This window comes from Vicugna pacos, chromosome X (assembly GCF_048564905.1).
Source record: "Vicugna pacos chromosome X, VicPac4, whole genome shotgun sequence".
NCBI lineage: Eukaryota > Metazoa > Chordata > Mammalia > Artiodactyla > Camelidae > Vicugna > Vicugna pacos.
This window is the reverse complement of record NC_133023.1, coordinates 67120407-67192495: the sequence shown is the minus strand read 5'-3', so window position 1 is coordinate 67192495 and position 72089 is coordinate 67120407. Positions and strand designations below refer to the sequence as shown.

Here is a 72089-nt window from a genome sequence, read left to right as displayed (position 1 = left end):
TCTGTTCTCCACATATTTAAACTTATATTCTTTAACTAATACATCAGAAGATGATATAGCAATGTCATATACTATGACTCTCCTCCTAATCACCACAAATTATTTTCAATGAGTTGTATTTTTATACCAAGCTCCTGAAATTTCTCAAAGTGTTATATAAGAAATAGGCATATGAAATATTTTAATGCACTTTCTAAAATAGACAAGTTTTCCATCAACACTCCTCTATGAATTAATTAATTAGTTTAGATATTTATATTAGGGAAAGCTGTGTTTCTCCAGAGGTGCAAATCAAATAACCCTAAAAGAGATTTGCAACCAATCTACTTTCAGCCTGCACCCCACTCCCACTTTCCATAATATCTGATGCTTCCAACTGCTAAAACTCTGAAGAGTTCTACTGGGCAGTTTGGCATGTGTCTTGCCAGTATCTCTCTCTGTAGGAGCTTGAGTTTTTCCTCTGATAAATCAGTTGCCACTGTTTCAGCCACATGCTTTCTATAAGTCTGATGAAATCTCTTGACATTTTCCTCTGTCTCCCTTACTCATTTTCCTTGTATACAAGTACACTTTTTTCTATAATTTTAGTTAGGTTTTATAAGGCAGAAAAGCAAGATGTATGATTAACCTTTTATGTTCAACAGAAAGTCTAGTTTAGACTTCCCATTCCATTCTTTAAATTTAAATGATCATGGAGAGAGTATATAGCCCAGTGGTAGAGCGTATGCTTAGCACGCACAAGGTCCTGGGTTCAATCCCCAGTGCCTCCTCTAAAAACAGACAATAAAACCTAGTTACCTCCCCTTTGCAAAATAAATAAATAAATAAATAAATAAATAAATAAATAAATAACAATAAGCTATTTTTTTTAAAAGGTTACTTTAAAAATTTTTAAATGGTCATAATTCTTGGTCAACCTGGGAGGGTGGCCAAGATGACAGAGTAGGAAAACCCCAAGTTCATGTCATCCCATGGGCACATCAAGATTACGACTATTTACAGAGTAACTATTTATGACAATGACCTGAAGACTAGCATAAATGATTTTCCACAGCTAAAGGTATAAAGAAGTAACCATAACAAGACAGGTAAGAGGGGTAGAGATGTGCTACAGTCAAGACCCACAGCCCTGGGTAGGCAAGCCCACAAAAGGTAGGGAAATAACAATTGCAGAGGGTCTCCCGAGGGAGCAAGGGGTCTGAAACCTACATCGGGATCTTCAGCCCAGGGATCATGCACTGGGAAGAGGAGCCTCCAGAAGGTCAGGCCTTGGAGTTCAGTGTGGTTCGCATACTGGAGAGCTAGAGGGCTGTAGGAAATAGAGGCTTCATGCTTAAAGGGCATGCCCCAGATCTCACAAGCTCTGAGACCCAGCACAGAGGCAGTCATTTGAATAAAGCCTCAGTCAGACCCTCTTCCTGATCTTGAAGAGCCTCCTAGAGAAGCAGGAGGCAACTGGGACTTCCACTGGGCACATAGACACCAGTGGAAGCCATTTTGGGGAGCTCAGTCTACCAAAAGTCACAGGTGCTGACAAGCACTGTTTTAGAGTCCTCCCTCTGGCTTACTAGCACCAGGGACTTCTCTGTCCACCAGCAGGCTCACACAGTTCCAAGATTCCCAGGAACATGAGGCCAGCCACATGGTGACTTAACTCTGCCCACTAACAAGCTGACACCAAACTCAGGTCCCCTCAGCCCTGCCACCCAGGTGCCCTGGACACAGCTACTTCCACTAGTGGGCTGGCACCAGACTTGATCCCCTCACATTCAACAGCCAGTCATCCCTGGACCTGGCCCTGCCACCAGCAGTCCAGGTCCAGACCCTGGCCCTCCTGGCCCCATAGCAAGCCAACTCAAGACCTGGCCCCACCAAACAGCAGGCCAGCACCAGCCCTTAGACAATCCAGTGCCTGCAGCCACCTGTGCCAGGAACTGGCTCTGCCCGCCAGTGGATTGCACTGGTTGTGGGACCCCCCAGGTGGCATCAAAAAGAGTAAAATACCTAGGAATAAACTTATGTAAGGAGGTAAGAGGCTTGTATTCAGCAAACTATAAGACACTTATGAAAGAAATGGAAGAGGACACCAGCAAATAAAAAGTTATACTGTGCTTATGGATTAGAAGAATTAATACTGTTAAGATGAGCATACTCCCTAAGGCAAGCTATATATTCAAAGCAATCCTTATCAAAATACCAATGGCATTTTCATAGAAGTAGAACAAATAATTACAAAAATTTTATGGAAATGCAAAAGACCCAAAGTAACCAAGGCAATCTTGAAAATGAAGAACAAAGCTGGAAGTATCACACTCCCTGATTTCATACTATACAACAAAGCTACAGTAATCAAATGGTATGATACTGGCACGAAAACAGACACATAGATCAATGGAACAGAATAGAGGGTCCAGAAATGAACCCACACTTATGTGGTCAATTAATCTGTGACTAAGGAGGCAAAAATGTACAATGGAGAAAAGATAGCTTTTCTGATAAATAGCGGTGGGAAAACTAGATGGCTACATGCAAAAGAATCAAACTGGGCCACTTTCTTACACCATATACAAAAATAAACTCAAAATGGATTAGAAATTTAAATGTAAGACCTGAAACCACAAAAGTCATAGAAGAAAACAGACAGCATGCTCTTTGACATCAGCCTTACCAATATTTTTTTGGATATGTCTCCTTAGGCAAGGGAAACAAGCAAAAATAAACTAATGGGACTACATCAAACTGAAAAACTTTTGCACAGAAAAGGAAGCTATCAAGAAAAAAAAATGCAGCATACTGAATGGGAGAAGATATTTGCAAACTATATATCTGATAAGGGGTTAATATCCAAAATACACAAAGAACTTTTACAACTCAACATCAAAAAAGAAAGTCCTTTGAAAAATGGTCAGAGGACCTGAATAGACATTTTTCTGAAGAAGACATACAGATGGCCAACAGGCACATGAAGATACTCAGCATCACTAATCATCAGGGAAATGCAAATCAAAATCACAATGAAATTCACCTCACACCTGTAAGAATGGATATCAGCAAAGAGACAACAAATAACAAATGTTGGTGAGAATGTGGAGAAAAGTGGACCCTTGTGCACTGATGCTAGGACTGGAAATTGGTGCAGCCACTATGGAAAACTATATAGAAGTTTCTAAAAATTTTAAATTTATTTGTGTGTGTGCGTGTGTGATGGAATAATACCCTGTCATGAAAAATGAAATCTTGCCATTTGTGACAACATGGATGGATCCAGATGGTATTATAAGTGACATCAGTTAGCAGAGAAAGACAATTATCACATCATCTTATTTTATGTGGGACCTAAAAAACAAAACAAACAAAACCAAACAGAAACTAACTCACAGACACAGAAAACAAATTGCCAGAAAGGAAGGGGTAGGGTTAGAGAAATAGGTGAAGGGGATTAAGAGGTACAAACCTTTAATTATACAGTAAGTAAGTCACATGGATGTAATGTGCAATAGGTATATGGTTAATAATATTGTAATAACTTTGCATGAGGGGAGATAGTTACTAGAGTTATTGTGGAGATCATTTCTTAAGTTTGCAAATGTGGAATCATTATATAACACCCAAAACTAATATAATATTGTATGTCAAGTATATTTCCATAATAAATAAATAAATAAATAAATAAATAAATTCTTTACTCTGATTGATGAATAAGAGTTTTATTTTACATGTTCTTTGTTATTCATGTTCTTTTTTAAGTCATTTGCAATCATTTTGGAATAAAGTGAGTAATAAATACATGCTTTTGAAATCAACACTACCACCAACTTTATACTCCTCCTTTAGCAGTAGTTAAATGATAAATATTTCCCTTACTTTTCAATGATAAAACTCCAATCTTCTGATCTTGGATATTGGGGAATGTCACACCTCATTAGTCAGGAGAGTCTTTGGTAGTTATATGACCTTGAGCTACTTATTAATCTCTCTGAATCTGAGTTTCCCCATCTATAAAATTAGGATCACAGTTATAACAGTGCTGACCTCAAAGGTTTGACGTAATGATCTGATGCATAAATTCATGTGAAGTGTTTAAAACATGGTCCATGCATAAACATTTAGTAATGTTAACCATTATTAATGATGAGAAAGCTAAGCTGCAGAACATTATGCATAGTGTGATCTTTGAAGGCCATAAAGGTTTTTTGCGCAGATCTCCCTTCAAGAGAACCTGCTGTAATAAGCCCAGTTGACCTACAGCTTCCAGCTGCCAAACTTTTGGATTCACTGTGGTACTCATGCTGAGGCTTCACTTCCCCTGGGATGGCGTGATGGGGGGCGGCTAGATTTGGGCCACTTCTAATCTGGGATTCCTCTCATACACTATTCTTGTTTGGAAAATCCCCCATCAGTCCAGCTGAGAATCCCCCATTAAAAGTGTGCTGTGTTATTTGAAACCCATCCTTCCCAATCTTTCCTTCTTCCTTCTCTTATTTCACAAGTATCAGACCTACATTTCAGGGTACAGGCCCTCCTTGCCTACTTTTCCTCCTTCTCCCTTCATGATTTACAGGTTTTTCCCCAATAAATCTCTTTTACATATAATACCATATTTGCATCTCTTTCTCACAGGGTTCAAACTGATTCAGATCTGATAAGTATCAGAAAAACAGGGGCAAATGTGAGGAATTTGGGTTTTTTCTGACTTTGGGGTTACATCTTATTCGATGTTTGAATTTTTAATCATAAGCATCATTATTTTACACTTTAAATAATTAAGTAAATAAAAAGGACTAGATGCAATCAGAAGCAGAATGGAATAATGAAAAGAATACTGAATATGGATCTAGGAACTTTGCATTTAGATATTTGCTCTCTTACATTTTTTAAACTGAATAAGCTTTTTAAATTCTCAGCCTTACTGTCTTCATATGGAAAAGTAGGGATAATCATCACTACTTGACACTGTCTAATATAAAATACAATAATTGTTTATATCAACTACATCCATTGTCAAAATGGCCACTTTTCATTATTTAACCCCCGGATTAACCTTGTACAGAGACAGAATAAGCAAGTGTCTATATATCATTACCTAAGCATACTAAAGGGCTTTATCCACCCAGTAATATCACCTCCATCTGTTTTCCGTGATTAGAAGTGCCTGAAAGGAGGGGAATGTTGAATCCTGCTATTATAGCCACATTATACGGTATTCAGTGCTCTGTTAATGCTCTAGCATTTTAAATTATCCATAAAATTAGCACTTGAATGACCAAAGTTCACCAAGAGCATGGTTGATGGCAGTGAGATGTAGAGCATCTTCTTCCCAAAGATTGATAGTTCCATTTGCAGAAGCCTGTTTTTTTTCCTTATACCAGAATGCTTTTATAAGTTTGTATTTCCTGTTATTAACTTAGTTAACAGTAAACTCATTACCACAAATCATCTAGGTATCACAGGTGCATACTCAGTTAGAGGTTCCATTTGTGCAGGTTTCACTAAGTATCTGATGGAATAAAATAATGATTTCAATGACTAGTTTAAAAAAAAGTTCAACAAATAAAATGCTTTTAAATCATTGCCTTTAAATTCAACAATTAGCCTACCTAATTTATAGTCTGGGTATAAGTTGTTTCTAAAATGTGGTCCAACTTTAATCACATATGCAGTTACAAGCAGGCTTCGACTTATGAATGATCCATATGTACTAACAGTTGACCCTCAGACCTTCATTTCTAACAACCTCATTGCCATGGAAAATAAAACTATTCCAAAAATCCTTTCATAAAACGTGAAAGTTCAAGAATGGTGTAGTAAAGAAAAAGGAATAAATCATTTGCCTCCACATATAACCATCCTGTTTCCTTCTATATTAAGAAAACAAAATAAAAACAAAAAGTTAAAAAAAATTCTTTGATATCACAGCCACACTTCTAAAATGTAATTACATTTTCTCTTCTTTGCCAACTCCCATTTATTCCTCAATCCACTGCAATCTGGCTTTGTCCCCTCTGGTCTCTCCATCAGTGAATGGAACTACTATCTACCCAATTTCTAAAGCCAGATATTTGAGCTAATATTTCACCTTGTTACTCCAATATCCAACCATCCACTTGGATTTCTAATAGACATATCCAACTTAGTATATCAAAGCTGAATCTTTTCTCACCAACCCCATACCCTACTGTTTTCTCCATCTAAGCTAGTGGTAACTCCATCCTTCAGGATACTCAGGCAGGCCAAAAGCATCAGGCTTATTGTTGACTCCTCCCTTATCTTTCTGATAGAATACATCAGGAAATCCTGTGTACTGGCCTTTATAATATATTCAGAATCTAATGACTCCCATAGCCATTCCTTACATGAATTATTGTTGAAGGTTCATAACTTAACCTCTCTGCTTCCACATTTGCTTTTCAATAGTTTAATCTCAACTAATGGCCAGAGTGACCTTTGTGAAACATAAATCAGATATTTCTCTGCTCTAAGTCCTCCAGTGGCTCCTGAACTCAACCAGAATAAAAACTAGAAATCCCCATTATAGTCTACCAAGGCCCTACAAAATTTGACCCCCATTATCTCTCTAACCTCATCTCCTACTTCTCTATTCTTCTCTCACTTTATTCCAGTCAAACTGACCTTCTTGTTTCTTGAACATGTCAGGAAAACTATACCCAAGATGTTTACACTATTATCTATAGCTGGAAAGTTCATGCCTCAGATATCTTCCATCCTCACTCTTTCTCTTTCTCATCTCAGTGAGGTCTAACCCTGACCAACTCCACTACTGCCCTGTCACTCTCATTCTTTCTCTATTTTAAATTCTATAGTACTTCTTATCTTCTGATATAGGATAAAATCTTGGACACTATAGCAGAATGTTTACTTCTTGCAAGAATTAAACAAATTATGGCACCTAAGAGCCACTAACAACTAAGAGATGAGATGAACTATGTCATCTGGATGCAATTTCATGATATATTGTTTTGCTCTCAGTAAGGACTTAAAATGGGGCTCTCAGAACAGAAACTTGGATCTCAGCAGGCAGACAGGTGTGCATCTCAGAAGGAGTTAAATAAGCCAGAAAGACAAAGAGAAATACCATATGATATCATTCATATGTGGAATCTTAAAAAAGAAAAAAGAAGACACTAACTAACTCATCTACAAAACAGAAACAGACTCGCAGACATAGTAAACAATCTTATGGTTACTAGGGGGAAAGGGGGTGGGAAGAGATAAATTTGGAAGTTCAAGATTTCTTTTGTATAGTGCAAGGAAGTATACTCAATATCTTGTAATAACTTTTAATGAAAAAGTATATGAAAATGAATATATGTATATATGTGTTATGACTGGGACATTATACTGTACACCAGAAATTGACACAATGTAACTGACTATATTTCAGTTTAAAATAAAGAATGAGTTAAAAGCCCCAAATCAAGGGGTCCTTAAGGAATGAAGCACAAGTTTCTATTGAGCAATGTTTTTTGGAATTACTGCTACATTCCAACAGTGCTAGTCCCCACAGACAAACTCAAATTCAAACAGTGGTAAGATAGAAAAGTGTTCATTAGTCTGATAAGTAATGAAACCAAAGAAAGTTCAATACTATATTTGGTAAGAAAATCAAGAGAGGAATTGAAGCAAAGTATGCTTTTGAAGAGTAGCCTGGAATATTGGTTTTCTTGTCTTACTGGACATCATTATCACCCAAGGAACATTCTGGGACCATTGGGAATACATTAGAATCCTGGGAACACTGGGAATCAGAAGGCTCAAAGTATGGGACACTCAAAATTTGAAATTTAAAAGGCTTTTCAAGATAATTCCGATGGAGTTGATCCTCTGACCTGTTATTCACTACAGTTTGGTTGACTCACTACAAGATTTCTCTGTGATCTTAGGGAGACTTGGGAGCCTGAAAGAAAGACTCAAATAGCTTCTGCAGTCAAGAAATATGGAAGTTGAAGGATAGATCAACACAGTGTTAAAACATTTTCATCCTCTTTCATTGTAAGCACCATGAGGGAAAGTTATAGCTGTTTCTGCACTGTCCTTTATCTGGTGTCAATCACAGTGTCTGCCACATGGTAGGTGTTTCATAAATATTTATGGAATTAAGTACATAAGATTAAAATTCAGGTACTAGGTGTTTTGTGGTTTTTTTACTCTAAGTATTTTGAATCTTTTTTTTTTCACTTACTCTGTAATGGAAGCAGTCTAAGACAGCATCTTTTCTTTCAACATAGTCATTAATATCCACTGATAAAATTCTAGAGCTTTATTCTACTTCTGAATAAGGCCAATATTGGCAATCAGAATTGGATATTTCACCAATTTCCACAGAGAACAATGAGTTGCCTTTTTCTTAATGAAGAAGAAGATCACTGTCTGTCCAGAGGATGGTAAGTCAGTGTTCAGTTCTTCTGTTAGTAAAGAAATTCATACTTTCGCATCTCATGCAGTTACTGCAAGTTGCTTCTGCTCTCCGTTCTTTGTTCTTTCTGAATGGGGAGCTAAACCATCCAATTTTCAAATAGGTCTCTAAACTGGAAAGGTAACGATGCATACAAATACATTATATGGTAATGATAAAATGCACTTAACTGATGATTTGGCCATTGATGGCAACTTTTTGGCAACTAGCTGCTTCTGTGAGCTCTGACATTGCTGCCTGTCCAACAGTCTTACTATATTCCACCTTAGGGGCCATCTAGTTCACACCAATGTAAAATTATACAAACCACTGCAATGTGTAATTTTTTACAGATTTCTGATTAGGCTGAGATCTCTTTCTATTGTTTAAATAGAATGAAGTGCTTTAATAGAGTTCATTTCATGTTTTCTAAGCCCCACAAGCATTGGAGTGAAAGAGTATAGCAATCATCACTACAAACCTCTGTGTATCTGAATCTACCTCTATGTGCTTTTTGAAAACTTCAGCCTCCCTCAGATTCCTCCCAGAGTTCTGACAGTCCCCTAGATGTCTTGCCTGTGTGCTAAGTGCAATAATCTTCCCAGTTACCATGCAGTCATTTTAAGCCACTAAATTTGGGGGTAACTTGGTAGGTACCAATAGGTAACTGAAACATCCTCTTTCTCTGGAAACAGTCTTCAATGTACAGAGAAGTCTTCAGTGGCCATGTGTACATGACATTTCCTTGACAGTGCTTTATAATTGATTGATCCCAGGGTAGAACTCTGACCCAGAGTAGACCAATCAGATTATCTTTCCCAAGAAATCTAAGGACTGAAGAGACACAAAAATTGGGAGCCCTTAGAGCATTGTAAAATTAACAAGCAGCCAGAAAGAAAATTCTATTGCTCATTTCCAAAGGACTATTCTGGTTCTTACTCTCCCCAAGTCTTGATTATCTAACAATTCCTTCAGTTCTGTGAATTAGCTGAATATTATTCCAATACATTCTCATATGCTTTCTTTTCTTGCATAAGCCATAGAAGTGTAAGCAAATTTACACACAGCAATTCAAATGTACCAAAAGAGTACTTTTTTTATTTTCTCTGATTTTGATTTTTCACTCTGCTCTGAAGTCCCATCTTAACTAAAGGAGTCAAAATTTGTTTAGTTTAGTTAAATTCAAGTTCATTTCAATTAATGCTCAACTCATTTCAGTTATTTGGGGGCAAAATAAATTTGAGGAGTTTCTATTCCAACTAACCCTGCTTCTCTTCACATTACCCCTTCTTAGGTGACAACTGTATGCAGGGGGATGTACGTGTTATATTATGGTGACAAGGAAAAGGCCTCTAGCCTGAGTCTAGCCTTCAGATTTTCATCCACCTCCACTGGGTACATGTATACCGGTTTCATTTCCAGCACCAGAAGAACTTTATAATTTTTAGTGTGTAGGTATCTCCCTTACACAACATCCTCCTTCTCTTTTACTCTGATTCACAGGAAAAATTCTATAATCTGAATTAACAAAGCAAGGTTCTTGATATATAAAAGCCAAACTGTGGAAGAAATAGAAATTTTTTTTATTCCTTCAACAAATCCTGGCTTCTAAAAAAAATCAAGAGTACTTATATTTAAGCTTTCTTGATAAGTTCTCTAAAAAGTCTATTTTAAGATTGAGAGGCAAAAAAAGACTCCTTTGTTCTCAAATATATTCTGTTACTGATTCACTGGGTGTGGGTTCCACATAACAACCAGGAAACAGGAGTTACTGGAAATAAAAAAGATTTTCATTAAATATATCAAACATAATATACTCATTATATCTGTTGTTTGCTATCCAAACTACCTAAATTATTACTGATAACATAAACTCGTCAAAGTGTATGTGCCTCACTCCCATTTCTAATTAACTGGAAACAGCAAGTCCCCATTGGCCCCACGGAATTCAAAATATGTATTTAAACTTAGACTAACTTAGACATGAGGTAAAATGAGTCTTCAGAGAAACAAGGCTGTCACGATATAAGTAGAATTTTACTTTTTGAATTGGACCTGAGGGAAAGGGTTCTAATTTAGGCAAGAGTCTAGCTAGATGTTTCAAGAATGGTACTTGAAGAACTCCCAGAGTGCTAATTTCAGAAGAGACTGGTACCAAAATATCTAATCAAAAGAGTGAGGGAAAAAAAGGGAAAATTCAGTCAGCTAATCTAGAACCAGGTCAGAAGGTTATCATTAGGGAGCAGTTTACCATATGTATTCATATTCTGACTAATGGACTAGACATAAGAGAACAGAATCTTGGGAGAATCTAAATGAGTTATAGTAGCCAGTCCTAAAATAGAAGGATTGCTGATTGATTGGAACTAAAGAGGGAGAACCAGGCAGCTCATTAAAAATTGTGGCCAACATGAATCTGGGATGAGAAGGAAGAAGATAAACAATAAAAAAATACTCAAACTTGCAGAGTGTCTAGAGTTTACCTATAGCACGATGAATACCTTACGAAGGGAAGCAGTGGATGATGTACGGAAAATAAAGACCAGAGAAAACATATAACCAGAACTGTGTTTTAAGAATGTCCCTCTGGCATATAGTACAATAATTAAAATAGGTTGACTACATTAGTTGAAGTTTGGGAATCAGCTAAAAGATCTTCATTCTAATAATTCTGCAACAGTTATGTTGTCAAATATTGTTATATTTGTATGTATACTTTTGTTATAATTCCTTTATCAAGCCAAGTTTGATATATAAATGCATACACTCCTTAAATAGGAATCCCATATTATCATACATCTTTATAATATTATTTATTCATTTATTCATCTTGGTGAACTGCACAGCCGCCAAGGTGGCACAGTATTCATTTGTGTTCAACCTTTTTCTAGTTATCAACACAAATGTCCAGCCAGATTTTCCATTATTATAGACTTGCAATAATTGTTTCTTAAAGTCACCTTATCTGGACTAACTACAGCAAACTATTTATTTCTGTATTAGTTTGCTAGGGCTGTCATAACAAAATACCACAGAATGGTGGTTTAAACAACGGAAATTTCTGTGTTCCCAGTTCTGGAGACTAGAATTCCAAGATCAAGGTGTTGGTAATTTTGGTTCCTTCTGAAGGCTGTGGGGGAAGGATCTGTTCCTGGCTTCTCTCCTTGACTCATAGATGGCCATTTCCCCATGTCTTCATCTCCCCTTCCCACTGTACTTATCTGTACCCAAATTTCCTCTTCTTAAAAGAGAACCTACCTTATTGGGTTAGAGCCCAACCTAATGACCTCATTTAAACTTAATTACCTCTTGGTGTTAGGAAGGGTATAGCTCAGTGGTAGAGTTCTTGTTTTGCATGCATGAGATCCTCCCTTTAAAAATATAAATAAACCTAATTACCTCCTCCACTATCAAAAAAAAAGTGAATTAAACTTAATTACCTCTTTAAGACTCCACCTTTAAATATAGTCACATTCTGAGGTACTAGGAATTAGGACTTCAGTATATGAATTTTTGGTGGGGCACTATTCAGTCCCTAAAAATTCCCAACAAGTAATTTGCTTTGTTTTGTTTCCAGCAGAAGCTGAGTGTAGCTTTATAATCTAGGTTAAAATGAAATAGGTAGTTACTGTGTGTTTATTTTTATTTGAATTTGGTTTTGGGTTCTTTATGTGTTTCTGATGAATTATCACAGCTTTTTCCAAGATTTTGTGGTGGAAACTCATAATCATTTTACTCCTCATAAATGTGTGATATGATGCAAAGCATGAACAGAAATGAACATGACAGTACTTCCTGGTTCTTTATAAGCCTATAAGGAAGCTCTAAGTAGATAGCGTGTATTAATTCTGAAATGATTTTTTCTAATTATTTTATCTTAATTTAATTTAATTTAATTTAAATCCCTCTTTAAATAGCCATTTAATTCATCTCCCCATCTCTAGCCGTTTCTTCCTCCAACACATCTTACACATTGCCAGCAAAGAAGATACCAACTTGTCACTCTGCTCAGCACAATCTGCAATGATATTCCTCATTGTAGGCAAAATGAAATCCAAAATTTCTAGCTTGGCATTCATGTTCTGGCATCAGATTGTCTATCTAAGCCATGTCTTCCAAATACTCGTCAGTACTTCAGCCACACTCTTTGACGAACATGTGCTTTGTTTCTGTAGCCATGCATTTACATATGCCAATCCTTTTTCCTTCCTTCCAACTTTAATACCTTAAAGTTTTATGCATACCTCAAAGAGCTGTTCAAATGCCACCTCCTCCATGAGGCCTTTCTACATCCATAGTCTACATCTCCCTCCATGTTCCCCTGTTGCATTTAGTTTAGAACGACATTTAATGTTTATCTGACTCTGTTTTGTGTTAGTTCCTTATGTGCTTATCTACCTTTTCCATTTATTTGGAAATTCCATAGAGGAGGGCAGGGCAAGCTTCCATCTTCTTTAACTTTAAGTCCCTCTATCAGAGAACCTGGCATATAAGAGACATTTGAGAAATATTAATTAACTTGAATTGAAAACTATAAAACACAAAATTTCAGATGACCTGATTAAAATTAATCAATTTGTGAGAGTCTTAGATTGGCTGGGTTTGATGATGAATAAACATTGCATTTAATTATTTATATCTTTAGAATTTTTGTAATGGAGTCATATTTTCTGTTTTTCATGTACACTAGGCATCCCATAATTACTCTTATTTCTTCTGACAGCTGTCCAATTCCATCTGCAAATGGAAAACAAATAGATTTCCAATAGGAGTTGCATTGTCAGGAGGTAATTGTGGCTACAGAAGCTAGGCAAGCCAAAAAGAAAAGCACTTTGGTAAATGGGGCCCTCAAAGGCCTATCAGAGCAATTAGCATCTGTATTAACATTAGCCCTGGCAGAAAGAGTTTCAAAATTATTTCTCATCCACTTTAATGAGCTTTTATTATAGAAACCCTGAGGTATTTTATATCTCACAGGGAAGAGCATAATTAGACACAAATTGATGGGCCTCTGCCTGTTGTGAAACTAGAATTTATAACAGACAATGCTGAACCTGTTCTCGGCCTGGTATTGTGCCTCAAAAGCATCTGCAAATGCTGTAACTAATCTTCGAAAATAATCGGTAACCAATCTGCACACCATTTCCCATTTCCTGATGTATAAACCATTATGAGAGCAGCCAGGTGCAATTCTTTTACAGCTCTTCCCAAACTCTATTGAGCATCTAATGACCTTGACAAAATTATCTTCATTAGAGTCTTGAACGGCTAATCCACTTTGTCTTGGTGAGGGTATTATTTAGTAAAATGAGTTTTTGGTAATTTGCAGCCTGAAAAAATCTTTGTTTTAGGTACATTGCCCCCTAAATGTTTTCTCTGAGAACTCTTCAATTTCTCTGTGTTTCAGTAATTTAATTGATACATTATTTGTAATCATGATATAATATTTTATTTTGATTTATCATAGGAAATTAGAGCTATTGTAAAAAATACAGAATGATGTCTTTTTTTCTAAAGGCTATGTCAGGATGTGGAAATAAAAACACAAAGTAAGTTCTTCAAAATAAAAAAATCTCTCTACTCCAGCCAAATATCCTTACTTACCTTCCCAATGTCCTAATTTGAAGATACATTGAAAAATAAGTGTGTTCCCAGTATGAAAGATTTCATTAGTTAACAGAAAAACAAAACCAAAATAAGACAGACAAACAAACTAACAAAAAAAAACAACAGTTTTCTAGAAACCAGATAAGCTTCATGAATAGAGAAGCTACTGGAATCCCTGAAAGAAATGTCCACATTTAGCTTTGGATAATTGAGAAAATATTGGATGGTATAATTCCATTGTCCACTGAAAATATTTTCTTAGGGATGCCTAATTATTAGTGGCATCTTGCTTTTTATCATCATAGTGAGCAGAGAGGCATGGGCCCGCACGTTCCATGACTACATATGTTGGCTATTTGAAGACTATCACATGATGAAAGCAAAGCAGGGACTTGGGGCTTATAGTTGAAAACACTTCCCAGAGAGCCTTAGGCCTGAATTCTAGAATGTATGGATTCTTCCAATCTAGCATAGCATCCTTCAGGGAATGTCCTTAGGTAACTTGGAACTCAGTTGCTTCTGTTGCTTTAGCTCTCAGGCTTTTTACTTCATTCTTTACTCCCTTGGTGACTGAACATCATATCCTAACACACAACTTTGACTTTATGCTCAAATAATTTCATAATCTTGACTTTCTTCCTGTTTTTTTTTCACTTACCTCCTCCATTTTAAAATTTCTTGAAACTTCCACAAGCAAAATAGCTACTTGTTTCATGTAAATCCTGTGAGAGTTTGTCCCAGAAGTCCAAAGTTTTCAGAGAGCATTACCTAAAGGATCTAACTATGCATATTTTATGATTAAAATGTTCAAGTAGCTTCTTTCAGAGGAATAATACAGCTCTAACTTTAATGTTACTCATAAGGCAGGTTTATTCTCATCAAATAGTACTATTGGAAATGACCTTCTTAAGAAATCACTTGGTTCAAATCCAATCATTTTCAGATCAGAAAACTGAGCACCTAGAAGGAAAAAAAAAAAGACAAAAAATAAAAACAAAGGACAATCACATAACTAGAGTTAGAACCAAAAATAAAAACAAAAAGCTGCAGATTCTGCATTGAGTGCCCATCCCAGAGTGCCATGCTCCTCCCCTTATTCTGTATCAATCACTAAACTTCTGTTTAATTTTAGTAGGTCTTCTATCCACACAGTAAATTGTGTGCAGTCAAGTTCTAGTGCATGTAAATACACAACATAGAAGAGTAAATGCCACTGGAAGTTGATGCATCTAAGACACTTCTTTATTTTGCCTCACAATTTAATAGCCATTATTTTACTCAGAGAGCAAAGAAAAGCTTGCTCTCAGATAACAATAATGCACATATTGTTGATGATGATAAAGATGATATAATAAAACTAAGGATGTTATTTGGACCAGTATACTTTAGTGTGCTGAATCTCAGTTTTGTCATCTATAAAATGGTAATATGAAAATGGATGAGAATAGCTAATAATTACCATCATATACAAATATTTATTACTATCTCAGTGTGTGCTATCTTTATGTGTGGAATTTTATGTTTCAGACATCTCTTGATTACAAATACTAATAATCCTAAATTGCAAAAATAAATGGGAAGTAATTTTAAAGTTTATTCTTATCTCAATAAAATATAATTCTTGCTTCTAGAGGTGGAAAGTTTTGTTGTTTGAGATCCTTCTCTTTTTTTTTCAAAGTAAACAAGTATCACTGCAAAATTCCTTCTTAATACTGCTTTTGCTGTATTCCATAAGTTTCTTTTTGTTCCTTTTTTCATTTTTCGTTTTTTTGTCACTGGTGGTGGTGTTTTTTTGGGGGGTGGTGATTAGGTTTATTTATTTATTTAAATGGAGTTCCTGGGGATTGAACCCAGGACCTCCTGCATACTAAGCATGCACTCTACCACTGAGCTACACTCTCCACCTCATAAGTTTTGGTATGTTGTGTTTTCATTTTCATTTGTTTCAAGATATCTCCTAATTTCCCTTTTGATTTCTTCTTTAGCCAAATGGTTGTTCAAGAGTGTGCTGTTTAATTTCCACATATTTGTGAATTTTTCAGGCTTCCCTCTGCTATTTTTATTTCTAGTTTCATTCCATTATGTTCAGTAAAAATACTTTATATGATTTTTATTTTCTTATCTTAAGACTTGATTTTTGACCTAACAGGTGATCTATCCTGGAGAATATTCCATGTATGCCTGAGAATAATGTGTAGTCTGTTGCTTGGGTGGAATGTTCTGTGAAAATGAGTTGATTTTTTCATTCTATAGTGTTGTTCAAGTACACTCCTACCTTACTGATTTTCAGTCTGTATGTTCTAACCATTATTGATAAGAAGTATTGAAGAATCCTACCATTACTGTTTTATTTCCTTTTTCTCCCTTCAGTTCTCTCAGTGTTTGCTTTTTATATTTAAGTACCATACTATTTGATGCATATACATTTATTTTTTATATATTCCTGCTGAATTGACTCTTCTGTATTATGGAATGACTGTGTTTGCCTCTTATGACAGTTTTTCATTTAAAATCTACTTTTTCTGATATAAGTGTAGCTACCCTTACTCTCTTTTGGTTACCATTTCTTTACCTGAAATATCTTTTTCTGTCCCTTTACTTTCAGCCTAAATGTGTCCTTACATCTAAAGCAGTCTCTTGCAGACAGCATATAGTTGGATTACGGTTTTTTTTCATTCAGCCTTACTATATTTTTGCACTGGGGAGTTTAATTCATTCAGATTTAAAGTAATTATTGATAGGGAAGGGCAAACTATGGGCATTTTTAATTTGTTTTCTGTCTGTTCTTTTAGTTCTTTTTTCTCTCTCTTCCTTTCTTATTTCTTTAAGTAAGGTTTCTGTCCCTTTTTTTTCTTCTTCTCTGTTTTTCATAATGTATATATTGATTCACTTGATAGTGTTGTGTAAGTCTCTTAGGCTTTCTTCACTCACTTTCATTCCTTTCCTATTTTTATTCCTCTAACCGTATAACTTCAAATAATCTGTATTCCACTTCACTGACTTTCTTCTGTTTGATCAAATGTGCTGTTGAAGTTTTCTATTGCATTTTTCAGTTCAGTCATTGTATTATTCCTGCTTGGATCTTTTTATGGCTTCTATTTGTTTGTTATTCTATTAATTTTGTTCATGTATTGTTTTTCTGATTTCTTTTAACTACCTATCTGTGTTCTTTTGTAGGTCACCAAGCTCCTTTAACACCGTTATTATGAATTTTTGTCAGGCAAGTTCATAGATTTCCATTTCTTTATGGTCAGTTACTAGAACTTTATTTTCTTCCTTTTGTAATTTTATGTTTCTCTGATTATTCATGATCCTTGTATCCTTGCATTTGTATCTGCCTATTTGAAGAAACAGTCACCTCTTCCCATCTTTATAGACTGGCTTCAGCAAGGAAAGCCTTTCGTCAGTCAGACCAGTCATAGATTCTGAGCAGGCATCTTGGTGGGGTCCACGGTTAGGCCTGATTCTGTGGTCTGCAGGAAGGCCCATTACTAGGATCTGTGGACAAGCTGTTCAAATCATTGTGCTGGTTATTGAGAGCCCCTGCCCCTTTTTTTGGCTCTGAGCCACTCCCAAATGATCTGTTCACGCTTATTTCCTCAATGTTCTGTGTAACGTGTGACAGAGGCAGACTGTCAGATAGTACCCTGGAGAGTGGTGAAGTTGAATGCTCGCATTTCTCTCTCTTTCCCCTACAGGAACACTTGCAGGTTATGGGAATGTCTCTTGGTGTACAGCTGTACTGCCTTGGAGTTGGGGCTGTGATGTAAGTAAAGTGAAACTTTTCTCCTTCCACTTTCAATGCAACTTTCTTGTTTCTGTGTTCCACTGGGGTGCTGTAACCTCACACCTGGATTCTGGAGTTCTTATGAAGTTATTTTGTCCAAGAAAAGTTATTAAATTGGGGTTTTCTCTAGGAAAATAAGAGCTAGAGCTCCTGACCCATCATCTTGCTCCTGTCACTCCCTTAGTAATACACTTGACAAAGGAAGTAAAAGACTTGTACGCTGAAAGCTACAAAACATTAATAAAATAAATTAAGGAAGACAAGTGTAAAGGCATTCTGTGTTCATGGATTGTAATACTTAATGTTGTTAAAATGTCCATGCTACTTAAAGTTATCTAAAGAGTCAATGCTATCTCCATCAAAATATTAATGTCATTTTTTACAGACATAGAAAAGCAGTTCTAAAATTCTATGTAACCACAAAACAAGCCCCCAAAGTCAAAGCAATCTTGAGAAATAAAACAAATCTGGAGTATCACGCTTTCTGAATTCAAAATATATTACAAAGCTACAGCAATCAAAAGAGTATAGTACCCTATGTTGTACACCTGAAACTAATACAATATTGTAACTCAATTATACTTCAATTAAAAAAACAATATAGTACTGATATGATGACAGGCATATAGAGAAGCAGAGCAGAATAGTAATTCCAGAAATAAACTCATGCATATACAGTTAACTGATCTTCAACAAGGGAGCCAAAAAAAAATACAATTAAATTAAAGATCCACAATAAGTTGCAGCTACAACAGAGTTTTCATGTAACCTTCATCCAGTTTCCCTTAATGAAATCTTACATAGCTATAGTATCATATCAAAACCAGGAAACTGGCACTGTTACAATGTGGGTGCACCAGTCTATGTCAATTTATTATATGTATAGATTCATGTAATAACCGTCATAACAAAGATACAGAAGTATTCCATTGTCACAAGTGTATGTTGTGATATCCTTTTACAGCCACATCTATCTCAAAGTAAACCCTGGCATTCTCTAACCTCCTCTCCATCTCAATCATTTTGTCATTTTGAGAATGTTATTTAAAGGGAATCATACAATGTGTTACATTTTGAGATTGTTTTTTTTTTCACTTAGCACAATGCCCTTGAGAGCCATCCAAATGTTTGTGTGTATTACCAGTTTGTTCCTTTATATTGCCGACTACTATTCCATCAGATGGATGCATCACAGTTTGTGTCACCATTTACACCGCATTGGACTCTTTAGTTACTTCCAGTTTGGGCCAATACACGTAAAACTCTGTGTACATGTTTCTGTGTGGCTACAACTTTATTCCTGGGATAAATGGCCAGGAAAGCAATTGTTGGATCATATGGTAAGTGTATGTTTAAAAGTGTATGTTTTCAAGAGTGGTTGTACCATTTTACATTCCCACTGACAATGGATGAGAGATCCAGATACTGCATCTTCACCAGCATTTGGTATTGTCATTTTGCTTTATTTTAGCTGTTCTAATAAGTGTGCAGTAATATTTCATTATGGCTTTAATCTGCATTTCTCTAATCACTAAATATCTGTCATATACTTACTTCCATGTGTATATCCTCTTCAGTGAAATGTCTCTTAATGTCTTTTGCCCATTTTCCAACTGGATTATTTATTTCTTTGCCTTATGTTTAAGGTTTCAGAGTTTTTTGTAAATTTTATACATGAATCTCTTATCAGATATATAGTTTGCAAATATTTTCTCCCAGTTTGCTGCATTTATTTTCTGTTCTCTATAAGACTCTCAACAGGGTGTAACAGAGAAAAAAAGTCTTTAACTTTTGAGGAAGTCCAATTTACCTTCTTTTTTCGTTTTATGGATCATTCTTTTGGGGTCATATCTAAATAGTTTTTGCTTAGCCCTAAGTCCCAAAGATTTTCTCCTGTGTTTACTTCTGATCATTGTATACGTTTTAAGCTTTACATTTAAATCCATTATCCATTTTGAGGTATTTTTGTAAAAGTGATAGCTTTAATTCAAAGTTCTTTTAGCCTACTATTGTACAAATGCTTCATCACCATTTGCTAAAAAGTCTATCCAGCCTTTATTTATTTATTTACTATTGTGGTATAGTTGATTTACAATGTTGTCTTAGTTTCTAGTGTACAGCATAGTGATTCACATATGTATTCTTTTTCATATTCTTTTCCATTATAGGTTATTACAAGTTATTTAATATAGTTCCCTGTGCTATACAATAGAATCTTGTTATTTCTGTTTATTTATTTTATTTATAGTAGTTTGTATCTGTTAATCTCAAACTCTTAATTTATCCCTCCCCGCCTTTCACCTTTGGTAACCACAAGTTTGTTTTCTATGTCTGTGCGTCTGCTTCTGCTTTGTAAATGAGTTAATTTATGTCATATTTTAGATTTCACACATAAGTGATATATGATTTTGTCTTTGATTTATTTCACATTGCTTCAAATAGAATTGTTTTGTTCTTTGTTATTATCTGTCCTCCATTGAATCACTGTTGTACTTCCATCAAAAATCAAATGGCCATATATATGTAGTTATATTTCTGTTCTCTCTGTTTAGTTCCATTAATCTATGTGTCTATCCCTCCAACAATAACACACAATCTTGATTACTGTAGCTATATACAGCTTGTAATTAGGGAGAGTGATTCCTCCTTAATTCTTTTTTTTTAAAAATGGTTCCACCAATTCTAATTCTTTTTTCTTTTCCTGTGACTTCCAGAATAATCTTGTCTATATCTATAAAATATTTTGCTGTGGTATCAATAGCATTGTGTTAAACCTATTTATCAATTTAGTAAAAATTGATATCTTTACTACGTTGAGTTTTACAACCTATAAACATGGTATATATTTCCATTTATTTATACATTATTTGATTTATATCAGCAGTATGTTGTAGTTTTTGGCATACAAGTAAGTACAGTAAGTACACATTTGGTTAAATTTTCACTTAACCATCCCATTTTTTGAGTGATTTTAAATAATATTATATTCTTAATTTTGGTTTCCCCATGTTCATTGCTAGTGTATACAAATATAATTCATTTTCATATTAATCCCATAACCTGTGAGACCTTCTCCTTTGGATCATGTTTGACTCTAGATTCTCAAAGTCCATATTTTATCACAGAATAATATTCTCTGTGACATCAAGAATGTGGTTAATGCAGCATTATAGTGTTCCCTAATTGTCTCCAGGAATTCACTTAAGACTTTGAAAACTATTCTACAACTTTTATTGCTGGTACTATCTTGATCTAACCAGAGGGTGTAAACAGAGGATTTTCAGTTAACAACAAATTCACATATTCCTACTTGAAAGAGTCCCTAAGTGCTTTGTTGCCTGAAATGTTGAGGAGTTCAAGTTGTGCAATCAGTCAATGAGAATAAGAACTAAGTCACTACGCTTTTCAGCAAGCTTATTCTTTACTGTTAAGATCATGTCTACAAATGCATCAAGAATTAACAATCCTTGATGAGTTTCCAAAGGATTCTCAACTTCTTTTCCAGAAGGCTTGCTGCCCATTTTATCTCTCATTCTCTCTTTCTCTAAGTACAAGGGACTCTTTTTCATTTGAGTCAAAACCTTCTCCCTTCCTATCTTTGAAACATTCCACTTTGCTTGTGAATTACCTTCCATTAATGGGTGAGATTTTTGTCAGACAATGTACATAACTCAGTTGAATTTAGTGCCACACAATAAACTGTTGCCAAATTCACACATTTACAGACCATTAGGCAATGAAGTAATGACAAATGCATCACAACTGCCTCATGGTCCTTTGATTATAAGATGTATTATGATTTCAGATGTTAAGATGTGACAGATGTATATCTTACAATCTATGAAACGTTTTAGTAGGAGGAGCTCTTACCAAAAATGTCCCCATTAGAATTTAAGCTCTAAGAGAGCAAGGGTTTTATCATCTCCTTTATCACTTTATTCCCAGTACCTAAAACAATGTCTCACATATAGTTAATAACAAATGTATGTTGATACTTTAATTGTAATTAGAATCATAAATATTCAGATTATTCAGCTTCTTCCACATCAACAGCTATTAATCATTTTCCCACTGAGAAATAATTTTCAACTCACAACTCACATTTTGATGTTCACTAACAAACCAAGCCAGAACTTACATCTTCTATTTTGAGTAAATTATCACTCACAATTACTTACTTTAATCTTTGATTTCAATGTGATACTCTGTAGTAAAATATTTGTATCATCAGAATGGATGTGCAGTTAAGGCTGGCCTAATAATTTGGCCCTGTAATGTTATGTGAAATAATTTAAGATATGGACATAGAAAAGGAAAGAAAAATACCAGATTTTATTATTTCTTCCAGATGGATATGAAATGTGTTTTTTGATGGTTTTATTTTGTGTTTGCAACTTAGATCATTGCTGATACACAAACTCTTAATTAATCATCTTATCATTCAATTGCTTCCATTTCTTTAATTACTAATTATTACATAATCAATAGTCTCATCTGTACAATTGATCTGCACTATCATGAATTCAGCCAATATTGCTAAAAGATCCTGATTTTGATCCGTTCGTTTTATCTTTGCAATGGTTAAAAAGTGAACACTGACTAATAGCCATAGCAAAAAAAAAAAAAAAAAAAGAAAGGCTAGTGGTTTCATGAGGTTGGAGTTCCATTTCCTCTTCTAATAAATAAGAAGCCTTGCCTCAGTTGTAAGTAAAATTAAAATATTTCAATTGCTCCAAAGTTTTCTATTCCCCCACAATGAGACAAATGTTTTTTTCTATCCTCATGTGTTAATCAAGCAGAAGACTTTGGTTAATCAAGCTAATTTTAAAAATAAAGAAAAATATAATATGCTAACCTGCTACTTGGTGTTTGATTCTAAGTGGATCTAAAGTATTGTGGCTGGTAGATGTAACCGGTCTCCAGGTTCTTGTCCCGTCCTAGAAAGAATTCAGAGATAAGATGCAAAGGTTAAGAAAGTAAAGTGGGGATTTATTAAGGGATGGATAGTACACTCTCAAGGGCAGAACAGGCAGGCTCAGGTGAGCAGCTGCCCCGAGTTTCTTTGGCAAGTTGGTTACACAGAGTGTTAAACTGAATAGGCAGAATATTCATTAGGGAGGAAAAGGTCTGGGGTCATTATTTCCTGATTTTCAACCCAACTCCACCTTCCCAAAGGAGGAGGTATTTTTGTCCTTATTTAGTCTGCATTGGAAGTGTTATGGTTTCAGTGCATGATGGGTACTTCTAATCTGCAAGGCTAATTTTATTGAAATGAGGGCATAATGAGCAAAAGGTTAAATTCAAACACTGGAGATTCCTGCCTTTTCCTACCTTTCTTTGATGGTCTCCAGGCTGCTCATCACCCTAAAATATGTGACCGCTTGTCAGCTCAGATGTTCCTGCTTTTCTTTCTCTGGCCAGGGATCCCTGGTGCTTACATGATGTATGATTTCCTGCATTTGGCCTGTGCCCCTCTTTCCTGTGCAGTCCCTGCCATTTGGTCTGCGTCCCCCTTTCTCTGCTCATATCTAGCTCTCTGCCTGCTCTAACAGTATCACTGTTGTATCTGTGACTCAGTCTCTCTTTAATTCATGTGTGTGTGTGTGGTAGGAGCTACTACTGAGTACTCTAGAGAAGCTCTACTCAAAGTTTGGTGCCAGAGCCAGTGCAGACCCACCAACTATTATCAGTTGGCAACTAAATAAGCACAGAATTTAAAGGAAGTATTTAAAAATATTTAAAGCAGTCAGACAGTAATTGTATATGTATTGAATCTAATAAGAATATTTGGAATTATATCCTGTATGTTATTTTCTCATTCAATTTGTATCAATTTATTTTTATTTTATTGTACAAAATGTAAGTCTGCAACAAATTGAAAATAGTTGGAAATTTTGTTCCACATAGATAGTTTAAGAACTACTCCTCTAGATTTTTGGTGGGTTGTTTTTGTTTTGTTTTGTTTTTGGCTTGTTTTAAACTAAAGTGCAAAGCCTTCAAATACTAATTTGTTAATAAGTGCTCAGGACAATTAGGTCTTTAATTAAAGATAATTAAATTTGATTGTTTTACATTTATGCTTAAAGCTGAAGAGTAGCCAGGAGCTCAATTACAAGACATATTCTCTTAGGTTTCTTATTGTTTGAAATATCTGATTCTCTGGCATTTGTTCATAATTTGTCTCTGGCAGTAGTACAGTATCACATCTACATCAGCATATCCAGTATACTGTTTCATGAAGTCAGTGGCTGAGTGTAATGAAAATGTGTAACATTAAATTACTTCCTGATACTCCTGGACCTTGGAAACTACTAGTGTTTGGAGTCAAATTATAAGCATCTTAAAAGATACATTTCTTCTTTATATATCCTAAGATCTGCTTCATATTTTTAAATTGAACCTAATGAATAATCTACCCTGTTAATTAGATTGTTATTTTGATTTTTATATATTTTTTAAATTAAAATGAGGTGTTTCAATTGATGATGCATATTAGTGGCATTTAATAGACTGTGAATATCTGGCATGAGCTATAAAAATTAATGAAAAATAAGCACATGACAAATAATCTTTGACAAATGACAAGATTTACAAATATGATAATTAAGGTTAGTCATCAGTAAAATTATGAAGTTTGTTGATCATCTCTTTACCCTTTTACTCCCAGATGCCCAGTGCCTGAACAACCCTCTGTATACCCGGCTGTCTTGTTGTCATCATATATCACCTTTCTTCTACCTCATTCTGTCAGGGCGCTAGTCTCTATTATGAGGCAGTTTAGGTATAGTGGTGAGAATCTTTGGAATCAGACATTTAGGTTTGAATCCCAGTTTCTCTACTTAACTAGGTGGGTGGCCTTGAAAAAAGTATTATTTAGCACTTTTATGCCTGGATTTTGACACTTGTTAAAATGAGCATAATTGTACTTACCTCAGGAGCTTGCTATAAGGATTAAATGAGTTAAATTTTAGTAAAGCACTTATAAGGTGACTAACAGAGTAAACAAGGGGTAAATGTCATCACCAGTAAGTGGAAATGAGTTATTCAGGATCATGACTGGCAGTTGACTAAAAAGTAATGTCTTTCAGATAACCCAACTAAAGTGATCAAGCATCTGCTGTGCTCTGAATGCTTGTGTCTCCCCGAAATTCATACGTTAAAATACTAATGCCCAAAATGTGATGGTGTCAGGATGCGGGCCCTTTTGGGAGGTGCGTAGATCATGAGGGTGGAGACCCCATGAATAGAATTAGTATTCTTCTAAAAGCGACCCCACAAAGACTCCTTGCCCTCTTCTGCCACATGAGAACACAGTGAGAAGTCCGCAGTCCCAAAGAGGGCCCTCACTCAATCATGCTGGCACCCTAATCTCTGACTTCCAGCCTCCAGAACTGTGAGAAATCAATTTCTGTTGTTTACAAGACACCCAGTCTATGGTATTTTCTCATAACCACACAGATGAAGATGTCGTCTTTACCAGGATGTAAGACTCGCACACCTACTTTCTCCCACACTCCTACTTTCTAACATCACCTTTATCAAGTGCAAAAAGAAGTCATGGAAACAGATAGTTTTGGCCACAATATCTTGTCAGACAGGACACTGTATGATGCTATTCTCTCTCCCTATAGATAACACTTTAAATTCTTCCCTCCAAGAAGCTAAAAGGCAAATGATTTTCTGTACACAGATTTGATGTATCTAGCTTTCATCAGGAATAACCAGTTGTGATATGAACTTTTTTATTGACATACTTTTGATCAAAAAAAAAGGAAACAGACAATTATTAAAGGAGGCTATAAATGGCAGATTTTTGATTCTACTAACTGAAGTTATCAAAAGACAACTCTAATAATGCCTCAATAATTTGAATTTCTAAGATGAAATCTGTGATAATTTAAACAAAGTATGTGGATATTCACTGCTGAATTGTCTGTGTAAGTGGGAAAACTTAAATTAATTGATTAATTATGAATTGTTTATGAAGCACATTAATTATTGAAGAAATTAATAATTAATCACTTGCAGAGCAAACATGTTTTCAAATGCTTAAGCCTTTATAATTCTAAAATTAACAATGATTCACCATAAATTCATTATAAATTAAAACATGTCTGCTTGGTGTCCATTATTAGTCACATTTTTATTTTTTCATTCATTTGACTTTGTTATAGAACACTTACTCTGTGTCAAACACCATGCACGAGGCTGGGTGTACAATATCGAGCCAAACCATACACCATACCTACCCTCAGAGATATTGCAAGTACGTTTAAAAATGATTCTTATTTTAAATTTCTCTCCATTTGACTTCAGTAGTACTGACTTACCTTTCTTTCCTCTCTCATTCATTCAGATTAATGAGATTCGAGTATTTTGATCCAGACTCCCACTCTCTCTGTATCCCACCTCTACTGAAAGAGAATTTGAAATACATTAAAAAGGCTATAAACCATGCATTAATAAAATAATGTTACTATAGAATCTCCAAGTGAAGTTAATCGAAATGGGTTTCCTCAACCAGGCTTCATTCTCTTGTGCCATAGGTTTCTATATAGCATCTGAGAGACCAGCACATTCTCTGCCTTAATGGGAAGTCAAAGCACAGTCAGAAAACTATTCAGTGATCATGGAATCAGAGCAAGGATTTCAGTGTGATCATTGAAAATGTTTAGTGGTATCACACTCAGATAACCTGAGACAAACATTCCTTAGCATGGCAGAAGGGACTGTGGAAACTCTCTAGGTCAAGTCCTTGGACCAGGGCAGTCTCAACGTCTTATTAGCGCTTTAGGTACATGAGCAAGTTCTGTCATTGAAGCTCTTCATTTCTCTAATGTGACTGTAAGTATCAACTTGTTGGAGAATGATTTCCTCCAGATTGGCCATTCAGAAAAGGAATTGGTGTCATGTCAAATCCTGGACAATTGCAAGACTTAGAGCCTACTTACCATAATGTCAGAGGAGGAGCGGCACTACTCTCTATCAGAACAGGGGAGAAGCCATGTTCTGCCATGCTACATGGTTATTGGACATCAGCCCCGGATCACACTAGAGACTGGTGCTTCCTTCATTCTTCAGCTTAAAAATCCGATAGTCTAAGAGTCAGAGTCACTCTCCCAAAAATGTGATATCCAGCCCAGCTAGATTTCTATGCATTATTTCTCTCTGGAGTGCAGGCTGACTGGCCATCTGCTTTTGTTTGCACCCTGTCTCATTGTTGGCTATTTTCCTCCTTTTGCCTACCTAAACCTCTTCCCTCAGATATGTTAATAACACCAATTTGCTCTGTAAGCCCTTCTATTCATGAAAAGTTACTGTGCGCTTCTCTGTTTTCATCCATTGTGTGTTAAATTTAACATGAGGCAATTTCTTTCCCCTAATCTCAAGTGTCTGAGGAATTCCACACTGTCTCTCACATGCATACATCTACATGTACCATTAAATAAGTAATATACTCAGGCAAGGGGTTAGGCAGATATGATTATCCTTAGGGTTTCATGGCCATTTGTAGATAATCTTAATGTCATTTTTCTATTACTTCTTAAGATATCTATAAACTGAATTTAGTGAAAGTAGACCTTTTGCTATACTTCTTGACCATGGACTACTATTATTAAACTTTTCTAAAAAATTAAGAAACTTGAGATATTCATAACTCTGTTACTTTATATAATAAGATAAAAACTGATTTTAATAACATAGCTAAAGTTACTATTACACTGACTTGTTTATTAGTTCTGATAAATTTGGCATTTTTCAAGAAATTTGTTAATATATTTGGGACTTAGGAATATAATAATTAGTAATAAATAATGGCTACTTATTGAGTATGTACTACATGCCAGACAGTATTTTTAGTGTTTTATACATTTTTAGTATTTTCTCATTGATAATCACAAATACTTATGAAATAAGTATCATTAACTCCATTTTTTTCAGGGTTAAGCAAATGGAAGTTTGAGAAAATTAAGTTCATGATCACATAGTAATATTGAAAGTCAAGATTCCAAACCTAGATCTATATGCTTTGATAAAGTAAGGGGGGGAGAAAAGGTCAAAAGGTAATTAATGAGGAAAAACAATTCCATGTTTCTCAAAGGTATTTTTTAAAGTAACAAACTTTATAACTTATGATCAGATCTTTAGGCCAGTAATATTATTGGGGGGAAGATAAAATATGAAATGAAGAAAAACAGCACATGGACGACTACTAAAAAGCTGTATCATGGCAAAAAAAAAATGATAGTAATGAATGTCCAAGACTTATAACAAGTTATATCCATGTTCTAAATTTTAAAAAGTGTCAACTGAAATAAAATCACACAAGGTGAGAGTTGTAGGTTAAGTTTTATTTGGGGCAAAATGAGGGCTATAACCCAAGAGACAGCCTCTCAGTTAGCTCTGAGGAAATGCTCTGAAGAGACAGTGGGGAAACCCAGTATTATATATGATTTCAGTGAAGATGGGTACTTGCAGTCAAGCACACATTTAGGCAGACGCTTGCTGCTAGTCACGAGGAACAGATGTCACCATTAATGATTTTAGTGCTTTTCTAAACATGAGGAGATGCAAGATTTGGGGCTCATAAAATCTTTTCCTGAAAATCTCAATTCTCTGAAGGTCTGTATTGCTAGTTTTCCCAGAGCACAGAGTGCCTCATTCCTGACCTCCATCCTGAACTCCTTTCAGGGAGTGTTAGAGGTCAGCCACGACAGTGACTCATAATTTAATCTAAGCAAAAGTAGATGGAACGTGCCGATGTGATTTAATCTTTGTAGAGGCAGGTGGCAAGTGCCAGTTTTTAGTTGACAGAAGACATTAACGTCTTTCAGGATCCGTATTTTTCTATAGTTGGTTTCTGAGACTGTGGGTATTCCTTATGGTGACTTTGCACTATCCCAGCCTCTCTTATAGCTAACAGTGGTCACTAGACCTAGTTGTGTCTATTCTGACATAAAGGGAAGTCAGTCTGTGAGATTAATTCTGCTGGCATTTGCCCTTTTTCTCTCTGTTTTCTTTATTTTTTGGAACATGGTTATGTATTGGAGGGAGTTCAGTCATCTAGTGATCATAAAATAAAAAGACGTTTCTAAGGATGGGTAAATGGATAGATGAGGGAGAGGGTATAGCTCAGTAGTAGAGTGTGTGCTTAGCATGCATGAGGTCCTGAGTACAATCCCCGGTACCTCCATCTAAATAAATAAATAAATAAATAAACCTAATTACACCCCCTAAATTTTTTTTTAAAGTTTTTAAAAAATGAATAGTTAAGAGGTGTCAGGATCTCTGCTGACACTGTGGTGTTACTGTTTCAGCTCAGGGCCACCTACTTCCAGCCTTCAAATTCTTGCATTGTAAAGAGCATTGGATCATATGGTTTTGAGCGCGAAGCATGGCTCTGCTGTTCATTAGCTGCAAGACCTTAGGCAAGTTACTGAAACTCTCTGTTCCTCAGTTTCCTGTGTAAAATTGAAAAGAAAAAAAGTACACCTCCCTCAGCATTATTGAGAATATTGGCTAAGTTAATTAAATGAAAACATGTATAATATAGCACCTGTCATGTGGGAAGTGATTAATAACTATTAGCTACTATTCTCATTACATGGCAGACACAAAGCCTCTCATTTCTTTAAGCATTTTCATTGTATCTGAGACTTGTAATCAAATGCAATTTTTAAGCGATGTACTCACCATCAAGTTTTTCTTCATCTGACCCTAAACGAGAAAAAAAAATTGCTTTTGTGAAATTAATATAATTTTTAAATTTTTTTGGAGGGAGAGGTAGTTAGGTTTGTTTTTTGTTTGTTTGTTTGTTTATTTTAATGGAGTTAATAGGGATTGAAGCCAGGTTCTTGTGCATGTTCAGCATGCATTCTACTGCTGAGCTATACCCTCCTCCCAATATTTTTAAATTATTTATTTCTTGCTACCCTTTCTCTAAGGCAGCATGATGTACAGCACTCCCTAAAGTGTGCTGTTACAAATCCTGGGCCTTGAATGAAGATGATATTGATAATAATAAGAACTAATGTTTCTCAGCTCTCACCATTAGCCAGACATTCTTCTAGGAGCTTTATGTATATCAACTCAATTTATCTTCCAAATAATCTCATATGGTAGACACTTTTGTTATCCCCATTTACAATGATGAATGTTTAAGGAACAGAAACTGCATTTGTCTGCTTGAGCTGCTAAAACAAAACACTACCGACTGGGTGGCTTAAACAATAAAAATTAATTTTCTCAGTTTTTTTGTTTGTTTCTTTGTTTTGCTGGTGGAGTAATCAGCTTTGTTTTTTGTTATTTTAATGGCGGTACTGGGGATTGAACCTTGTGCACGCTAAGAACACACTCTACCACCGAACTATTCCTTCTCCCTATTTTCTCAGAGTTCTGAAGGCTGAGGAGTCCAAGATCAAGGTGTTGACAAATTTGGTTTCTGTTGAGAGCTCTCTTCCTAGCATGCAGAAGTCCACCTTCTCACACTGTCCTTACATGGACTTGTTTTGGTGCATGTGCATGAAGAAAGTGGGAATAAGCAAGTGCTCTGATGTCTCTTCTTATAAGGACACTAATTCTATGGGAGCCCCATCTTGATAAGTTCTTTTAACCCTAATTACTTACTTAAGGGTTCCATCTCCATATGCATTCATACTGGGGGTTAGGGCATCAACATATGCATTTTGAGGGGATACAAACATTCAGTCTGTTACCGAAACGCAGCCTCTGTACACTGATAGCCAAACTGAAACTTGGAGCTAAAGTTTTGGGTGAAGTAGAAGAAAAGATTTCTTTGCTAGGCAAAGAGTTTACAATAGGCTGGTGCCTTAAAGACTGTGAGCCTCCTTGGGGAAGGGTTGTAAGGAGATTTATAGCAAATGTCCAAGGAACAGTGATTCTGATAAGAATCCGAGTATACATAAGGATGCATTTTTTTTGTCTCCTGACACAGCTGCATCGATATCAAGGAAATCTGGTGACAAGTCCTCCTGCTCCTGAGGTTACAGACCATGTCCTCCTCCTCCATCAGGCTGGGGTCTGGTATTTGTTTCCTGTTCTGGGAGTCCATGAACCATATCTTTTCATATCCCTGTGCCTACAACAAAGCGTGCTCAGGGACGGGGACTGTGACTTGTGTTCTAAGGGAAGGAAAAATACATGCAGTTTAAAATCAAGCTAGTGTGTGCTTTAGCCAGAGGAAAGCCATTTTAGGTTAGCACTATGCAGTTACAAATATTATGCAGTTACAAATTCCCCATTGTTAATCTATTCCTTCCATTTGGTGACGGGTTTTAGTATCTGAAAAGCTCAGGAAATATGCATGAGATACCATTACCAGGGTACTTCAGAGAGGAGATGCAGCAGAGGATATGGGGGAGGAGTCTGTCCTGGGAACAGGACATAGGGTTCTGCTCGGTTACAAGTCTACAGAAGGAACACTAAATATCTTGTCTAAAGTTATTTTACTGGTAAATGGAGGAGTCAAGACTTAAACACGTTTGTCCACGCCTAAGAACAAACGTTTAAGCATTACACGTTAGAACTCTCTCTTGAAAGTTTGTAATGTATATGAACACATTAAAAGCTTTTAAAGGTCTTTTTTAAAGGCTCTAAAAAAAGTCAAACACAGTGTTTTATAAACTGACATAATCAGGGGGGAAAGGAGTTTCATTTATTCAAAAATTAATGAGCAACCACTTTGTGGCAGGCAGTGTGCTAGGCATTGGTAATATGGTGGTGACAAAGACAAATGTTATCTTTGCACCTTTGCTTTGTGGAGTTGTTTCCAGTCTACTAGAGGGAGACACAGAAAATAAAGTAAATGTACAAAGAGTTCAATAAGATTGATATGGGATAAAGGAATAGAAAGTGTTTGGAGAAAGGTGACCTACTTTATATTGAAAGATCAGTCAAAGCTTCTCTGCAGAGGTGGTATTTGGGCTAAGTACTAAGTGATGTGAAGGAGCCAGACACCTGCCCTAAGAAGATCTGAAGGAAGAATATTCCACACAGGAAGAAGATTAAAGACAAACTATTTGAAGCTGTACTGAACCTGGCTCATTAGAGGAAAACAAAGGAGAATGAGCTAATTTGTTAATTCTATAAATATTTACCGGACATCAATTACGTGCCAGGTTCTGTTTTAAGCAATGGTAAGTGTCAGGGATCAAAACAGACAAACATTTGAAGAGGTAGTCTGTGAGATTTTTCTACCATTAAATAAAGATTTGATTCTCATATGAGAATAAAATACATGAGTTCTCAGTTGATTCTCAGGACCAGAATTTTGAGTAGAATAAATGAAACCAGATATCCACTGTGCAGTTACACTACAATAAATAATACATTGGCATTGAAAAAATGGAACCCAAAATAAAATAACTAATAGGTTAAAGAGAAAAATCATAAGAGACATTGAAGAATACTTAGAATTAATCAATAACACATGTATCCGATATCAAATTTGTAACATGAACAAAAATGATACTTAAAGCAAAATTTTATATGAATGGACATAAAAATAGGAATAACTATACTAACCTCAAATAGTTGTTTTGATGATTAAGTTAGTTATTTAGTGATAGTTCCTGAATCATTCAAGTGTCAGGTTTCCCTGTATAGCAATGCACATAACCTAGTTGATTTACTTTTTCCACACATAAATTGGTCTTTTATGCTTCTGCATTCCATTATTTACATCTCAATACAAGTATATGTCAGGGAGTGCTGTAATTCATATGACATTCTCTTCCTTGTTTATTTTCTCAGTTTATTTCCTCAAATATAATATGAGATCTTTGGAATCAAGGCTGATCTTGTCAATTTTGCATCCGTATACACTGCCTGGCACTGTGTAGGCTAAAACAAATTGTGTGTGTGTATGTGTGTGTCTGTATATGTGTGCTTAGTGCCTTCACTGAGAGTAGTGTTCTAGTCCAGGTTTTTTTTGTTAACTGTTACCTAATGCACATTCATGTGCCAGTGCACTGAGAGTCCAAAGAAACCAAAATGTTGGAGTCTGGAGCAGAGAAAGTTTCATTGTAGGGCCAAGCAAGGAGGACGGGGTGGCTCATGACCAAGAAAACCACAAACTCTGAAGGGTTTCAGCAAAGCACATTTAAAGGCCGTGTAAGGGAGGTGGGGGATCACAGGGTACATGATCAGCTCATGCACAGTTCTCTGTTGACTGATGTGGAGGTAACAAGGTGGTCAACACTATCAACTCCTAGGCGCCAGAACGTCTGGTGGCCACATGCCTTTGATCATCAACTAGTTAATTTCTTCTCTTTGGTGGTGGTTTTTACCATCGGAAAAACTCAGGAAATATACATGAGATAACTATTATCTGGGTACTTCAAAGAGGAGCTACAGCAGAGGAGATGGGGGAGGGGTCTGGCCCTCGAAGGCCCCACAGTGTCCTACTCTGTTACATAACTAGCTGTGTGTTGCAAGGCAAGACATTTTATTTATCAAGACTTAGTTTTCAGATATGTTTTTAAAGAGGATAGTTTTTTTTATTTCTAAAATCTTGATGTTTATTTTATGTATCTAAATTATTCTTCTACTTTTTGATAATTAAGGGCTGCTGTCTGAAACCTCAGTGAAAATAAAGTAAGGAACGCCTAAAGTCTGACCCTCCATCAAAGCAAGTAAAAAAACTACCAAAACCATCAGGAAACAAATGTTTCAGAAGTCTAGAAACTAACCAAAACTTTGGAGCAACTTAGGAAGCACTCATTCAAGAAAAAATGGCTGCATCTAAGTAAGAGAAGCTAACTTTCTGTTTGTTTGGTTTTTTTTTTTTTTTTTTGTGACTTGTGCTAGTCCCTCCCCAATACCCCAGCTCAGTGATTGCCTTAAATATAACAGCTGGCTTTTCTGGTGCCATTATTAGAGGAATTCATTTACCAAGGCATATCCTTGGTTATTATACCTAGTGGATTTCTAGAAGATCTGCCCTAACTGTTTGTTCTATCTTGCTGACTCAGAACTTAACCAATCCTAAAGGTGCTGGCTAGGGAGTGTTTGCTGAAAGCCTTTACAGGAAGTTAGTTTAATCTGTGTTGCCTGAAACAATGAAAGATAGTTTTGGCAAATAATAGACCAATCAATTAGCTTGGAAATAAAGATTGAGTGCTATGCCATTGAGATCAGGAACAAGACAAGGATGTCCACGCTCCAGACTTCCATTCAACATTGTACTGGAGGCTCTACTAAGAGTAATTAGATTAAAAAGTAAAAAGTATCCAGATTGGAAAGAAAGAAGTAAAACTATATTTGCAGATGACATCACTTTATACAGAGAAAATTCTGAGGAATCTGCTAAAAAACTACCCAAACTAATGAATGAGTTCACCAAAGTTGCAAGATACAGTATCAACATAAAAAAATCAGTTGTATTCTATGTAACGGCAATGAACAATCTGACAATAAAAATAAGAAAAAACATTTACATTTTCAGTAATATCAAAAATGCTAGAAATTGATATAGTCAGGGAAATGCAAGACTTGTATATTGAAAACTACAAAACATTGTTGAAAGAAATTTAAACAGATTGAAATAAATGAAGACATTCCATGTTCATGCATTAAAAGATTCAATATTATTAAGTGTTAATACTCCCTAAATTGATCAAGACTCAATTCCATCCTTATTAAAATGCCTACTGTCATTTTTCTTTTGCAGAAATAGATAAGCTGACCCTAAAATACCCACAGAAATGGACCTCCAAAAGTGCCAAAAAAAACATGAAAAAGACAAGTAAAACAAAACGAGTAAGATATATATTATTTACTTATTATGATGAATTTGCTCACATGATTAGGGAGGCTGAGAAGTCCCATGATCTGCCATCTGTGAGCTGGAGACCCAGGGAAGCCGATGGTATAATTTGACCTGTGTTGGAAGCCTGAGAACCATGAGAACTAATATAAATCCAAGTCTGATGGCCAGAGAAGATGAGACGAGGTGTCTCAGCTCAAGGAATGAGGCAGAAGAGAAATGAATTCCTCTTACCTCCACCATTTGGTTTGTCTTAGATCCTTCATGCACTGAATAATGCTCACCCACACTGGAGAGGGGAATCCACTTTATTGAACCAATTGATCCAAATGCTAATCTCTCCTTGAAGCAGCCTCACAGACACATTCAGAAATGTTTAATTTGATCACCCCATAGCAAGTCAAGTTGATACATGAAATTAACCATCATGTTTAGCTATCAAAGAAAAGAAGTACTGATATATGCTAGAACATAGCTGAATTTTGAAAACCTGCTAAGTGAAAGAAGCCAGATAAAAGAGGCCATATGTGGCATGAGTACATTTTTATGAAATATCCAGAATAAGTATATCCATAGAGACAGAATATAGATCATTTTCTAGGGGTGGACAGAGAGGTGGTTATGAGTTATGGGATTTCTTTCTGGAACAGAAATATTCTGGAATCATATGGGGGGGGATGGTTGCAAAACTAGTGAATATAATAAAAAAATCACTGAATTGAACATGTCAAAATTATTAAAATGGTGACCTTTATGTTATGTGAATTTCATTTTAATACAATTTTTTGGAGGTGCTGTCTCTCAGACCTCATTTTTGTACTAGGAAGTTATACCAAAGTTAAATAAAATTGTCTCTGATATAATAACAAATGTATCTTGATAATCTGTGGCATGATGAATTTGGTCTCAGATTCCTCAATTATAGAATGAAGTAGTTGAATAACAAGATCACCAACATCCTTTTTCAATCTAACATACTCTTGACCCTATATTGTAATCTGCCTAGAAAAAAATGGACTTGTGTTGTTACAAGAGAATCCTCTGGGAATAAAACTAAAGCAATAATGATGTAATAATATTGATTTTTGCTTCCATTTTCATAGTCTCAATGTAATTTAAAATTCAAGTTTACATCAATGATAACATTCTAACTGTTCTAATTAGCTGGTGACAGGACAGATGAAATATATTCAAATACATCAAGCTTAAGGGCAATCCTGTTCCCTAATCCAAATTTTATTTATTCTAAATGCATGCTTTTATATGGTGATTTTTTGTAGTTAAAATATGCCATTATATTCTTTGATCTTAAGCATAGGTGTAATAGCATAGACAGGTGAAAAATATTTCTCTAATGAAAAGAGAAACCTCAAATCGTTCAGTCGGATGACAGTTTTCAGTCCTGGATCCAAGAAAGCATTTGCTTCAGGCTGCTCAAAGCATATGCTCACAGGGAACAATCCATGCACAAAAAAGACAAGTGGATTTAACCTCTTTTCTTTTATTCAAGAAGTTTTAACATCCTCTCTTAATGCATTCAAAACTTTACCCTATATTGAGTGTATCTTCCAAGCCATATCACAGCTCCTCCTTGATAAGAATGGAGTGAACCAGTGAACCTGGGCATATACCTGGAGAAAACACTAATTCAAAATGACACATACATGCCAATGTTCACAGCAGGACTATTTACGATAGCCAAGATATGGAAGCAGCCTAAATGTCCATTGACAGATGACCAGATAAAGAAGTTGTGGTATACATATACAAAGGAATACTACTCAGCCATAAAAAATAATAAAATAATGCCATTTGCAGCAACATGGTTGGACCTGGAGAATGTCATTCTAAGTGAAGTAAGCCAGGAAGAGAAAGAATAATACCATATGATATCATTTACATGTGAATCTAAAAAAAAAAGAACTTATTTACAAAACAGAAACAGACTCATAGACATAGAGAATAAACTTATAGTTACGGGGTGGGGGAAAAGGGTGGGAAGGGATAAATAGGGAGTTCAAGATTTGCAGATACTACAATATATAAAATAGATATACAACAAGTTTTTTTTCTGTATGACACAGGGACGTATATTCAGTACCTTGTAGTAAACTATAATGAAAAAGAATATAAAAAGAAATATATGGATGTACATGCATGATTGAAACATTATGCTATACACTAGAAATTGACCCTTTGTAAACTGACCATACTTGAGTAAAAAAAAATACCAAAAAATGGTTGAAAAAATAAATAAAATGGAGAAAATAAAAAGAATAGAGCGAAGTGGGAAAGCGTTTGAAAAAGTGGAAAAAGTCTTTGAACACCAGCTATAGACTGGAGAGTTACCACTAACAAGAAGTACCATATAAATACAGCGGAATTAAAAAAAAAATCTTTGTTTCCAGTGTAATAAAAAGAGCCAGACTAATTGCTGTTTTTCACTTAGATGCTTAAGAAATTGAGTGCAGTATATTAGTCTTTAAAAGGAGCTAATAGCAATACAATTTAGTCCTGACTGATTTTCTGCCTGCTGGATTTGTCAGTTATTGATAGAGGGGTGTCAAAGTCTCCAGCATAAATAATGTATTCATCTATTTCTCCTTGCAGTTTTATCAGTTTCTGCCTCACATATTTTGACAATCTGTTGTTAGGCACATAAATATTAAGGATTATTATGTGTTCTTGGAGAATTGACCCCTTTATCATTATACAGCACCCCACTTTATCTGATAATTTTCCTTGCTCTGAAGTCTGCTCTGTCTGAAACTAATATAGCTCCTCCAGCTTTCTTTTGATTAGTGTTAGCCTGGTATATCTTTTTCCATCCCGTTATTTTTAATCTATATGTGTATTCATATTTAAACTGGATTTCTTGTACATAACATATACTTAGGCCTTGTTTATTGACTGACTGACAGTCTGTCACTTTTAATTGATTTATATAAACCATTGACATTTAAAGTGTTACCAATATAGTTGGAGTAATATTTAACATATGTGTTACTATTTTTTGTCGCCCTTGTTCTTTGTTTCTTTTTTGGTCTTCCACTCTTTTTCTGCCTTTTGTGATTTTAATTGAGCATTTTATATGATTCCATCTTTTTCTCTCCTTTTAGTGGGTCAATTATACTTTTTTTAACCCCTTTTAGTGCTTGCCCTTGCATTTGAAATACACACTTAAAACTAATTCAAGTCCACTTTCAAGTAACACTGTACCGCTAGACAGACAGCACAACTACCTTATGACAACTACCTTCCCTCTCATCCTTTACAACATTACTGTCAATTATTTCATTTGTTCAAAAGCTATAATCACTGAATACATTGTTACTATTATTTTGAACAAACTGCTGTATATTAGATCAATTAAGAATAAAAGAAATAAAAGATTTTCTTACCTTTATTTATTCCTTCTCTAATTCTTTTCTTTTATTTAAGTAGATCTGAGTTTCTGACCTATATAATTTTCTTTCTCTCTGAATAACTTTGAACACTTCTTGCAAGAATGCCCTACAGGTGACAAATTTCCTGTAATTTTGTTGTCTGAGAAAATCCTTATTTCTCCTTCAGTTTTTTGCTTGTTTGTTTGTTTGTTTTGGGGGGGTAATTAGATTGATTGATTGATTCATTCATTCATTCATTTTAATGGCGGTACTGGGGACTGAACCCAAAACCTCATCTGTGCTAAGCATGTGCTCTACCACTGAGCTATATACACTCCCCCTCTCCTTCAGTTTTGAAGGATAATTTTACAAAATAATGAATTCTAGGTTGGTGATTCTTTTAACACTCTAAGTATTTCACTCCACTTTCTTCTTGCTTGCATGGTTTCTGAAGAGATCCCCTCTGTAGGTAAGTGCTGGTTTTTTTTTTTTTTCATTTTTTCTTGTGGGTTGCTGGAGTAATCATCTCCTTAAAGATTTAATTGAAAATTTACATCACCTACCATCTCACATGTAGTAGAAAACTCCGTATCCTTATTTTCAGGAAACCTGAGGTTCTCACAATATTCCTCAACATCCTTAGCTCTGAGTTCTAACTTCCACTGAATTTTCAATCTTCTCTTTGCATTTTACCTCACATGCATGTCCTGATGGACATCTCCGAAATTTATTCATTCTCAAAATACCACTGACTTAAGCCTGTGTGTGTAGCAGACTTTGCTAAATGTTGTAAGCAAAGTATATATTACATTCTAGAATAACACAAAAATAAAGTTGAATTATGATAAAATCTGAAAGAGACTTAAATGGGAACTTCACAAAATAGGATATCCAAAAGAGAAGTAAAAATACCAAAAGATGCTCAAATTTATTATTTATCAAATCATAAAAATGCAAAATAAAGCTACTATGAGATACCACTAAACTCCAAAGAGTGGCTATTTTTAATGACAATAGCAAGTACTGGAGAAGCTAATGAAACAATTGGAACTTATATACACTGCTAACAGAATTATAAATAAATGCAGTCTCTCTGGGAAACTATTTGGTAGTATCTGCTAAAGGTGGATATTTGTGTTCCACACTACTGAACATTCCATTCCTAAATACATAAACAATGTAAGTGTGTACATATGAGTTCCAAAAATCTAGAAATAACTGTTGCTGCATTACTTATCACCTCAAAATACTTAGTATCCTACAACAACAATTACTTACTTAGCTCCCAATTCATAGGTCAACTGGATGGTTTTTCCAGTTAAGGTTTGATCAGTAGACACTGGCTAAGATCACTCATGTGTCTATAGTCTCCTGCCTGGAAGTCTAGAATGATGTCTTAGACTGCTTGGGATGCCGTAAGAAAATACCACAGACTCGGTAGATTACACAACAAAAATTTGTTTCCTCGCAGTCCTAGATCTTGGTGTCTAGAAGTCCAAAATCAAAGGGCTGCCATTGTTAGTTTCTGGTAAGTGCTCTCCTCCCAGACAACTTGTCTTTCTTCAGTGCATTTGGAAAGGAAAAAAGAGAGAGAAAAAGAAGCAAGCTCTATGGTGTCTCTTCTTAAAAGGACACTAATGTTATTGGATCTTAATTATTTCTGTATAGGCATATTGGAGGTTGGGGCTTCAACATGTGAATGTGGGGGAAACAAATATTCAGTCCATAACAGTCAGCCTCACCTACAGGTCTGAGAGTTGACTGGTTGCTAAACAGTGTGACTGGGGGCACAGAACCATGTGTCATTCATAATTCAATAATCTCTCAGGGGCTTCTTCACTTGGCAGTCACAGGATTCCAAGAGTTCAGGAATATAAACCGCAAACACTATTAAGGCCTAGGCTTCGAAATCAGACAATGTCACTTCCAATCTGGATTCACGTGGTAAAGAAAACAATTACACTTCTTGAAAAAAGGACATTAAAAACATCGTGGCCAATTGTCAAATCTACATACAATCCAAATGTCAATCAGCAGGGAATGAATAAATACACTGTGCTTTATTCAAACAATGGAAAACTATATAGCAATAAAAGTGAGCAAATCACTGCTACATGCAACAACTTGGATTAAGTCTGAGAAACAATGTTGAACAAAAGAAGGTAATCATAAAAATATATATCTCTGAATGATTCCATTTATATAAATTTCACTTTTGGGGGCACGAAGGGCTTTTTGCATACTAGTAAAATTCTATTTCTTCATCTATGTTTTGATTACATGGATATGTTCAATTTATTGCTGTACATTTAGGATTTGTGCAGTTTGCTATATATTATTATTATGCAGTCAGATAGAAATGAGCACCAGGAGAAGGGAGGGAGCAACCCAGAAAATAACAGTACACCTGCACTCAGAATAAGGGGCTCCCCCAATTTTTTACTTTCTATAAATGAGGGCCAGCAAAGAAGCCAGCTAGGATCGAATGCTGCTGATGCATAGTAGAGAGAAGGCTTAACTTGACCCAATTCTCATTACGATGTAATTAACATTGCAGTTTGAGCCCCCTCCCATAGGTTTCTCCATGTGAATCATGGGCAAAAATGGGAAACATGCGCAAAAGAGATGGGTGTGCCTGAGCACAAGGAAGCTGAGCTGTCAATCAATCAGCCTGAGCACTCAAAGAACATAGCCGTCAATTAATCAATCAATCACGAAAGCACCCCCTAAGCCAGGATATAAGAACAGGAAAAACAAAGGAGTGGCACCATTTTTCCTCTCTTGGGTTGGCCTACCCTCAGTTCTCAGAAGTGTACTATATTTTACCACCTTTTTACTTTACTAATAAAATCTTCTGTTTATATCACGCTTCCTGTCTCTTGTTAGAAATTCATTCTTTTTTTCCAGTGATGAAGAACCAAGGTAACTTTTGCCCCTCCTGGTAACATAGCATAAAGTTTAAAAAGTGAATATTATAAATCAGTGGTCTCGGTATTTCTCAGATAGTCTTATGAGTGGGACTCTTCCACTGGTTGACTTCCCTTGTAGATACTAAGCTATGTTGTTTCTGATGAAACTCAGAATTATTTTGCACTATTACTTAAATATATTAATTATCTCTGTTTCATTTATAGTCTATTATAGCTTTGTCCTGCATGCCATAATTTTATAACCAAATTGGTTTATTAAAATGTTTTTCCAAACTGACTATTCTCTCCCTAAAAGAAATGCTATTGCCATCACTTAAACAGACATGATTTTCAGTGAAACAGTTATTGCTATTGTTCGTGTTGCCTTTTTTTTTTTCCCTGCTCTGGGGCAGTTTCTAAAGACAGCTCTTTTGCCGAAAGTGTAAGGGGATGGCAGTACAGCAAAAGGTGGGCTGCTAATGAATAGTCTGTGAATGGTAATATCAGGTCACCAGATAGAGCTGGTAAGAACATAGAGCAGGTAATTCAGCTGCCTAGTCTTAGACTTCTAGCTCTCTGTGCCACAGCAAGGCAAGCCTGGTCAATAAGTGTATGCATGGCAGAATTTACAAACTAGTGACAGTGGCTGCTTAGCATAATTTAAGTAGTCGTCTACATACTCAAGTCACTTAAAATATCTCTGTCATCTCTCCGCCTAAGCTATTTGAAATTCCCCTAAGAGCAGTTCAATCTTCAGGTTTAAGGTGTTAATATTCCTAAGAATCTGCTTAAATTGTCAGTACTTTGGGGAATAAAAACACCTGAAGCCATTATCCTTGCCTAAATTGGTTTATCAGATTTGCTAGCCAATCATTAACAATGCCCTCAGTTAACCAGACATAGGACATAGAAGTTTTGATGGAGTTGGTGGATTTGGGAAAGCCTGGAGTTTGAAGCAATAGAGCGAGAATAACAGATAAAATGAGGAGTGTTACTTTCTGATCTCTTCAACTGGTAAACTCACTGAAAAGCAATATTCAGTGCAGAAAGGCTTATGTCATTAAAAAATAATCATATGTTTCCTTTGGTCATAGCCATCCTCAAAGTTTTATTGAATATCTAAGATCAGTCATAGCCTTCCTGAAACCTTTCGGGAATATCTAAGATGTATCAGAAACTGCTGGACACTGACGTTGCTAGGATGAATGAGACATGGTTCCGATTCAAGGTACTTACAGTCCAGTAGAGGAGACAGAAAACGAAATGCATAATACAATTCCCATAACAATGAATCTACAGGATGATAAAGGAGGGATAAAAGTCCAGCTTGGAGGGATAAGGATGACTGCACAAAAACGGTAACCCCATTTGAACTGTGTCTGGATGGAGGAAAAGAATTTCAAGGATTAGAGTGAAGAGAAGATCATTTCAGGCAAGAGCATGCTCAGAGTCCTGGGGTGGAAAAGTGGAAAAGCTTCTCCTTATCAAGCACTCACCAGTCATGAGTGTGAACTTCGTAGGCTCTGGAGTTAGACTAGACAGCCTATTTTTGAATCTCAGTCCCATCATCTGCTTAACTCTATGATCTTAGGCATGTCCCTGCAGCTCCTTTTGCCTCAGTTTCATCATCTATTGTTACCAAAAATTAGCCTCTGTACCCCAAAAGATGAATTCAAACTCAGAGACAGAGTTCTTGGGAGCAAAAGAGTAGCTTTATTGCTTTGCCCTGCAAAGGGGACCACAGCAGGCTAAAGCCTCAAAGACTATAAACCCATCTTGGGGTTGTGGCTTGGTGATTATATAGACAAACAGGTTGGAGCATAAAGATGATGACATGGGTCTCTGGTGAAACTTTCTGCTAAATCTTGATGAGTCATCTGGTATCATGGGACCTTCTGGTGGTTTGGAAGGTCATCAGCCCACGATCCTCTTTATCTGGTCAGATTCATCTGTTGCCATGGAGAAACTCTGGAGGGTCTGGTCATTCTCCTGAGTTTATCGTTCTGTGACTCTTATCTTGAAACACAGCTCCCAGGTTAAGGGACAAGTTATTTAGGGCAAGGTACAATCATGGGGATGGGGTAGCTAAGCATGTAGGCAGTTAAGTGGGTAAAAGAATGACAGGGCCATAGGAGAGCAAGAGGGAAAACAAGTTAGAGTGGATCATGCAGAGGAAACTATTTAGCAATCTTAGCATTAGGGAAGCCATTTTATCAGTTAGATTTTTCACTCTTGCACTATAAAATAGTGACACCCCATTAAGTTGTCATGAGGATTAAACAAAATAATTCATGTCAAACATACAAGATGGTACCTGGCACACTGTAAGTACTCAATAGGTACTATTATCACTACTCCTCACAACCACCCTGTTTGAGAGATGCAATACATTTATACTTCTGATATGTAGATATGAAAATTCTGAGACTCAGAGAAGATGAATGATTTTCCAGCCAATGAATTTGTGACAAATCCAGGACTGGAGCCCAAGTTTCCTGACTCATATCTAGCACAGAGCTCTTCTCTATAACACACAGGCTTACATCCCCAACTGCCTTCACACATCATTTCAGTTCTTTTATTTGTGCCAAGACAAGATCAGCTCCATTAAACCACAATGTTAAAAAGCCCTATCAAAATGCAAAAAAACGAAATAATTTTGTTCATGCTGACAGGTAACAAGACATTAGTTTCAAGCATGCTTTTTCTTCCTACTCATTCCAAGAGAATTAAAAGGGAAAGAAAATATATCTTTATACCATTCTGGAGCTATTCTGAATGCCTTGTCTTTGAAAGGGTTTGGAGTTAAAATATTTTATGTTAAACAACTCCAGTATTTAGGTATATTCTGTTCATCCTTAAAAAATGAAGGAAAACATTGCTATAGTGTCTCACTAGTGAAGTCCAATCCCCTCAACGCAAAGCCACATTACTTTTTTTTTTTCTATTCTTAAAACATTTCCTGCTTCAAAAGACATTTCACATACACTGGAATTCCAAGGATAGGCTGTGAGACTCAGAATCACCATATGTCAGAATAACAGCTCAGGGCACAATTATGTGTTAAATATCATCAGTGGAAGCACATTAGCATTTAAGTTAACAAATCTAAAATAGCTACTTTGAAAGGTCTTCTCGGTGAGATTCATAAATGTATTCAAAGTGACATTAATGTTTAATTTATATTTTAACTCAATGTTTATATCAAAATGTCTTATACCATCAGATGTATAAAATGATATTAACCATTCAGTTGAATATATTCTTAAAATTAGGATAAAATTGCCAATGACACTTCCTATGTCTTTTTTCAAGTCCCCTCTTCTATTGCTGACACATTTTTCTAAGTCTGTTCATTCATTCTTTGACTCATTCAACAGAGATGGGACAATGGCTGTTTGCTTTGAATTGTACCAGAGGCTGGAGATACAAAGATGAACAGACTCTACTCCTTCCTTCAAAAACCTCAATCTAGTACCAATTCCAGGTGTGACCAATATGTCATAGTGGCGCGTGGTACTTCAGAGCGCCACCTGTTAGCACCACATCCATATACACCTTGCTTAGTTCCAGAATCATTTTACCCCATTCTTCCTACCCTACTCACCCTCTTCAAAACACTTGTTCTATGGATAAACTGATAAAATAAAAATAAATAAATTCACTTTAATATGTTAATGGCCACTAAATGAAGGTTTGTGTCACTACACCATTTGCAATTAACAGATTTCTAGACTTAGAATTTTAAAAAAATGGTTCTAACTATGAAAATTCAATAGTATCTAGAATGTATAAGAGTAAGGTAACATTTCTAAAACACACAAATAAAATCAAACCATGTGAAGTGACCACTTACCTCTCCCTCTCAGAATCAGTCTTGTTTAATATCTTATTTTGCCAATTCATAAGTTATAATGAAAATATTATCAGCAGTTACCTACTATTTTTCTTTACTCATACCTCTTGTGGTTCTATGGGATTTTGATAAATGTCGTGATACAAAGTTTTGTTATAAAAAAATCTATAAACATTTATACTGTTAGCTATAACTGTTTCAAGTTTGATTTCATCTTTTATAGTTAAGGATTTTTTTTTTAATTTCTAACTTTGACATGTTGAAATATTCAAAGATTTCCAAAGTGGACTAATAAAGGGGTGGCCAAGATGGTGGAGCAAGAAGCTCAGAGCTCATCTTCTCCCATGAGCACACCAAAATTACAACTACTTACAGAGCAACTATCAGTGAGAAGGAACTGAAGACTAACAGTAAAGATTTTCCACAATTAAAGATACAGAGAAGGAACCACAATGAAAGAGACTTTGCTCTTACAAAGAGCACAAAATCTCATACATTCCAAGATCCAGTTCAGAGGCAATAATTTGCAAGGACCCACTGCTCATCTGGAGAATCTCCCAGAGAGGCATGAGGCAACCAGAACTGCTCCTGGGGACATAGACCCTGATGGTAACCATTTTGGGGAGCTCATTCTACCATGAAACTCATAGATATGGAGAACAAACAGGTGGTTGCCAGATAGGAGCGGGTGGGGGACATGAGTTAAATCTGTGAGAGAGATTAAGAGGTACAAAGTTTCAGTTACAAAATAAATGAGTCACAGGGATAAAATGTACAGCATGGGGAATATAGTCAATTATATCATAATAACTTTTTATGGTGACAGATGGCACCTAGACTTATTGTGGTGATCATTTTGTAATATTTAGAAGCATCAAATCGCTATGTTGTGCACCTGGGACTAACATAGCTTTGTAGGTCAATTATATTTCAATTTAAAAAAAAAACATAAAAATTATATAAAGATAATTAAAACCTTAAAAAGAAAGAAAGAATAAGACTGACCATGAATAAAGTTCTGTAACATAACAAATCAGAAAAAAATTAAATAAAATTTCAACTCTCAAAAAATAAATAAAATAGACTAATACTGAAAATGACAAAATGTATACATTTATAAAGTTATGTTAATTAGATACAGTTAAGAAATCTAAAACTTCTTGTTCAATTGTTTTTTTAATAATTTTTAATTGAAGTGTAGTTGTTGTACAGTATTACATAAGTTACAGCTGGACAAGTGTTTTTGAAATAGCAAGAGTGCCAAAGTAGAAACAGCCATTAGAGAAGAGACTTCTTGGAATCATTCATTAATTCATTAATATTTATTGAATGCCTACTAAGGCTAGGTAGTACACTTGGTCTTGGTAATTTTCACACACAAAAAATAACATAGCCCCACACCTTTAGGAATTTTTGTTCAGTGAGAAATTCTATACAAGAGGATACAGCAATTTAGATTGGGGAGTTTGGGAAAGGTCTCTTGATTGAGTTAATATTTGTACAAATTCAAAGGTAAGTAAGGACTGAGATGAGAGCCATATTGGCAAAGGAGGTCATATGGGTTTTGATTTTAGGAATTCTAAAGAAATCCAGGGAAAGGGTATACCTCACTGGTAGAGTGCGTGCTTAGTATGCACAGGGTCCTGGGTTCAATCTCCAGCACTTCTATTTAAATAAATAGATAGATAGATAGATAGATAGATAGATAGATAGATAGACAGACAGACAGACCTAATTATCTCCCCCCCAAAATAAATAAATAAATAATTTTAAATAATATAAAACTAACTAAAATGCCCACAATTTAAAAAGACACAATTCAATATGTATAAAGAATTGGCAATGAAAAGTGATGAATCTGAAAAGGTTAGTTTCCTTTATTTTATTTTTTATTCCAGTTTTGTTGATATATAATTGACATGCAGCCCTGTATAAGTTTAAGGTGTACAACATAATGATTTGATTTATATGCAGCATAAAATTATTACCACAGGAAGTTTAGTGACCATCCATCATCTCATACAGATACAAAATAAATTAAAAATGAAAAAAAATGTTTTCTTTGTGATGGGAAGTCTCAGGATTTACTCTCTTAGCTTTCATATGTAACATACAAGAGTGTTAATGATATTAATAATGTTGTGCATTATACCCCTAGTACTTATTATCTTATAACTGGAAGGTTTAAACTTTTAACCACCTTCTGCCAATTCCCCCTCCTCCCATCTCCCAGCACTAGTAACCACAAATATGACTTCTTTTTCTATGAGTTTGTTTGTTTATTGAAGTATAATTAACCCACACCACTATGTTTGTTAGTTCCTGGTGTACAACAGTTATTCGATATCTCTATACATTACAAAGTGATCACCATGAGAAGCCTAGTTACCGTTTGTTCACACAAATATATCACATTATTATTGACTATATTTTCCACACTATACATCTCATCCCTGTGACTCATTTACTTTTTATCTAGAACTTTGTACCACTTAATCTCCCTCACTGATTTTACTCATCTCCTCCATCCTCCTTCCCTTTGGCAACAATCTGTTTGTTCTCTGTATCTATAACTCTGTTTTTGTTTTGTTAAGTTTGCTCATTTGTTTTGTTTTGTTTAGATTCCATATATAAGAGAAATCATGTGGTATTTATCTTTCTCTGTCTGATTTATTTATTACACATAGCATAATATCCTCTAGGTCCATCCATGTTGTTGCAAATGGCAAGATTTCGATTTTTATAGGTGAGTAATATTCCACTGTATGCATATACAACATTTTTATTCACTCACTTATCTATCAATGGGCACTTAGGTTGCTTCCATATCTTGGCTATTGTCAATAATGCCACAATGAACATAGGGGTACATATATATATTTTTGAATCCATGTTTTTTTTCCAGAAAAATACACAGAAGTGAAATTACTGTATTGTATGGTAGTTCTATTTTTAATTTCTTGAGGAACCCCCTTACTGTTTTCCATAGTGTCTGCACCCATTGACATTTCGAACAACAGTGGACAAGGGTTCCCTTTTCTCCACATCCTCACCAACATTTGTTATTTGTGGTCTTTTTGATAATAGCCATTCTGACAGGTGTGAGGTGATATCTCATTGTAGTTTTGATTTGCATTTCCTGATGATTAATGATGTTGAGCATCTTTTCATGTGTCTGTTGGCCATATGTATATCTTCTTTGGAAAAATGTCTATTCAGGTCTTCTGCCCATTTTTAAAATGAGTTTGTTTTTTTTTTAAATGTTGAGTTGTATAGCTCTTCATGTATTTTGGATATTAACCACTTCTCAGATATATTATTTGCTCTTACAGAGACCATGCATTGCAAAAGCTTGTTAGCAATATTTGAGGAGTTCGTAATTTGAGCTTTGAAGAGTGTATTTCCTCAGGGTTTTCCAGAGAAACAGTATACACACACACATATGAGAAAGAGATTGGCTCGTGCAGTTATAGAGGATGAGAAATCCCACAATCTGCTGTCTGCAAGCTGGAGGCAAAGGAAAGCCAATGATGTAGGTGTAATTCATTCCAAGCCAAATCCAAAAGCCTGAACCAGAGGAGCCAATGAAGTGAATTCCAGTCTGAGGGTAGGAGAAAATGTGATGGGATGCGCTAGCACAGTGAGGCCAAAAAAAAAAAAAAAGTGTGAATTTCTCCTTCCATCACTTTTTCTTCTATTCAGACCCTTAGCAGATTAAATGATGCCCAACCACATTGTGAAGGGCTATTTACTGAGTCTACTGATTCAAACTCTAATCTCGTCTTGAAACACCTTCGCAGACACAGCCAGAAACACTGTTCAACCTGAGTACCCCTGGCCCATGTAAAATTAACCATCAAAAGGAGCCATTAAAAGGTTTTAAGTAAAGAGGTTTGTCATGATTATATTTTCCTTTTAAAAAGGTAACTCTTGCTTTGGAGAGTGAAAAATAAAATGTCAGAGAATAACTGTTGAATTTATTTGACTGGAGATGGTAGAACACTGGTCGAGAATAACAGCATAAAGAATTGCGAAAAGGGGGTGAATTTGAGAGGTGTTTTAGAAACAAAATTGGCACAGCCTACTGACTGATTGGCTGTGAGGAAGGAAATAAGTCAAGGATGATGTTTGTGCAGCTAGTTATATCATATGGCAAATGATTTACATGGTAATCATTAGAGGACAAAAATCAAGTTTAGAAAGCAGCAAGGAGAGTTCAGTGAGTTTGAGGTATCTTTGGGACAGCCAAGTCTTCTAGCAGTTTGTTATATACAACAGAAGCCCAGAAGAGAGTTTTGGGCTGGCAGTATCTAACCCCATAGTAGGTGATCAACAGTTTTTTCATTGATTAAATAAGTGAATTAAAGAGCAATGACACTGTGATAATAATAATAAAAGTTAATATTGATTGAGCACTTTCTATCTGCCATGTGCAATTCTAGATGCTAAATATACAGAGTATTATCTCAGTAAACACTGATAAAAATATTTTGACATAGATACTACCCCCGTTTTACATATATGGAAACAGACAGAGAAGGGTTAAAGATACAGACATAAATATATAGATATAAAACCAGTGTTCCTTGAGACTGAGGAAGATCACCCAGAGAAAGTATATAAAACAATCGTTCTCAAGTGGGAGAGACAAATCTGTCCTCCCTCTGCCTAGGAAATTTTGATACTCAGACCTGAGCTAGGGCTATATATAAATATATATTGAAAAAGCCTCCTCCCATAAGATTCTTCTGTCTTGGTCTTTGTCTCAGTCTCTCTCTCTCTCTCTCTCTCACACACACACACAAGCACACATACAACACTCATTTCGAAATGAAACCCAGGGGATTTTTTTTTTAGAAAAAATAATAGGTCATTATATTTTCTTGAATATTCACTCAAGTTTCAATTTAAGATTTCAACTTCCATTTTCAAATAAATAAAAATACTGTGCCTTATAACTAGGATGCAAGGTCTTGCTTATCCTTGTTGGAGTAATGGTTCTCCTCTATCTGGGGAAGTCACTCTCTACAGTTATAGCTATTTATCAGTCACCACCAGACAATTATTGTGGCTAGAATTCCAGAAATGGTGAATATAGGGTCATCTATGTGGCCTTCATGGATTATACCATTCTGGTTAACAGTTGATTCTAAAAATGATGGTTAAAGTTTCAAGGTCTTCATTCTTTAAATGTAATTCTTTAAGCAGGGTGGCTATAAACTGTGCAAACATCACATTTTCTTGAGGATGCTTCTGAATGCCAAGAATTGGGGTCAGCAAAGACAGCAACACCAAAGCAATCCACCCTGCAGGTTTGTGTATAATATTTCTATTTGTTAATCTGAAAGTTTGGACAAGATTTTTAACTTGTGTGTAAATATCACCTAATGTAATCTGAAGAGGTCCCAGAAGTCCGGACAATACTTTACTCAGTTTTTTAAGTATGATGCATTTTCTAATCTGGTTCTGAGAACTTAAATCTATCAGTGGAAAGGTGGGCTCATGCTCTTCTGAGGGAACCCAGGGGAATATTATTATCTATAGTAAGTATTAGGAGGAGGGGAGACTGGAAATGAGACCAAGTTAGAGTTAATGGGGTTGGGGGGACTGATGTGTCAAAACCAGGAACGACAAAAGTCACTAATGCTTAAGAAAGGGTAAGTGGTGGTCAACAGTATGTGGAGAAATAGTATTAAGTCAAGGTCTGGCAAAATGACACTGAGCTAAATCCTTAAAAATCTGCCAGTGTGAAACACCAACAGACTATCAACTGCTCTCACCTCAGCTGCTTCCTGAAAAGTCAACCTACCGTCACTACTCTGGTCTTCCTTCCCCTCCCAGTCCTACTCTGCATCACCACACCCTGCTACCGAAATTAGTCTCCCTCTGGCCCTTATTAATTTGTCATTGCTTAAGCTGTCTCTCTCCTCTTTGTGCCTGGCCCCTCTTGCTGGTGGGACCTGCCCCTACCTCAGGGAATCCACCTGGCTTTTCAAATACCTGAGTGAGTTATAAACATTTAAATTAATTTTGATGACTGGCTTTGGGGTGGTCTGTTTTACCTGCATGCACTTTAGAAAGGGGTGTGAGGGGTACATCCATGGCCATTGGGTGGTATCCTAACAAGTATCTCATACATCAGAGAGCACTTAAGTCAGATTAGACTGAGAAATCACCCATTGGCTTTAGCAACAAAGAGGTGTACAGTGACCTCGTTCATAGCATAATTAAATATGCATCAACTTACATGTGTTCTGTACCCACTGCTGGAGTTAAAATTATATACAGTGTACCCTCATTTATCTGACATTATTAGGCAATGGAATGTTGTAGTAAATAAAATATTGTTGTCAACGATTCCCGTGAGTGATCTAGAAGTATATCTGTCACAGACTAGACACTTAATAAATATTTCTGGAATAAATAAATGACCCACATAAGATCATCAATATTTATAGAAGTAGAAGATGAAAGTACATCTCCTATCAAAACCATACTGACTTGGTTTAATTCAATTAGTTTTCTTTCACCAGAATCAGACTCCCCCAGAAAGATCATACTATATAAGCAAGGATATTCAGCATTTAATTAGCATACCTGAGACATGCTGGTTAATGGAAAGTAATACATCCAGTGGTTTTTGATCCTATTACTTTTTGTCGTTGTTGGTTAGTGGGGGAGGTTTAAAGAAAAGGCCATAATTTATCATGCAAACTAAAGATTAAACACCGATTTCTGAAGGCACAGATATCTCTGCCCCAGTTATAAATAAGAACACGACCAATTTCCTGGATGAAAGTGTCTGAAGACATATTTTTAAACTTGGCTAATCTCCTTTCATATCCGTATCTTGGATTCTCTTTTAGGTAATGGCATTTTAGTAATTTGAATGTTCACAGCTATAGACACTCATAGAGACAATAAAACAGTACTATTTGATGGAGAGCTGTGGTTGGTAAGGTGCTCTATAGCAGTTTCCTCTGCTAAGGAGTGAAGGAGAATTGAGGACAGCAAACTAACAATTTTTGAGGACGGTCATGGAGCAAGGATGATTTCCATCACACACATACACACTCATAGACACAGATTGAATTCACAAAATTGAAACTAAAACTGTTGCCCTCTTGACACATCTTTCAACCAGCCAAAATGTGTAAGTCCACTCTACCTTACCTCCAGTCACACTATTTGATGCTGTAGAAAAATGGTCGTGTTAAATGCCACTAAAAGCTAGGATATAACATCTAAATCTTTGTACAACTGTAATATATAGTAATATTTTCCTTATGAGTATTTCTGTGCTTAATTTCCTTTTAGAAACCCATTGATATTCTGAATCAAAACCACACTGACATTCTGAACTGAAAGCAATTTAATTACTTGCTTATTATCGAACTTTGTCTTTAACCCAAGGGGAGAATTAGAAAGGAAAGCAATAAAATGATGTGGCCTTCAAGTGACAAGTGAAGATGAAACATTAAAGATATAATTAAATCATGCTTTTTGGCATTCATACACCGCTTGTATAATTACTTATGTAAAGAGTCGTCATAACAATACACAGGAGCCTGGCTACCTGATTGTCTACTTTAGTAGGGAATTCAGTACAAAGCAAAAGCAGTCAAAGTTTATTCACCTCATAACCAAGACCCCAAGGACACTATGATAGCCAGGATCTAAGGTATTTTGCATTTACACAATTCCTTCTTAGCCTTTCAGAGGAAAGTCACTTCATGTGAATTCTTTGAGAGTCTCTTCTTAGTCTTGAGAAACTCTGTCTCAGTCTTTTTCCAGGTTCTCTCCTGTAGAGGACACTTGCTTGCCTGGACAATTCCAATTATTTTATTCCAACCTCTGAGACCGTTATAGAAAAAATGATCACAGTTCAATAGTAGTACTGCTTATCTGATCTCGGGAAAATTCACGTTCAGTTGGCTTTGTACCTAAAAGAACACTGGGGTGCAGAAGTTGGGGCAGACATGGCCAGCTTAAAACAAAACTAGGAAACAGAATTTGTTTTTGCCCACCCCCTTCCCTTTAGTGATTCTCTTACTCTATTTAGTATCCCTGCTGATTAAACCACACTAACTTTCCTTTAATATTTCTTAGCTTACCTTTTTCCTTCTGTGTCCTCATTCTGATGAACAGGATGTCTGGTTTCACTTTGGTGGCAATGTCACTTCCAAATTTTCTAGAATAATTCTGACTCTAATACTCTCCTGACCTCTGCTCTCTTAATTTATTTATATGATGAAAACTCCGTACTCATACTAGACCTTCTAGAGATTTGCTACCCAAACAAGTGATCTTTATGGAAAGATTTTAGCTTCTACAGCAGTCTGATAAGAGAGATATTTGGAAGCACATAGGCATGTCAGAACCTCTCACAACTCATAACACAGGCATTCATTCATTATCAATATATGTAATGTATGCTTGGAATTTAGTATTATGTTCAGTCATGTCAATTCATAGAACACACTCCTCAGGACAGCTGAGATACTAATCCAGGATTTCTTTTTCTTTTTCTTTTTTAATATAATATCACCTTATTTTATTTTTATTTTATTATTTTTTGATGAGGGGGGAGGTAATTAGGCTTATTTATCTTTTTTAGTGGAGGTGCTAGGAATTGAACTAAACCCAGGACCTCATGCACTACCATTGAGCTGTACCCCCCACCCCAATCCAGGATTTCTGAATCATAATATAATACATTCATTAATAATAACATCAGATTATATTTCTATTTTGAAAACCACAGACCAGTGAACCTGATACCATTTCTTGGTAATACTGCTGAATATCTAATTAAAGATATGCTCACTAATCACAGCAACTGATATAATTGAGCATTTATTACATACCAAGCACTTGACAAATACTATCTCACTTAATCTTCAAAACAACCTTATAGAGTAGGTTCTTATTATGTTCTCCACTGAAAACAATGAAATGGAGGTGCAAAGAGGTTAAGTAATTGTTATGGACTTAATGTTTTTATCCCCTCAAAATTCATAGTTGAAACTCCACTGCCTAAGGAGTTGAGGCCTTTGGAAGGTAATTAAAATTAGGTTAAGATCATGAGGGCAAAGCCCTCATAAACGGAATCTGTGCCCTTATAAAAGTCATGAGAACTTATGTCCTCTCTCTGCTCCCTGTCATGTGAAGATACAAAAGAAGTGAACAGTCTGCAACTTGGAATCAGACCCTAACCAGAACGGACTGTGTTGGCACCCTGGTCTCAGACTTCTAGCCTCCAGAACTGTGAGAAATAAATTGCTACTGTTTATAAGCCACCAGTTTACAATATTTTGTTATAGAAGCCTGAGATGACTAAGAAAGTAACTCTTCTAATATGAGACACTGGTGGGCAATGGAATAGGAATTGAATCCAAATCCATCTGACCAGAGTCTGTGCATAGCCCCAACATGACACTGCTTCCATGATGGTGATTAGGATGAATTCACTAAGTACATATCTCATGAGTACAAGTTCATTTCCTTATTAAATCACATAACTAGGTACAAAATAAATACATTTATATCTGGACTTCAGCAACACATATGACTGTTTCCTCTCATAATATTCCTGTGAAGAAAAAAATACTGGTTTACAAATGTTGGACAAGACAGGTAGGTTTGTAACTATTGAAACATTTCACCTAGAAGATCTAAAGGAGGTTGCCTTTGGCCCTTTCCTCAAGAACACTGTAGAGAATTGTATGGAAACTATAAACAAGAAGTCATAAGTTGATGCCACACAGGCTAAATCTGACCCCCACATATTGTTTATTTGGCCTATGCAATATTATAAATATTTTGAATCTTTACTGGGCTTATTTCCCCTAACAAACTAATAGCCCTAGGTAATGCTTAATCTCACAATAGCTCAGGCTGGCTTGTTTCAGCCCACCTTATCAGAGTCATAAACCCCACCGCCCTTCACAGACCCTAAACCTCTTACCTCACTTACCACCAATCAGAGACTTGCGCACTAGCTGATCGGGCACCTTGCAACCCAACCTCATAAAAGACCCCAACAACCGGCCCTCAGTACTCATGCAGGCACCCCTCACCTCTGTGACCACTGTTGTCTATGACAGTGAACCCTAACAAGCTCCTTTCTATTCTTAATCTCTGGTCAATTATTTTACCAACCTGCACATCACCATGTCACAGGTAGCCCCCTTGTGGCACACAACACTTCATACCATTGCTTTGCTGCCTCTGTAAGTTTTAGTATATTATGTTAATTTTTATTCATCTCTTTGTATTTTCTAATTTCCCTGTAACTTCTTTGACTCATTTCTTGTTTAAAAGTGTGCTATGTGATTTCCACATATTTGTGAGTATTCCAGTTTTTCTTCTGCTAATAATTTCAGTTTCATTCAATTGTGATCAGAAATACTACTTTGCATGATTTCAATCTATTAAAAGTCATTAGGACTTGTTTTCTACTGTAATACGTAGTCTATCCTGGAGAATGTCCTACATGTACTGGAGAAGAATGTGCATTCAGCTGCTGTTGCCTAGAGTGTTTTAAAGATGTCTGCGAGGTCTAGTTGGTTTATATAGTGTTGTTCAAGCCCTCTTTTCCTTATTGATCTTCTGTCTGGTTGCATATATATTATTGAAAGTGGTGTATTGATGTCCCTGACTACCATTTAAGAACTATTTCCCTTCAATTCTGTCAATTTTTGTTTCCTATATTTTTGGAGAGCTCTCATTAGATGCGTATATGTTTACAAGTTCAATGTCATCTTGATGGATTGTCGTTTTTATCAATATGTAATTTCCTACTTTTCTCTTGTAATATTTTTTACCTAAAATCTGTTTTTATAATAATATAGTCATCCTAGGTCTCCTCTCTTTCTATTTGCATAGAATATTTTTCTCCATCATTTCACTTTTAATCTCTTTTTGTCCTTGTAATTAAAATAACAAATGCTCTTATAGACAGCATACAAATGGATCATGCTTCTTTATCTATTATGCCAATTTCTTCCCTTTACTTGGAAAGTTGAATCTATTTACAATTAAATACTTACTGATAATGAATGACTTACTTCTGCCACTTTGCTATTTTTGTTCCTCAGTTCCTCTATTAGTGCTTTTTTTTAGTATTTAGTTAACTTTTTTGTACTGTACTACTTTGATTCATTTCTTTTTTTCTTTCTGTACATGTTTAGTTGCTTTCTTAAAGATTACCTTGAGGATTATAATTAACATTAAACTTATAACAACCCAATTTGAATAATACCAGTTTGGTTTCAATAATATACCTGCTCTGCTCCTAAAAAATCATGACCCCCTTTGTATTGCCACAGATTATTTATTTATACATTATGTGCTCATTAACATAGATTTATAATTATTGTTTTATCCATTTTTTATTTAAATCATAAGAGAAAGAAGAGGAATTACAAACCAAAAGTGCAATAATACTGGCTTTATATTTATTTATTTACTTTCATTCTTTATCATATAGCTTCAGGTTACTATACTGTCCAGCCTGAAGGAGTCCCTTTACCATTTCTTATAAGGCAGATCTACTGACAAAGACACTTTCCTTTGTTTATGAATTTATTAACTAAATTTCTGAGAAGTATAGTTAACTGATATATTTAGATTGGGCTACTTAGTCACTTACAGTGAATTTCTTATTTTTATTCAAAATAGAATTCTTTATTCAGTAGATCAGTATGGACTTACATTCCCGCTGAGACAGGAGGGAAGAGGGCAGGGCACAGTCAGTCAAGGAATGACACAGTATTTAACACCAAAATGGTGGAAGATTCAACTCCCAGTAGGCCTTGAGGCTCAAGATGGCAGGAGATTTGACTTCTAATAGACCTTGAGTTTCATTATATGCTCATTGTAATATATTAGCATAGTGAATAACATGCCCATGGGCGCTATGACAGTTTCAAGATTAGCCACAAAAGGTCAAAGTGGGCATGGCCCAATTTCTGGGAATCCCAGCCCCTTCCCCAGGGTAGTTGGAATGGTCTTCCCACTTATTAGCATATGAAACTACCAAGCCCATAAAAACTGGCAACACTATGCCTCATGGTCGCCTCTCTCACTCTCTCATCTTCAGAGATGGCCCGCACTCTGTCTATGGAGTGTGTATCTATTTTTACTTTAACCTGAGCACCCAACCCCCACAGCTCATGGCTTTTTACTTGCCTTCTGAAACAGCCTACACTCTATGCAGTATGTATCTCTCTAAATAAATCTATGTTTACTCAACTATGGCTCATTCTTGAATACTTTCCTTCATGAAGCAAAGGACCCACACCTGGTGGGGCATATCCCAGGGGCTCAACTGAGACCTGGGACACGGCCCTCATCACACCCCACGTTCATTTTTCCTATATCACAGCCATGATAAAGTAGCAGGACCAGGTTTACCCTTTCACCTTAAACAACTAGAAAACAGGACAGCATATATTAAACAATGGTTTTCAAACATTGAAAATTAGACATCACAAAAGAATCATTCCTGAGAGAACAGAAAGGAATGAGGTGAGTCATTATTGCCTCAGCTTACTGTGCAGAGAGAACTCCCAATGTACAGTGCAAGAGGGGGAACTCACATAAAGACAAATGGTATAACTCCACTGAGGAGTCAAAATCCAGCTTTCAGTGAATCCAGGGTGGTTAAAACTCATTGCAGAATACCCAAGAAGAGGAGGCGACACATAAAGAACACTCCAGGAATCTGTAGAAGCATATCTTAGAGTCTGTCTGGGGCTGATTCACAAACGATTAGAGGAAGGTACCTAAAGACTAGGAAATAATCATTGCAAGAGTCGGTTGAAAAATTCCTGGAGCCAACACAGAACTTGTTTGTAATAGTTTGCATTCTATCCAGAGAGAATTGAGTGGGGAGCTCTTAATATTCAGGACTTCACTTAAGTCTCAAAAAAAAATGTATGAATCTTGGTAGTGGGCTAACTGAAACCTAGAATAAAGGCTGTTCTGAATCTGCCATAACTAAACTTAAGATCAAAGTTTGAAAGGATCAAACTGATTACAAGTAACTTAACTGGATCATATGGTAAGTCTATTTTTAGTTTTTTGAGGAATCTCCATCCTGTTTTCCATAATGGCTGCACCAAACTACATTCCCACCAACAGTGTAGGAGGGTTCCTTTTTCTCCACACCTCCTCCAGCATTTATCATTTGTGGACTTTTGAATGCTGGCCATTCTCACTAGTGTGAGGTGATACCTCATTACCATATGATCCAGCAATCCCATACCTGGGCGTATATCTCGAAGGAATTCTAATTTGAAAAGATACATGCACCCCAATGTTCATAGCAGCACTACATACAATAGCCAAGACATGGAAATAACTTAAATGTCCATCAACAGATGACTTTATAAAGAAGTTGCAGTATATTTATACAATGGAATACACTGGGCCATGAAAAAGAATTAAACAATGCCATTTGCAGCAACAAGGATGGACCTAGAGATCATCATTCTAAGTGAAGTAAGCCAGAAAGAGAAAGAAAAATACCATATGAGATCGCTCATATGTGGAATCTAAAAAAAAAGAGAAAAAAAGGACACTATGGACTCATCTACAAAACAGAAACAGACTCGTAGACATAGTAAATAATCTTATGGTTACTGGGGGAAAGGGGGTGAGAAAAGATAAATTTGGGAGTTTTAGATTTGTAAATGTTAGCCACTATATATAAAAATAGATTTTTAAAAAGTTTCTTCTGTATAGCACAGGGAGCTATATTCAATATCTTGTAATAAGCTTTAATGAAAAAGAATATGAAAACGAATATATGTATGTATATGTATAACTGGGACATTGTGCTGTACACCAGAAATTGACACATTGTAACTGACTGTACTTCAATAAAAAAAAAAGTAACTTAATTGCATCCCAGAACAAAACTAAATATTTAAAGAAATATACTGAAATTCAGCACACATTATTGTAAAATTTAAGATGTCAGGTTGCAAACAAAAATTATCAGGCATACAAAGAAGCAGGAATAATGATCTAGTACCAGGAGAAAATTCAATCAGTGGAAACACTGAGAAATGACATAGATGATGGAATTAGCAGACAAGGATATTAAAAGAACTACTATAAATATATTTCATATTTTTAAAATGATATAGAAAAATTTTAACACAAAGAAGAGCTAAATGGTAAATATAAAAAAGACCTAAGTAAAACCTCTGGAAGTGAAATTTAGTAACTGAAATGAAAATATACCCAATAACAATAAAAGATGATACACCTTAGAAAAATATATTAATAAACCTATAACAAGAGAAACTATCCAAAATAAAACATAGAGAAAAGAAAAAAACAAAGCAAAAAAATGAACATAGCATAAGTGACTTGTGGACTGACATAATTGTCTATTTAGAAAATCCTAAAGGATTTCCAAATAGACTATCAGAATTAATGAGTGAATTTAGCAAGTAAATAGGATGCAAAGTCAATATACAAAAATCAATTGCATTTATAAATACTATCAACAAACAACTGGAAAATGAAATAAACTAACATTTACAAAAGGATCAAAAGTACAAAATACTTAGGAATAATTTTAACAAAACATGTATAAGAACCTGCATACTAAAAACTAAAAAACATTGCTCCGAGTTCTAAAGCAGATTTTTAAAAATGGAGATGTATTCCAAGTTCATGGATTGAAGACTCAATATTTTTTAAATGTCCCAGTACCTAAATTGATCCAGATATTCAAAATAATTCCAATCAAAATTCCATTAAGCATTTTTATAGAAATAGATGATCTGATTTTAAAATTTATATGGAAGTGCAAATGACTTAGAAAAAATAATTTTGTCAAAGAAGAAAAAAGTCAGATAATTTACATTACTTATTTTCAAGGCTAACTATAAAACCAAAATAAACAAGACAGTGCTATTGGCATAAAGACAGATATATAGATCAAAAGAACAGAATAAACTATTATAATTAGAATTTAATTTTATATTTTCTTTCTATGTATATAAAAAAGAAAACTTTTTGTTTATTCACCTCACTTTTGAGGTAAAAAGGTCCACAATTTATATTTAGCTTCCCTTATTTGAAATTACATGTCTATATGCTCCCTACAATATATCCACAAAAATTATGCATAATCCTTTTTAGTTGTTTGTAATGCATTACTCTTTGATTTCATTTTTTCTTATTACAAAATAATGCATGGATATATGTTCCATGTAAAATATTTTAAAAATACATATTTGTCACAAGCAAAGTATGACAATCTTCCTTATCACCACCCTCCAATCCTATTCTCACTTCCAAAGGAAACCACTGTCAGTAATTTATGAGTATCCTCACAGTTCCTTTTTCATGCATTTTTCTTTTGTTTCAGTTTGGATTAAGTTTGGTTGTATATAATAGACATAGTGGCTTAAACATGATTGAAGTTTATTTCTCTATTCTGTAAATTAAATCCAGTGGTATATTTTTCAGAGTATTTCGGGCAGTTGAACAATCCCAAAGAACTCAGGATCTTTCTCCTCCGCCATTCAACCACTGTTTCCATTCTCAAGGTCACCTCATGTGCTGTGATAGAAGTTGGTTACCTACTTAATTACATGTACATTATAAGTTAAAGGAAAAATGGTGGGAAAAGAAAAGAAAAGAATCTTTCCCAATTATCTATTTTTCTTTCAGGAAAGCTCCTGAGTGTTCCTTCCAAAGATTCTGCTCACATATTTTGTTATATCAGAATTTTATTTTATGGCCACTTACTGGCTGCAGACAAAGCCAAAAAACATCTTTTAGCTGGACAGATCATCACCCTTAGCATTAAATGTGTATGTAAATTTATGCACCAAACAAGGTTTGTACAAGTAGAGTTGCTGAGTTAAATGAAATATTTATTTTTAGTTTTCATATATATAGATATATAGATAGCAAAATTGCCCTTCAAAGAGGTTGTACAACTTAAATTCCCAATAACGTTGTATAAAAATGCCTGTTCTCTCATTCCCTCACAGAGTAATTTTATTTGAATCTTTCTTTTGTTTTCTGCCTCTGCCAATGTGATAAGTGAAAATGTATCTTGCTAGTGTTTTAATATGTATTATGAGTGCACTCTAAGCCCTTCCTATTACTTTTTCTGTGATCTGCCTGTTCACATAGTTCTTTTCTATCATACCAAACATATTTCTGAAGACATTTCAAAGAGAGTGGTAGATTAAGAGTCTGGTAAACTACTTCTTTTTGCAAATTCAGTTGAGAACAAATCAAATCCAGAGAGACACAAGTTTTATTGGATACATTACATATAGCTGTACACTCTAACTCTCCCTTTCTACCTCCCCTATATCTTCCTCCATTCACTTTGTTCAAGGGTATCTTCCAGACAGTTTGACCTAGACACTGTTATGCTTTGATTATCAAGCAGCTATAAATATACAAGTACTAAAGACTCCCTCAGGTGACTAAGGGGAAAGCAGAGCATGGATCTTGTTTCTATTGATCTAACTCAGGAGTCAAAAATCCAAGTATCTATAGGGGTCGAAAAGATAATAAATTGTCATAAAGAGGGAAGGATGGAGAATATGGCAAATTAGAGACTACAGTTAAGCCACTACTTAACTCTAATTCTTGCCATGAAAAAATATAGACACATTTTGCCAGATCTTCTATTTTTCATGAGAATCCAGAAATCAAGATTTTAATGTAACATCTCTCTTTTTTAATGTCTCTATTTTTGCAAAATACTAGATTAACTAGACAAACACATCCATTGGCAAAATCTAGTCCACAAGCTATGACTTTCCAGTCTCTAAACTATCCCTGGTATGTACTTTAATGATTTTTATCTACGTGGAAATTTAATGCTTATGTGGTTATGTTAATAATAATAACTCATTGCTGAAATAGAACATTTGCAATTTCCCAGGCACTGTGCTAGGTACTTAGCATACTTTATCTCATTTAATATTCCCAACAAAACCTTTGAGGTAAGTATTTTTATTCATATTTTACAGATGAGTGAAGTAAGGCCTAAGTAGGTCAAATGACTTGTTACGAGCAGAATTACTATTTATACCCCTAGCTGTCTGAAATCAAAATTTGTGCTTATCATGTATGTTTTACAGTGAGATTTATTTTATGTATTATATGATAACTCTGACCCTTAAAGTTGCAATAAGTATTATAATGTCTAAGGACATGGAAGACATTAAATATAGGAGGTAAAATACAGAGACAAAATTACCCTATTTTGAAACATAATTTTGGCATAATTTTTATGTCCTTTATCTTCTTGGAGTAAGTGTACAAAACTCTTAAAATTGGTCTGAGAATTTAAAACATAATGAATGTAAACCACTTAACATCATGACTAAATCATAGTAATTGCTCAATAAAGTATCATTATGTATATTTTTACAACCTAGATTTATATTTTTGCTATGTCCATTTTTGAAAGACTAATTTCACAATTTCCTCTATAGATAAAATGGCTTTACTAAACATGAAAGAAATTGTCTAAGGATCAAATAAATGTTAATAGCAGTCATTTATGTTACTTGCCATAACAACTGCTATTTTGGCAATTCTCTTCCATTTATAAATAAAATTTGTGATAATCAGTATAGAAAAATAAGAAACAAAAAACAAGACTATAAATACTGTCAGATGCTTGTACTACTTTAAAAAAAAAAAAAGGGATTGAACCCTTTAATACCAAACAACTTTTTTTCCTTCTCTCTGTTATCTAAATTTAGCAAATTCCCTGACAATTGTTGCAAAATTCATTAGGATTAGCAGAAAAACAAAGACCTGTTTATGGACTGATTCCAAAGCTTTCTAATCTAAAGGAATCACATTTCATTGGCTCATATAGATAAGATTTATTTTCTGATAAAAGATTTCACTTTGTCTAAACTAACTCAAAAATCTTTCAGAGCTGTGTATTTACCGTGATTGATGATGGTAAGAGGAAAAGCATCTTTCCATTTGATCTCACTAACAATGTCAGAACATTCATGAGTTTGGCCTTCTGTTGTAGTTTACCTAAACTATCCATTAAGTGTTTTTTTTTTTCCATCTTCCTAAAATCCACATTGCTACAGTGAAGATTTATGTTTCTCTAAGCTCTCAGAGATTCAAAATATCCATTGCATCATTTTCTTTTCTGAAAAATATTGCCATCAAAATAACTCTTATTTAATAAAATATAATTGTAGACTCACAGAGTATTTTGCAATCGGGTATGAAACTGAAGTATTTTCATATTTAGAAGGAAACACCAAACTCTAAACATTGATAGTAAGTTTCTCTGAAAGTGGATTATGTACAATTCTTCGTATTCAAAATCCAAATGGGGATCAAGATGGTGGAGTAAGAAGACATGGAGCTCGCCCCATCCCCAAGAACACATTAAAAATACATCTACATGTGCAAAAAGTCTCATTGGAAACAAAGTGGAGGCTGACAGAAGGACTCCTGTACAATCGAGGCTGAAAGAAAGATGCACACATAATCAGGAAGGGAGGTAAGAAAAGCAATCAGATGGAGAAATGTGTCCCAGAGAAGGGACTCAGAAGAAAAGGGAGGACATACAGGTGGACATCTACCCTAGGGGGTGAGCAATTCAAGCCACAGACTGGGCACCTCAGTCCTGGGGTCCTACTCAGAGAAGAAAAGCCCCCTTGGCTGGTTGGAGGACCACTGGAGCAAATACAAGGGCTGTGGGAGGCCTGAACTCTACTTAGGAGGAGTGCATGCATTAGCTAACACCTGAGGAGGGCTTAGGGAGGTCTGCCTTAGTGGCTGCTGGGCTTTCCACAACTGTCTCGCTGTGTGCCCCGCCTGAGTCAAGTGAACACTCTGGAATCACTCACTCACTCTATATCACCACGTGACACTGGATCTGCTGTGATCATAACTAGAAAAATGACTTGACTGTGGGACTCAGAGGCAACTTGGTCCTGGGGAAAAGCCTGGTGGGGTGGTGATAGCCGTTGTTGGTACTTACTCAGCAGTGCCTTACAAGCCCCCCAAATCTCTGACAGCAGTTGCTACACCACAGTTCACCCTCAAATACACGTTGAGAGCCCACGTGGGCCCTGACTTCCCTGCCCAGCAGTTCCACAACGAGGTGGGAATATCAGTGGCTGAGGGCAATGATCAGCTGTGAGGGAAAAAGAGGGCGTGCACCTGCGGCTGCATCTGAGCGGAGCAGCAGGCCCCTGCACAGTGTATTAGGCTTTTGGGCATGAGTACAACTTATTTCAGCACACTCTCCCCTGGGGCAAGGGTCCCAGTGTGGGGAGAGGGAAAAATGGATATAAACAATGAACACCTCAACAAGGAACTAGAAAATATAAAAATGGCCAAAAACCAAAAAAAATGGCCCAATCAGAAATGAAGAATTAAATAGCTGAAATAAAAAACAGACTAGAGGGAATGAAAAGCAGACTAAGTGATAGGCATGAGTGATCTGGAAGATAGAATAATCAAAACCACCCAATCAGAACAGCTAAAGAAAGACAATTCTTAAAAAAATGAAAGCAATTTAAGAGACCACTGAGATAACTTTAAGTGTAACAACATTCACATTACAGGGGTCCCACAATGAGAAAAGAGAGAGAAGCGGATTGAAAATGTATTTGAAGATATTAAGGCTGAAAACTTCCCACACCTGAAGAAGGAAATAAATATCCAAGCACAGGAAGCACAGAGGGTCCCTAACAAGATGAACCCAAACAAACTCACACCAAGACATATTAAAATGGCAAAAGTTAAAGAGAGAATTCTAAAGGCAACAAGAGAAAAAGAAAGAGTTATATACAAGGGAATTCCCCTAAGGCTATGAGCTGAGTTTTCTGCAGAAACTTTGCAGGCCAGAAGGAAGTGACATGATCTATTCAAAGTGCAGAAAGGGAAAAGCCTAGGAAGCTCTACCCAGCAAGATCAACATTTAGAATAAAAGGAGAGATAAAGAACTGCTCAGGCAAGCGAAAACTAAAGGAGTTCATCAATACTAAATATAACCTAAAAGAAGCGTTAGAGTCTTCTTTAAGTAGGAACGAAGGAAAAAGATATAGGAAAGGGAAAAATCCCATTAGGAAAGTCAAACATATAAGAAGGATTGAGTATCAACCACTTAAATAAGCCAATACACAGATTAAAAAGCAAAAAATAAAAAAAGTAAAAGCAATAATAACTACAGTAAAGTTAAGGGATAAACATGATGATGTAAAATATGATATCAAAAACACAAGATGTAGAGGGGGAGGGGAGTAAAATATGTAGATCATTTAGAATGTGTTTGATTTAAATGACTATCAGTTTAAAACAAGTAGACATAGTTATATGACTACATGTATGAACCCCATGGTGACCACAAATTGAAAACCTATAATAGATACACAAAAACTAGAAAGTAACACAGGCATATTACTAAATAAAATCATCACATCACAAGGAAAGAAAGAAAAAGAAGAAATGAAGAGAGAAGAACTACAAAAACGATCTGAAAAGAAGTAACAAAATGGCAATAATTACTTACCTATCAATAATTATTTTCAATGTCAATGGACTAAGTACTCTGGTCAAAAGACATAGGGTGGCTGATTGGATTTAAAAAAAGAAAGACCCTTTGATATGCTGCCTACAAGAGACTCACTTCAGAGCTAAAGCTACTCACAGACTGAAAGTGAGGGTATGGAAAAAGATACTTCATGCAAATGGAAATGACAAGGAAAAGGAGTAGCAATACTCATATCAGGCAAAACAGACAGTAGAACAAAGGCTATAACAAAAGACAAAGAAGGGCATTACAGGATAAAGGGATCAATACACAAACAGGATATTACACTCATTAACAAATATGATCCAGGTACAGGATGACCTAAATATATAAAGCAAATACTAAAAGACATAAAAGGAGAAACTGACACTAATACAATAAACCTAGGGGACTTTAACACCCCACTTACATGAATAGACATATCCAGATGAAAATCAGTAAGGTAACAGTGGTCTTAAATGAGACAACAGACCATTTGGACTTAAAAGATAACTACAAGACATTCCATCCAAAAAAGCAGAATGTACATTCTTTTCAAGTGCACACGGAACATTCTCCAGGACAGATCACATACAAGGCCACCAAAAAAGTCTCAACAAATTTAAGAGGATAAATTCAATCAAGCATTTTCCCCAATCACAACAGTATGAAACTAGAAACCAATTACAGAAAAAAAAATGGGAAAAGAACATGTGGAGACTAAACACCATGCTACAAAAAGCCAGTGGGTCATTAAAGAAATCAATGAGGAAATCTGAAAATACCTCAAAACAAATGAAAATGGAAACACAACACTTCAAAATCTATCAGAAGCAGCTAAAGGAGTTACAGGCCTTCTTCAAGAAACAAGAAAAATCTCTTTTCAGATTTTTTTTGTATATGGTGTTATAATTTCATTCTTTTAGACCTTAATGTTAGACTGGACCATAGACTTTCAGAGGAAAACATAGACAGAACACTCAGTCATAAAAAAGAATAAAATTCTGTCATTCGCAGCAACATGGATGGACCTAGAGAATATTAGAATTATGAAATAAGTCAGACAGAGAAAAAAAAGTACTGTAAGATGTCACTTATAGCTAGAATTAAAAAATAATACAAACTACGTATATAACAAATCAGAAACAGACTCACAGATATAGAAAACAAACTAGTGCTTACCAGTGGGGAGAGGGAAGAGGGGAGAGATGCATTAGAGGTATGGGATTAACAGATAGAAACTTGTATGTATAAAATAGATAAGCAACAAGGGCATATTGTATAGCACAGGGAATTATAGCCATTATCTTGTAATAACTTTTAATGAGCCATAATCTGTAAAAATGCTGAATCCGTATGCTGTATACCTAAATCTAATACTGTAAATCAAATATACTTCAATAAAAAATAGACTCCTGAATATACTAAATACTTCAAATGATACTGTTCCTTTTTCACAATGAAATATTATAATATATTGTGAATCTTTGCATTATTGTCTTAGCACTTTTTAAGGGACTAATAACAAAAAAGTGCTTAACTTATGGGCAAGTAGAGGAAGTTATCATAGACTTAGGAAAACATAGACAGAGTACCCTTTGACATAAATTTTAGCCATATTTTTTTGGATGTGTCTCCTAAAGCAAAGGCTTTTGGAAAATCAGATTATCATTTTTTTATTCATGAAAGTTAAACTTGTAACACCATAATATATACTTAAGGTTACATCAAATATGAAAAATAACTTCTATGGAATTCAGTTATAGTTATGATTCCATTCCTATTACTGACCATCCATCCACTGATCCAGTCATCAACCACCTTTTTCATACCAAACACTTTGTTAGACACTGAGCACACAAACAGAGATATTAATATAACACAGGTTTTCTTCCAATAAGATCACAATCTAGTATGGAGACATATAAAATCATATGCTCTATATTTTATAGGCACTAAGATAGAAGGAAGCAAAGTGTAAAGTTTTGGGGTGAAGAAGGGATCAGAAAAGGCTCCAACATGATTAAACTTCAGCAGAGTCTTGAAATTTGAAGGTTTTCCCATGGCATTCAGAGGACTCATCAGCAGTCAATTCAGAGGCATAAAGAGGGAATTCGACTTGTTCAAAAAATTGGGTTCTAAATGGCTAGAGCTTCAGGTGCAATGGGAGAAAAAGGCCAGATCTTCGAAAGCGCCACACATCACACAAAGGAGTTTGATATTTATGTTATGGGTGATGTGTTTTAAGCAGAGGAAAGATTCATATTCTAGAAGAGACACTGGTAAAATTTAAATTCAAGACAATCAGCTTTTTATCTGGGGAAAATTATTTGATCTTTTTATTCTGTTTCCTCAGGAGTAAAGTGAAAATAATAATAAAAGCTAATCATTATTAACTGTTAATTATGTTCCAGGTACTACAGGCCTTTGTATGAATAATACCTAACTCATAGAGTCTATTGAAAACATATAAATACAGTATGCAGCATACTGATTGGCATCAAGTAGGACCCTGATAATGGTTATCCCACTACGACACCCACTTAAAGGCTTGCATTTCCAATTTTTCTTGGCAAGACAATAGAAAATGATACAACCTCAAGTCATTTCAAACTTTTTCTTGCACATAGTTGAATAAAGTTGGCAACTAGGACACTCAATTTAATAAAAGATGCAGCTGGAAATTTGAATGTTTCCCAGAAAAATCTCCTAGCATGATAATAAGAATAGCAGAAAAATTGAGGCTTGAAAATAATCACGAGTCAAGTGTCACATCTTTGGAAATAGCCACTAGCCTGGGGTCAATCAAAAGTTCTCTGCATGAGGAGAAAAGTATGCTGATTCTATTCATTTTATTGCCTGTTCACTTCTCAGTAATTCTAGGGGGTCGCTGATCATTTTTTGCCACTCAGCCAAGGGAGTTCTAATACTTATAATAAGCTTTGGCATTGAATACAGCTTCTGAGTTCCTGAAAGCATATAATTTAACACTTTAGTAAAATAATCCCTGACAATTATTAGATTTCATTTTCCTATCACTGCCTCCTAAAGATCGTGAAAACTAGGTCCATCAGGAAAGATTTTTCAGCTTCCCCTTATAAGAAAAGCAATTTAGGTAGCCTAGAGCAAGCTAATCTTCCTTCAGAAATAAGTACCTGGGTGGGCTATGGATTGAACATGAAGAAAGTAGGTAAAAATTCAATATGTGTAAAACTCAATTATGTGGTCAAAAATATGTTTTCCTTTTGGATAATAAGTGCAAAAATCTATCACCTACACAATCAACTCAAACAGCTAACAATCTGCCTCCCATGCCCCCTTGAGCCTGAAAATAACAATGTGAATATATTTTGAGTTTCTTAAGCTTAGCCTTTATCTATACTAATAAATCAACACATAGCCTCTTAACTTTCCTTTTTTTTTTTAAATTGAGGTATAGTTGATTTACAATGTTGTGTTAGTTTCTGGTGTACAGCATAGTGATCCAGTTATACATATATATTTTTTCATATTTTTTTTCATTAGACGTTATTACAAGATATTGAATGCAGTTCCCTTTTCTATACAGCACGACTTTGGTGTTTATCATTTTATAGATAGTATTTTGTATCTGCTAATCCCAAACTCCTAATTAATCTCTCCCTCCACCTCCCCCTGGGTAACCATAAGTTTGCTTTCCATGTTTATGAGTCTCTTTCTGTTATTTACAACATCCAAGACATGGAAGCAACCTAAATGTCCATTGACAAATGAATGGATAAAGAAGATGTATATATATGTGTGTGTAATGGAACATTAATCGGCCTTAAAACAGAATGAAATAATGCCATTTGCAGTAACATGGATAGACCTAGAAATTATCATACTAAGTGAAGTAAGTCCAACACAGAAAGACAAATATCATATGATTACCACTTTCATGTGGAATCTAAAAAAAAATACAAAATTGACTTTACTTTTAAAAAATGCCTTACTTTAAGGGATTTAAAATCAGTCCTGGAGCTGATATGTCTGCATCTTTCTCTTCATCACTTCCACTAGGCATGTGGAAGATAGAAACCAATTGATTTTTTCAGTTTTTTAGGATTTTAGGTTATTACCTAATAGGTAATTGGCGATGTAAGTTACAGTGAGGGAGAGCAAAAGTTATAATAGGATCCCCTAGGATCAAGGCAGAATGCCTATATCTTTTTGAAAAATACCCCTGGAAGTTGCTGAGGGAACTTACGAAGTGTGAACATAGTCGCCAAAAGACTATGGTGTGATTGTCATAAAGATACTAATACAGATAGAAAAAGAATAAATGTGTGTGTGTGAGCTTTAGCTAAGGTCAATACTTTATCCAGATTCCCTTACTTTCACCTTAATGCACTTTTTTGATTCCAGCATTCCATCAAGGATATTACATTACATTTAATCACCTTGTATTTTTAAGCTCATTGTGGTTGTGACGTATCAGATTTTCCTTCTTGTTGATGACTTTGACACTTGTGAGGAGTACTGGCCAAGTATTTCATAGAATTTCCCACAACTAGGTTATGTTTAATGTTTGTTGTAGCTGTAGACACCAGACGTTTCAAAGTCCTTTAGTATTCCCATTTTTTTCTCCAATGTTGCTTTGGGCTTTCCCTAATAACTCCTTTTGAATTAGAGTCTGCTTTGCTGCCTTTTCGGCTGTAATCTACTGTTATTATATTGGAGGCTTATGAGTGTGGTTATATGATGTCAGAGAGAGAAGCATTCTACAATATTCCAAGTCTCAGTCTCTAGTCTTTTAGTCTCAGGGTTACGACTTTCACAAATATTTTTGCCCCTTCCTCTGTGGTATTACTTTTTTTCCCCTCTACCTCCTACTCCTTGGCTGCAACAGTCACAATCTATTTTCTTGAAACCTGTTCTCTGTTAACTATGCTATTTTTTCTCCCTTAGATGAGCCAGAAAAATGGAGGAGGCTAGAATGGGGGTGGGGATTCCATTCTCCCAGATGAGTTAAGGCTTCAGAATTGTTCTCTGGCATAGTCTTTGCCCTTGAGAGTAGCTTTTTTTTAAATACAGAAGGCTCTGGGTGTGTTTCACAATGGTCAATCTTCCCTCCCCCTGCGAAGGCCATGAGGATATCTATCTCAGATTCTAACTGTGAGAATCCCGTGATATTCCTGGGGGAAAATCTCAGGAAAGTATAGACCCCCTTTTAGACTGCAGCTCCCAGGATTTTCTCAATCTCATTCAGCCTCCAGCCATTATGAAAATTACCATTTAAGTATTCCTAACAGTTTGTGTTTCCAGTGGCTTCTGTTCCAGGTAAACAGATCTGATACGTGTCTCCCTGGATTCACCTTTCTCTTCCAGTGTTGGATAGTGATTTGCCCTGTGATCTCAATTCTCTACTAGGTCCAAGAAAAGTAGTTGATTCTCAGTTGGCCCAACTTTGGGTTGAAAGAATGTGACAATGTCTTATCTGTTTACATACTGGTAATGAGATGCAAAAGCTCCTCCATCCAAAAGGTCATATCACAAAGAATGAGGCTATCTAGTATTCTAGTACAGGTATGGGACTTCATGGAATTTGAAAATCCCAAAAGGGTCTCTATTTACTCAGAAGAGGTAAAAATTCCACCAGGCTTAACATGCTTGCAATATCAAGTTCCCTGGAGGTGTTTATTCTTATATTATTCCCTTTCCATTTCCAAGGTTATTTGGGTGGGCGGGAGAGAGCTCTGGAAACATGACAGAGCACTTGAAGCTTTAGATACCAATCACTATTCCTTGTCTTCAATAATAACATAATGTAACAATACAGCTCTCCTCATAATAATTCTATTACTTCGTCTTTATCAGTCCAGAAAATGGTACTAACTATCTCCAACACATTTCTCAGTATTTACCATGAGGCTGGTTGAATAGAAGGTCAAATACTCAAACATTCTAGATTTCTTAAGAGTAGTCTTTCAAAGAGTACATTAGGCCTATTTATACAATCCAGAGTTAATATTTCTATATTGGATCGGAATTTCTAAAGATTCAAACTAGTATACCTAGCTATGTAGCTAGCTAGCTAGCTATCTACCTACATCTATCTACAGATGTACTAGTACATATCTACTGTATATGTTAGTCTATAATTAATCTAACTTTGGGAAACAATTTTATTTCAGTTTTTAAAGTATCGGTCATTGTCTAGACTGAGTAATGATCATTTATGTGTGTGTGTGTATGTGTTTGTGTGTGGTGTGTGCGTGCGTGCATGCACACGTGCATGTGTGTGTGTTGTCCATTGGAATTTATGATTTGGGCAGTGTGGTTCCAGAAATTTTTATTTTTATTAAGGATTCCCTAGATAATTCTTATAGCAAGGATTCTTATAACAAGTTTGGGAAATTCTGAGCTAAGTAATTCCTACAAACAAATCAAATTGACCGTCGAAGTATAGTATCTAAAAGAACTCAAAGAGGAAAAGAGAAAGAAAATATACTTAGAAAACTGACTAATATTTATCATTCATCAGTCATCTCTCACTCTCTCTCTGACTATCTTGCATCCCTAAGAACATGCCCTTCTCCTGCATGAGGCATTGGGCTTTGTCCAGAAAGAGGACTCTCTGCCTGAGTCAACCTTCTATTTTCATGTAATATAAGGCTCTAGAGTGTGTTTGTCTGTATATTTGTGTGTCTGTATCTGTATTGGTCTTGGTTGGAAGATAGACAGATATGGTCCATCCTGTGTGAAGGGAACAACCTAGAAGTATATATGTGTGGATGGGAAGGGCTATGTGGAAAGTCTGTATTTTCTGCTCA

The 72089-nt window shown here is 35.5% G+C and overlaps 1 long non-coding RNA gene across 2 annotated transcripts; it reads right to left on the bottom strand.

Annotated features, from left to right (window-relative positions):
* Positions 1-14735: 14735 nt before the first annotated feature.
* Positions 14736-53049, bottom strand: LOC140691999 (uncharacterized). Of its 2 annotated transcripts, none has more exons than XR_012067597.1 (4): positions 52859-53049; positions 26138-26221; positions 22663-22744; positions 14736-14980 (listed from the first exon to the last, which is right to left on the bottom strand). It is a non-coding gene; the product is annotated as an uncharacterized lncRNA (long non-coding RNA). The 2 variants fall into 2 exon arrangements; XR_012067598.1 differs by having other exon boundaries at positions 26138-26218.
* Between the last annotated feature and the right edge of the window lie 19040 nt (positions 53050-72089).